The sequence below is a fragment of the Colius striatus genome, chromosome Z, assembly GCF_028858725.1.
Source record: "Colius striatus isolate bColStr4 chromosome Z, bColStr4.1.hap1, whole genome shotgun sequence".
Lineage (NCBI taxonomy): Eukaryota > Metazoa > Chordata > Aves > Coliiformes > Coliidae > Colius > Colius striatus.
This window is the reverse complement of record NC_084790.1, coordinates 27,389,244-27,461,332: the sequence shown is the minus strand read 5'-3', so window position 1 is coordinate 27,461,332 and position 72,089 is coordinate 27,389,244. Positions and strand designations below refer to the sequence as shown.

The 72,089-nt window shown below is 40.8% G+C and overlaps 2 protein-coding genes across 2 annotated transcripts; both read right to left on the bottom strand.

The window, feature by feature from the left end:
* Positions 1 to 18,064: 18,064 nt before the first annotated feature.
* PGGT1B (protein geranylgeranyltransferase type I subunit beta) lies at positions 18,065 to 58,255 on the bottom strand. The gene is given in 10 exon segments (XM_062018362.1): positions 18,065 to 18,589; positions 18,592 to 18,723; positions 24,744 to 24,852; positions 25,125 to 25,309; positions 26,843 to 26,888; positions 30,785 to 30,917; positions 33,923 to 34,074; positions 42,933 to 43,000; positions 50,711 to 50,829; positions 58,122 to 58,255. Coding segments are annotated over 10 exon segments (1,116 nt in total). The 5' UTR covers positions 58,247 to 58,255; the 3' UTR covers positions 18,065 to 18,542.
* Positions 58,256 to 59,270: 1,015 nt separating this feature from the next.
* On the bottom strand, positions 59,271 to 67,981 carry CCDC112 (coiled-coil domain containing 112). Its single transcript, XM_062018511.1, is given in 9 exon segments — positions 59,271 to 59,389; positions 60,045 to 60,233; positions 60,235 to 60,449; positions 61,234 to 61,624; positions 62,219 to 62,294; positions 63,532 to 63,621; positions 65,323 to 65,444; positions 67,098 to 67,210; positions 67,927 to 67,981. Coding segments are annotated over 9 exon segments (1,257 nt in total). The 5' UTR covers positions 67,966 to 67,981; the 3' UTR covers positions 59,271 to 59,367.
* Between the last annotated feature and the right edge of the window lie 4,108 nt (positions 67,982 to 72,089).

Here is a 72,089-nt window from a genome sequence, read left to right as displayed (position 1 = left end):
TGTCCCTCAGTACTTCATCTACGTGTCTTCTGAATATCTCCGGGGATGGTGACTCCACCACCTCCCTGGGCAGCCCCTTCCAATGCTTAATAAACCTCTTGGTGAAAAAGTTCTTCTTAATATCCAATCTAAACCTCTCTTGGTGCCACTTGAGGCCATTTCCTCATGTCCTGTCATTCATTGCCAGAGAGAAGAGGTCAACACCCACCTCACTACAACTCTTCTTCAGGAAGTTGTAGAGATCAATCATATCTCCTCTCACCCTCCTTTTCTCTAGGCTAAACATCCCCAGCTCCCTCAGCCACTCCTCGTAAGATCTGTTCTCTAGACCCTTCACCAGCTTTGTTGCCCATCTCTGGACACGCTACAGTATCTCAGTGTCCTTGTAGTGAGAGGCGCAGAACTGAACACAGTATTTGAGATGTGGCCTCACCAGTGCTGAGTACAAGGGGACAATCACTTCCTTGGTCCTGCTGGTCACACTATTTCTGATACAGACCAGGATGCCACTGGCCTTCCTGGCACACTCCTGGCTCATGTTCAGCCAGCTGTTAGTTAACACCCCCAGGTCCTATTCCACAAGACAACTCTCAAGCCACTCTGTCCCAAGCCTGTATCATTGCCTGGGGTTGTTGTGGCCCAAGTGCAGGACCCAGCACAAGGTTGTGTTGAATCCCATGCAATTGGTTTCAGCCCTTCTATCCAGCCTGTCCAGGTCCCTCTGAAAAGGAGGCTAGCTTACCAGGAGAGACACTGCCAGGCTGCATCCAGAGCAAAGATATGGTAACCCCATGGGAGAGATGGGGAAGTGTTTGAGACATTGCAGGCATCACATGCCCTGATCTGTGCAAGAGCTTGCTTCAGGTGGAGGGACCACAGGTCACTCCAGCCAGCAGCTGGCTCATCTCTTTCTCCTCTGGCCTCAAACTGCCCCAAACCCAAAGGTTCCAACTGCCCCCAAGACCTGAAGGAGAGGGACAGGCAAATGGTTAGTCCACCCTGCTCTCACCAGCCCCCTCCCAAACCAAAGTGTGGAAGGGGACAAGTTGCTCTTATGCTGTAGCTATCAGGTGGCCCATGGAGCATTCACCACTGTGTGGTGAAAACATACCAAAGGGTGTTTTATAACAGTATAACGTATCCCCTCAGAGGCCGTATTTCCTAAGCTTACTGATACAGTAGTAATGTTATCCCCGATTCTCCCTGCAGGTTACTCACTGAAACAATATACACTTTCTTTCTCAGGAAACTGGACTCATGAATAGCTACCAGACTTTTCTGTCACTAGATACTGTACAATTATAGATATCAGATGACTCGTTAGTCAAATAGTTTGTTATTGGGATATAGACAAGCTTTCAATGTTTCACATTTTGCTTTTGTGCAAACAGCACAGAAGTAAACAATGGGCACAGGGAAGGTTGGCTGTCATCACTCATCCAGCTGAGGGGTCCTCAGTATATAATCTAACTCAATGTGAGATACCTTGCTTCTCTGATCCAGTTCCAGCTCACCAAATGGCACTCATGTAGGAAATTTTTGCCACCATAATTTCTTTGGGTCAGCATGAGCACTTTCAGAGATCTGGGCTTGGGCTGGCCAAGGCTGGGCTTGGGCTTCCTGAAGGAGGGTCTTGCTTCTCCCACTCGGTTCAAGTCCAGTAGTCATCCGGAAGACACTGTGCTGGTGGTGGCCTCAGCAGCAGCATCGCTCCCACATCAAGGAAGTACCACAATATGGGTGTGAATCTCGAAATGATAACCAGCACCGAGCAGCAAACATACCTTTGACCTTCCTGCTGGGTAATGACAGGCTATGTGAAAACCAAGGAATTTGCAGCTGCTTCTGCTCCACAGTACAACAGGGCAGTGTGCAGTGGTTTACACTACTGCAACCCTTTCAGCATGTCTGCACCTGAATCTCCCTGCAGCTTTGTTATGCTCATATTAAATGAGCACGAATAACCACTTTCCAAAGCCTGGGAGACAAGGGTCTCCCTGGGGCCCACACTATGTGCCTGCTCTAAGCACTTTTGTCTTTGGACATGCATCACCAGTACTTTGAACGATGTAATGTTGTGCTCCAAATTTCTCGCTGCTGCCTCATGATTTTTTTTTGTTGCACCAGTATGATTAGCAATTTTTTTCTTCTTTTTTTTTTCTTTTTTCTTTCCTTTCTGCTGCACACTGTAGATTACAGATAGCCAGGGCTGAAATTCGAGGATTTGGGACAGAAGGGATGATTCCTGGTTCCCCTTTCTTCACCTCTTCATGTCCTGCTTCCATAAATTGATCAATACCCTGCTCACAGCTGAGTGCTGTCCTCCAGAGCAAGGGCATGCTGTAGTTCTCATTAGAGTGCTCTGGAAGTGTAAAGAGATGTAAATGTAGCTCAAGTCATGAAATCAGCCAGGGCAAGAAGGATATAGGAGAAGACAGAAGAAGCTGATGGTTCTTTCATGTGTTTTTCATTTCAGCATTAGCTCTGTTAGCACTCCAGGTTCGGTTGGCTGTCAGCAGTAGGCAAGTGGAAGATGCCACAAACCACTTTTGCACTGATCTCAGAGTTTCAGCAATGCTCTGCCATCAGCCCCATGGAAGGCTGCATTCCTGCAGAGTGCTGCCAGCCTGGGCAGAGCCTTGTCACTGACACAAGCTGTCTCCATAGACCCAGATTAGCTAGGAATTTGGTGATACCAGACTTCAGAGATTTCTCATTTATAGACCACAGATCCCTATCTCCACTATTTAATACAAGCATGATTTGGACTTTTAGATGAATGATGAGAGCAAGCAAAGAGTTAAAAGTGTTTAAAAGCACCTGCTTATCTGTTGTGCAGACATCTGTCAGCCAGTGAGAGAGAGGCCTTCAAAATTATCTTGAAAAGCCTTACAACAGCAGATGTTTTGGCTATAAATTGTGAGGCTGAGGAGAAAAACAAAACAGTTTCAACAAAGCTGAAGTGCCCAAAATAAGGACATTGCTTCATTTCTCTGTAACATATGTGAGGAATGTTCTTTCATTTTTTTGGCACACGTTAGGTGGAACTATCCCCTGAAGTAAAGTAATGCCTGCTTCTTAATGCTACACTGGTGTTATTTCCTGATTTCAGTGACATTGGGACTACTTTCTGCTCTTGTAGCTATTCTGAAGGTCCTTGTTTGCCTCCCCTCAAATGGAAAATAGTTTGTGCTAGCCTTTGTCTTGAGTGGCTGCAGTCTGACAGGGGAATGTACACTTGGAAGGCTGGGGACAGATGGAGAAGCTTCATGTTGCAGCTGGTGGCCCAGAGACTTTCAACTCTCTTGGTAATCAGACACTGTGTTTTACACAACCTTTACCAAGGTAGGCTCTATGTCAGAAATAGCTGGGAGCTCCTCACCTGTTCCACACAAATGGCAGGTATGCAACTGCCTCTCACACTTTTCCCCCTCTTTTTTCATCTCTGAGGTTGGTTCCTTTCTGTGGAACTAGGATGTCTGAAGACAAATCCAAACCTTCAGTTGTCACGACAGTATCAATCTCAGAGCATGTCATGTTATGTTAAAATGAACTGGTAGGAGGATTTTATTTGCTTTCTACCCCTTAAACTTTAAGAGGGTCTCCAAAAAGAGCAAGGATCCTGGGCTGGGTTAGCAATGGATGTAAACTAATTTGTGTCATTTTATACAAATGGAAAAAAAAAGTATTGCAACCCTGAAATGTCATTCAGGACACAGCTTTGGCACAATGGTTTCAGGGGCTGTGAATTATGTTGATTTTCCCAGGACAGCAGTTGCAGCTCTAGATTTTCTGGTTGATCTGCTTCTCTGTCTTAGTTTCTACTTCTGAACTAAAACTGAGCAGTGAAGTCTGTGATGCTCTTCTCTTCTTGCTTCCCTACGATGCTAAGGTGTTTTCCCATTCCCATTGTACAGGGAATCCACTCATGCATATAGCCTTAGCAGCCATCTGGCAAGCTGGAGTGGGGTCTTGTCCCACCCCATACCTGTACACAACACTTGAACCCATTGGCCATCATTATCCGAGGAAATCTATTTAGGGAGTATTTGAAATCAGTTGCAGGTGGTGATATGGCAAGGGCTAACAGAAATAATTCAGTACGGAAGACAGAAGGAGTGTTTCCATTTTATGGTGTGTGTGAGTGAAACGATCTGTGTAGATGTACTTCCATCTCAGAGGACTCTGATATCTGACAATTACAATGCCAAACCAATGGAAATGCAAGAAAGATCATGCTAAAAGTGGTGGAAAATTGTACTTTTATTCAGTATAAACTGCTTCAGTGTTAAATTGTACATCTGAAATCATGAAAAAAACCTGCCACTGAAATGCATATGCAAGTGTATATGCCTCTGGTAAGGACTGTTGCCTGCTTTTATTCTCTTTGCAGTGTTTAGAAGCCTGCATCCTGCTTCAGCAATGCTGAATAGAATTGTTGTCAATGGTTTATGAATTTCATATAAAGTGCTTCCTTCCACAGGGCGTGATGTAGATAGAAACTGTCACTAGCATGAAAAAAAAATACGCCATGAAACAGATGAGGCCTTTCAATGTCTGGAAAGGTTTTACAACCAGGACAAATGAGACCAAACTGTATTTCAGATCTCACCGTATCTCCATGCAGACCCTAAACCTCTCCCTGTGATAAACCTTATCCCCTCTAGTTCTTTTAGAGACCACAAGAGGATTTTTAGGATGGTTTGGTTTGGGTTTTTTTGTCCCATTCCTTTCTGCTGGGGAACAAAAAAAGAGCACAACTATCTGGAGTCTCTTGTTGAACAGTCAGAATACCGTGTACCTCTGCATCTCTTCCACATTCTGCTGAAGTCTCACTAACATCACCTTGCCGGCACCTTCTCCCTGTCAGCCATGTTAACAAATCCAATTCAGGATTCCCTGGGATCCCCAAATGTCTCTCTGTGATACTTCTGCCAAATCATGTCTTCTCTTTCTGTTGGAGAAATTGATTTTTGCCTCCTCAATGTCTAGCCTTCCTTAGCAATCAAATTTTTGCTCATCACCACAGACCAAAACAGGGTTTCCTTTGCTTTTATATACTTTGTTCTAATAGATACTGGCAAAGCCAGAAGGGTAGCTAAACCGGTAACACTAAATACGACAGACAAACCACAGCAATTCAGATACTGAAGCAGTTCTGCCGCTGTCAGAACTTAGCCAAAGTCAATATCATCTGTTGCTAATGGCCAGAAGAAAGCACACTTAGGTTGGCTTAAGTTGTACCTTGTTTCCCTTGCTTCTGGCTCTGGGTCCTCTGGCAAAGGTAAGTGTAATAAAATTAAATGGTGAATTTCAAGTCCACAATATTTTGGAGCCATTTTGTTCTACAGTGCTCAGACACCTACTTCTAGCTTTTTGTCTTGCTCTGTTTCAGATCTTCTGTCCAAATACCCTAAACGTTCATTCAGTATTTGTGAGGCAAAATAAAGTCAGGAGTGAAACTAGTCTTCTGTTCTATGTGAGAGATTATCTTAATGTACAGTTTCCTCCTCGCCTGTGCCGTGTGATGCTACTACAGGCCCCTGGGAGCAAGCTCATTTAAAAAATATGGGTTAAGTATGTAGAGTACTATTAATATTTGATATATGGAGTATGTTATTAGATATTTATAAGAAATCAGATAAAGTATGCAATGATGCATGTCATGAATATATAATGTAATTGCCCTCTTTTTGCTACAATCACAGTTAATCAAATTTGACAATACAAAGAGAATTATGTACGTTTAGAGTTTTAATAAGTATGAACTGAGCAAAATACAGCAGGCTTGAGTCTATTAGTTTACTGACTCTAATCATTTACTTAAAAGTATGTGTGTAGTGAAGGAATCAGAGATAAGCAGATCAGAGAGAGAGACGGGAAAGCGGAGCGCTGCTGAGATCTGCATGCAACTGCAGAAATGTATGTTTTAGTGATTTTGTTTGTTTTGCAGAAGGGGCAGGTCTATCACAACGAAGGCTCTGAAGAAGGTAGCATAACCAAAGCTTTTCAGGCTCAGCCGGTCTTTAGAGAGTATTATGTCCCTCTACAAAGCTTCCCCAATTTATGCCTTCAAGGTTTAAATGCATCAGCTGGAGTCCTGCACTTTTCTTTCAGCTTAGCTTAGCCAGATTAGGTCTCAGTTAACTTTCCTTTTTCAGAATGGCATGCAGTGTTTGTGGACCAGAATTCTTCCCCAGTGTTTACTCACAGGTTAATGCAGTCTTTAATCCTCACTGAAAGCAGATTAAGCTCCCTGAAGATTGAATTTGCATGGAGCGGGGCCAGTGCAGGCCTTGCTGTGCTTGGTATGCACCAGCCAAGTGCTGACCCTCCCAGCATTGCTCTGTCCCTTTAACTGTGTGACCTGTGGGAGTCTGAGGCTTTCCGAGCCCTTAACATAGCAATCTGTTTAACACCAGTATCCAGCTAGGATCAGAATTTAGTCAGATGTCATGCCATGCCAGTGAGGGTTCCTGTGTCTCCTTCTCCCTCTGAAGGCTAGCAGAGATGCTGGTGGCCCCCGAGGAGAGATAAGCCACTGCCTTAACAAATCTGGCTTGTGTATGTACAGGCTGCGCAGCAGCATAGAGCAAAATACCAACAGATATCACTCAGGGTAGTCACAAACAAAACAAATTGTTCCTTGTAGCATTAAGAAAAAGCCAAGGGTGAAGCACAGGGATGCTCCTGTTTCCTGGTCTCATTCCATGGAGCATGTGGGGCACCCAGTTTGACCTGGATATGAGATAGATGCGAAGGCTGACCAGCAGTTTTGGGGGCCAAAACCCTCAAGTCATGCTTCGGGCTAGCTCCCTCTGTGTGTTGCAAGTGCAGGACAAGTTGAGCACCAAGCAAGAGGTCGAGCAGAGCTGTAGCCTGGACTGGCTGGCAATTACTAAGGTCAGCTTTCCCATCCCATGCATGCTGCAATGCAGGATGAGCTACAGTAAACCTTCCTGTGTGAACGTGATCACTTTGATCACATGGGTGATATGCAGAACTATGGTCCCTGAAGATGGGAGTCCGGGATCTACCATGGGTAGACAAGCACTTATGCACACTTCTGGAGTTTCACAGAATCACAGAATGGTAGGGGTTGGAAGGGACCTCTAAATAAAATGTAGTCCAACCCTCCTCCTCAAGCAGGTCTGCCTAGATCAGGTCACACAGGAACGTGTCCAGGTGGGTTTTGAAAACCTCCAGGGAAGGAGACTCCACACCCTCCCTGGGCAGCCTGTGCCAGGGCTCCCTCACCCTCACAGTGAAATAGTTTTTCCTTATGTTTAAACAGAACTTTTTTCTTTTAACCCCTGTCCTACCACTGGATACAACAGAAAAAAAGGATTCTCCAACCTCCTGACGTACACCATTTAGATACTTGTAAATATTTGTAAAAATTAATGAGATTCACCCTGCAGTTTCTTCTTCTGTGCTCCAGTCGCCACAGCCTTTCATCATAAGGAAGATGCTCCAGTCCCCTGATCATCTTGGTGGCCCTGCGCTGGACTCCCCATCCCTCTTGAGCTGGGGAGCCCAGAACTGGACACAGGACTCCAGATGAGGCCTCACCAGGGCAGAGTAAAGAGGGAGCAGAATCTCCCTCAACCTGCTGGCCACACTTTTCTTAATGCATCCCAGAATGCCATTGGCCTTCCTGGCCATGAGGGCACATTGCTGGCTCATGGTTAGTTTGTTGTCAACCAACATTCCCAGGTCTCTCTCTGCAGAGCTGCTCTCCAGCAGTTCAATCCCCAGCCTGCACTGGTTTCTAGCAGAGGAAATCTGCCTGATTTTCCATGCAGTTTTATTTTCATTCCTTTGACTTCTGTATGCCTACCAACAACTTCAGCAATTCTCCTCAACATTCTTAAAAATGCCTCCTTGATGCAGTTGCCTAACTGAGTGGAGCAGATTGCTCTCTGATTCAGCCACAATGCACTCATTTACTTGCTGGAGGCACCTTCTTTTTCCTGCTGTGAAGGGGAGGAAAGTGAAAGGCACGTAGGTCCGACAAGGGTGGATCCTCCCAACATCCTCCTCAGATAACTTGCTAGCCAAGGATTTCAAATTGGTTAAAGACAAGACAAACTCTTCTCCTACTAGTTAGGAGTATTGCATTATTTATTACCTTTTTACTGTTTTCATGTAGAGCTGGGGAGAGTGAGATAAAGTTTGTTATCAAAAGGATACTTTAGCCTGGTTTGATTTTTTTTTCCCATTAGCTTAAAGCAATCAAGAATAATCTGTTCCTGACTGATGTCAGCAAATGAGCAGAAGTCTGTAGACAGATCTGTCTCAGCCCTTGAGACAAAGCACCTCCCAAGTGTCTGAATCTTCCTTTGCCGGTGTTTACAGTGAACAGAACAGACCTTCACTCCAGTGACTGGCATTAGAGCATTTATTTTTGAAAGAGGAAAGAAATAGGAGACTTCCTTTATGCTCCTGTTTAGTCTAAATCTGGCAAGCTTCAAACAGCACCAGAAGGCTCAGTGGGTTCTGACAGCAAGAGTGGTCTGTCCATGGGTAGCTGCAGGAGGCCGGCAGCCAGCAAGGGCATGGGAGGAGGATCCCGTTAAGACTGACCATCAGATCAACAGCTGCTGCTAACTTTAATTTCCTTTTATAGAAGGGAGATCGTGGGAACCAGTGTTCCTCATAGCCTGTAGAGTCTTCAGCTGAAAAAATTGGCCCTCCCTGAGGACCAGACACTGTGTAACATGTCGAATGCCAGCATGCACATTTGCTGGGGTTTTTGCCACAGCCGAAAGCACTGTTCTTGCCTTTGCTTTCTGCAGAGACCCGTGAAGCCTCTCTGTTCTTTGGCTCCTGGACCATGACTTGGGGTGACAGGAGGTGAGAAAGCCTGCAACAGTCCAGAGGTGTTACTGGTGGATGGTAAGGGAGATGTAGAGTTAGGGCTGCCTAAGAGCAGGAGAAAGGTGCTGGGAGCTTACCTGCTGCTGTGTGTGGGGCCTGCAGGGCTGAGTGCAGGCACTGGCACCTGCCTGGCTGCGTTGCTGAGGGATGCCAGGCACAGGCACATGCCAGCAGCCGCTACAGGGCCAGGGAATGGCTTTTCCAGCAACAGCTGCCACTGCCAACGCATCCTCAGAGCCACAAACACCCGTTGACAAGGAGGGGTGTGTGCCTAGGGCAGAGCAGGGAGCACATGCCTCTACTCTTCCCTCCTATCTGCATTTCATACAGTTGGGATAGATAGGCTTGGGGCGGCAGAAAGGAAGGGAGCGGGACTAGGCATATGGCCTTTAGATGCCCACCATCACAGTCCTCCCTCTTACCAGCAGCTTCTAATTCTGCAGAAGGAAGTTGCTTTAGGATGGAGTTTATTTACCCTGAAAACAAACGTCAAGACATGGAGGAGCCTTCAGAAAAGTTTGGTGGTAGTAGCAATCTGCATGGTCTGCGTAGGTAGCTTTCTATAGCAACTGAGCAGCCACAGAGGGCACACTCGTGGACTGCAGGACACACTGTGTCTGGCCATGTACAGGGAGTTATTTATAAAGCCATATACAAAAATACACAAGAGCCCTGTGGCTGTATTGGAAAGCCTCATCCAGACACAACTCTAACAGAATCCTCTCTTTGGCCCCATTAGAGTGCTGTTTCAGAAGGATGCTAGGCAAAACTCTCCTTGATTTAAGAATTTTTAAGAACTTAAAGGCTAAACGTAGGGATATTTTAAAAATTATTAAAGAAGTAAATAAAAAATAGTGCAGAAGGGTCCTTAAGATCTTGAAAGTCCACCAAACTGCCCCAAGCAGCATCAGCTGTCCCTAAGTCATTTCCAACAGTTGTTAGTCTAACCCACTGTGAAATAGCACCCTTGATGGAAGCTCCCCAAGCAGTGGGTGTGCAGAGATGCCTTTTGGCACGATGCTGTTCCACAACTAGTGTAAAGTAAAAGGAGGTCTTAATGGTGTAATAAGCAGTCCAAGATAAAAATTTAATTGTGTAAAGTGAGCCTATTTTGGTAAGGCATAGCTATAATTTGAAGAAGGTGGCTAAATGAAGACTCCTGGACAGCCTAACAACAAATAAATACAGCTCTGTGCATAGGGAAACCTTTAAATTAACCAAAGGTAGCATGCAATTTCAAAAGCAGTCCTGCATATTTAGCTTTCTAAGCATAAGCCCCACTCCTTTCCCACAACCACTCAGGAAGGGTGACAAACCACAGAAAGCTGTGCCTTGACTTCTGTCCTCTTCATGTCCCGTTATCCTTTTGCAGATTTTACATGAAAGGATAAGGTGGAATCCTGCCTTCCAGGGTGAGGCAGTGTCTGCCCCATGTGCTGTAGCAAAAGAAGCATGAGAGAAGGCTGGATAGAAACCCAGGGAGGGCTCTTGCAGGAATAGCTTTATGAAGGCCTCTGTGGCCTCTCAGACTGTGAGCACACAGGGTGGCTGGTTTAACTGGTGCACAGAGTAGCTCCTGGTCCGTGTACCACAGCCTGGTTGTTGTCACTGGTACGGCCACCTTCACATAGACACAACTGAAACTGTCAGAACTCAGGCTTCCACATGCATATCTCCCTCCTCTAGTTTGTGTGCTTTACAGAAACAACCTAATCTGGCAAGTTGAAAGCCTTCTCCTTACCACAAACATCTCCTTTCCCACGCTGTCATGGTTTAGCAAGGAGCTGTTTTTGCTTGGTAACAGGGGGAGAGATTGCAGTGAAGAGATGGTAAAGAGTTTTTGGACTCTCCCCTGGCTCCTGGGTTCACACCCACCTCCAGCCCAGCTGGGCCAATGTGGCACCTCTGCGGTCACTATTTAGGGGATGGGAATTTGAAGTGCTGGCAGGAGGTGTAAGAGTGATACAAGATGGAGGCGACCACGTGGACCCTTCAGCCAGAGGAGGAAGGAAGGAGAAGCAATAGACCAGAGACCCCTCTGCAAGCCGAGGTGAGAATGCAAGCTGTGCCCCTGCAACCTATGGAGATCCATGGCAGGACTGAGAGTTACCAGCAGCTCCGTGTGAGTGAGCCCGGACGGGCGAGGGACTGTGTGGGGAGACGGCCATGGCCCAGGCCGTGCTGGAGAGCCTGTGTGCCACAGAGCAGCCCCACACGAGAGGCAGAGAGGAGCTGCAGCCTTTGGAATAAGTGCGCGTCGGAGCAGCCCGTGCAGGGCTGCCGTGTGTGTGAGTTACCCCACGGACTTGCAGGGAGGACTGGCGTGGACTTCACCCGTCCTGAGGAGAGACAAACAGCAGAAGCTATCGGGAATAGACTGACTGAAACCCCCCACTCCCTGCGCCCCCTGAGCTGTTCAGGGGGGGAGGAGGTAAAAACACCAGAATAAGGCTCTGAGCCTGGGAAGAGGGGAGGAGTGCTGAGAAGGTGGTCTTAAAGGGCTGATTGGACTGTTTACCGTTGTACCACTCTGTGTTGTTTTATTTTGGTTATGTTTTGAGGTTTTCTGGTTATGCTTTAGTTGGTGTTGCATTAAATTATTTTCTATTTTCTTCCCCAAGCCGAGTAGCCTGGTCTGTTTTGTCCTGGATCTTAAGTGGCAATTAAGTGCGCACACACACAGACATACAGACACACACACACAGACACACACACATAAAACTGTTTCCTTCCTTGGGATCACATTTGTTCTAATTGATGGATGATGGCCACTTCTGTCCAGTCCCATTCCGAGATACAGAGCTAGTACCTGCAGGTGGACATTTTAAATGATGTCCTTTGCAATGCAGTTATCAAACAAGACACTTTGCCAGTGCCTCAAAAACAAACCAGTAGTGTGGGAGCTTGCTGCATTTGGTGGGTTCAGCCTGAAAACCTTTGGAAGTTGTAATTTTCTGTGCCCTTGGGTGGGCAGCTCTCCACCAAGAGAATCTGACGGGCTTGCAAAAAACCCTTCCATCAGAGCTACATCTCACAAAGAATAAGAGTTTTCCCTGCTTTCCAAAGCATCAGTTTGCTGAATTCCATTAAATTCAGAAATTAATCAGGTAACTAGAGACAAGGAAGATAAAAGCTTTAAAATGGTGGCCTGAAACTATGAATCTATGACATACTGTAACTGCTCACTGGGGTATAGTAACAATGAGATTCTTCTCTTTCACTCAGTGCTTGTCTAAACTGAGGAAACCTTGCTAAGTGGTCTCTACTTGCAGTAGCAAAAAAAGAGCTTTTCTTCTAAAATGCACGATTGGCTGTGCAAAAAGGCTCTGACTTTGTAAATCCTTGTTCCTTCCCCTCTTCCTTAAGGTAATTCCAACCTGAATGGCCGAGGACTTGCTAGAAAGGTGAACTGTATTTTTCTGGGAACGCTGTTGTTTCTATGGGGTACTTAAGTTTTGATACTGGCTTCCACGGAGAATGGCATATTTGCTGTAGCTTCTTCAGGTCCTCTCAGGTTGTCTTTCACTTTGTTACAGGGCATTAGAGCATGGAGCAAGGTAGACTTAATACATACTTCAACATACATCTTTCAGATATTTCTCCAACTTCCAATTTACTTGCTATTACTTTTTTTTTTTTTCACAATTGGTGATTGTTCAATTTAGAAAAACACTTCTCAAATGAAAAGTTTGTAACATATGGACCCACTTAGCAACAGCCTTCCAAAATGGTGTGATTTTATCTGCCAGCAGCTACGTACAAATCAAGTTGCTGTGAAAGCCTTAATGCCAATGTTGAAAACCTTAGTCCTTGAATCCTATTGAAAAGGTGCATCTCACTGCTGCCTTCGTTCAGCAAGACAGTTCAAAGCTATTTTTCTGGAAGAGGATGTAGAACCACAGACACAGTTTGTGAGCCTTTTAGATAGGACAGGGGTACTCACGTGGCATATATTTGTCATCCCACACCAACATTGGCAAGCTTTGAGTGCTGCCAAGGGCTACATGAGGCAATAATGAGGAACGTGAAACTCAAAGGCAGCCTTGGCTGAAGTGACATTCAGGGCAGTGAGGAGGACAAACAGTAAGGTTGCTACTCTGGACTTCAGGAGAGCAGACTGGCCTCTACAGGGGTAGAGTACCATGGGATAAAGCCCTGGAAGGAAGAGTTTACCAAGAAAGCTGGTTAATACTCAAGGATCGCCTCCGCTGAGCTCAAGAGTGAGGCATCCCAACAAAGAGGAAGTCTGGCAAAAAAACCAAGAGGCCTGCATGAATGAACAAGGAGCTCTTGGACAAAGCCAAACACAAAAAAGAAGCCTATAGAGGGTGGAAGCAGGACAGGTAGCCTGGAAGAAATACAGATAAATTGTCGGAGCAGCCAGATATCAGGGTAGGAGAGGTAAAATCCTGATATAAATCACAAGAGGAGCTTCTATAGGTACAGTGATGATACAAGGAAGACTAGGGAAATGTGGGCCCTTTGTAAGGAAATGGGAGACCTGGATACCCAGCATATGGAGAATGATTTTTTTTGCCTCAGTCTTCACCAGCAAGTGCTCCAGCCACACCGCCCAAGTCACAGAAGGCAAAAGCAGGGGCTCGAAGAATGAAGAATTGCTCACTATAGAAGATCAGGTTTGAGACCATCTAAGGAACCTGAAGGTACACAAGTCCATGACACCTGATGAGATACATCCATGGGTCCTGAGGGATCTGGTGGATGAAGTGGCTAAGCTACTATCTACCCATAATATTTGAGAAATTGTGGCAGGCCGGTGAAGTTTCCATAGACTGGAAACAGGGAAACCTAATCCCCATTTTTAAAAGAGAGAGAAAAAAAAAAAAAGGAAGACTTGGGGAGCTACAGGCGAGTACCTCTGTGCCCAGCAGGATCCTGGAGCAGATCCTTCTGGAAACTATGTTAAGGTATGTGGAAAATAAGGAGGTGATGGGTCACAGCCAGTGTGGCTTCACCAAGGGGCAAATCATGCCTGACAAAATTTATTGGCATTCTGTGTCTGGGTTAGAGCATTGGCCGATAAGACAAGAGCATTTGACGTCATGTGCAAAGCATTTGACATTGAACTGCACGACACCTCACTTTAAAATGGAGAGACATGAGTTTGACAAGTGCACCACTCAGTGGACAAGGAATGGGCTAGATGGCTGCATTCAGAGTTGTGGTCAATGGGCTGGGGCAGTCCCAAGCACAAACACACAGGCTTGTTGGAGAAAGGATTGAGAGCAGCCTTGAGAACAGTCTTTGGGCTGCTGGTTGACCAGGAGCTCAACAATGGCTTTACATGGGAAAAGGGCAGATTTAGATTAGATACTAGAAAGAAGTTCTTTACTGTGAGGGTGGTGAGACCCTGTCACAGGCTGCCCACAGAGGCTGTGGATGTGTTCAAGGCCAGGTTGGATGGGGCTTTGAGCAGTGGATGTGTCCCTGCCCAAGGCAGGGCTTTGGAACTAGGCAATCTTTAAGGTCTCTTCCAACTCAAACCACTCTATGGCTCTATGGATCTTATAAATACATTCTTGATTAACAGGAAGAATTAGGAATCAGGTCTGTTTTACAACACCACTGCTAGAACATTGGAAGGTTGAGCAGTGCAGCCATTCTGTGTGGTGCAAGTCCTGATAGCCAAGATATCTTAGATCCTCAAACATACGGTATTGAATGTATTCATTTCTTGTTTAGGTTTAGCCTCAGCAATGTGAAGTTGTGGTTAACACAGAACTATTGCAAGTGGATAGTAATCAAATAGTTTCCTTTTTGTAGCTACGTTTAAGCTTCATGGTTCACATTTATCTGCATTTGGATGTCTCTGTTATAAAAGAGATTTTAGGTTATGGACTCCTCCTACCATCTGTGAAATAGCTCTCCATTGAGTTATCATTTAAGATTTTTCTAGTCAGAAGACACAGTAACCACAAAAATGGGACAGGCAATGAAATCTAGCATTAACTACACAGAATCAAAATGTCTGCCACACAGGAACATTCAGTTTCACCATTTGTTTGCCTGGTATCAGCTGAGGTATTAAGAATGGCAAATCATGCATGCAGAGTCACTTATTAGCACAGATTTTTGTCAACTTTAAAAAGATTAAAGATTTCAAACCAATTAAAATAATTAGATTCTCAGTGTGAGGTGAACATGAGGCATACACATTTTGCTGGCTTCAGAACAAAATTTGGGAGTTAACAGGAAACAAATATGCCTCCTGCAGTCTTTAGAAGAGGATAACTCTGCTGTCATCGTTAAGCCTGGAAAAAAAATGCTGTTATTTAGCTGTGGAGAAAAAAAAAACCCAGGTTGTTGTTTAACTGTGGGCCAAGGAGATGTGAAATGCAACATCAGTATAAGTCCAGATAACTTACAGACATGGGAAACAAAACAAGAAACATTAGCTGCTTGTTGAAACAGAACACGGTTAGATTAGTTGCCCTGAGAAAGTCACAGAACATGATTTTTCACTGCTGTCCCCTTACTTCTGCTTCTCTACCCTGATTTCCCTCATGGATGAGAACCTGCTTACAGATATGAAAAGTTAGGAACCACAAATTAGGATTTTGCAAGCATGGATTTGCCCCACGGTAAGTGAATACATCATCTCTCATGAGGTCAAATAGGAAAGTACCAATATTTGTGCTGCTTCCTGGCAAAGACTTAGAGCACCTTGTTCCAACTCTTCAGAAATTAAAAGCTACTTCCTCTAGCAGAAGATCTAGTAAATACTAAAGAACCGAGTTCTCCAGGAAGGCAAAGAGGCATGGGTAGGGATGTGTAGCTACAAATAGATCTCATAGTCACTGTAACTCCACTGTGTTCCAGTAACCCAGTTCACTCTGCCATGGGTCAAATTGTGGCTATCAGGTGATGTCAAGGATGAACAAATGCTGTGCGATTTTGAACCATCTTTACTTAAAGGGGTTTTCTCTTGTTTTTTAAGGGATTGTCAGCTAGGTAGACTCCTGTAACCTGTCCTATTCAGGCCTTTGATGACCAACTTTCCATTAAGCCTTTGTCTTAGTTTCATCTGGCATAGCATTAATTTTCTTCCTAGTAGCTGCTACAGGGCTGTGCTTTGTGTTTACACTGAAAACATTCTTTATAACATAGGGATGTTTTTCTTATAGCTGAGCAGCATTTTACACAGCATCAAGATGTTTTCTGCTTCTCCCTCTGCCCTGCCAGCCAGTGGGCTGGGAGTGCACAGAAAGCTGGGAGGGGTGGTGGCCAGGACAGCTGACCCAAACTAGTCTAAGGGGTTATTCCATACCAAAGGACATTGTTGCCAGTACATAAACTGGGTGGGAGGGGTTGGCCAGGAGGGCTGGATTGCTGCTTAGGCATTGGTCGGCAAGTGGTGAACAATGGCATTGGACAGCACTTGAGTTTTCTTTATATTATTATTATTTTGTTTTAGTACATTGCTCTTAACCCACGAGTTTTGGTTTCTTTTCCAGTTCTCCTCCTCATCCCACAGGTAAGTGACTGCCCATCATGGTGCTTAGTTGCTGGCTGGTGCTAAACCACAGCAGTCCTTTTTGGCACCCTGAGGCCAGTAGTTTAAGGCACTGGAGATGAAATTCGAACTAAAGACTCTAATTGGGAGAGGTACCTGTGGGGAATTCCTGTTGTTCTAGCTATGGTGAATGGATGAGGGGTGGTTAATTAAGTGATTTGGAGGGCTGGAATGTGTTGGGTTTGTGCAGAATCATTTGTCAAAACATAGGAGAGGCTGCAGTGTTGGCCCCTGTAAGAAGCTGCTCAAAACTCCCCCTAGCTCAGTGTCAGACCCACCTCTGGGGCTGAGCCAAATGGAGGTCTCTGCAATCACTTTTTAAGGAGAAGCTGGAAGAGGAGGGATTGGTGTTGGTGGAAATACTTGGATGGGAAAGAAGTGACCACATGACTCCTAGGTCAGTGAGAGAAGACAGGAGGAAGTGTGCTGGGGCAGAGAACCCCCTGCATCCCATGGTAAGACAGCAGCTGTCCCCCTGCAACCCATGGAGGGTAACAGTGGAGCTGAGATCTGCTGCAGCTCATGGAGGACCCCATTGCAGAGGAGGTGGCTGTGGCTGGAGAGGCTGTGACTCTGCAGGGAGCCCAGGATGCAGCAGGATGTGCCTGGAGTTCTGCTGCGATGGAGGAGACCCATGGGCAGGAGTCTTGTGAGGAGCTGCAGTTCTCGGGAAGGACTCACACCAGAGACGTTTGTTAGGGACTGTATCCCATGGGAGGGACCCAGTGTTGGAGCAGGGGAAGAATGCAAGGAGTTGTTCTCCTCTGAGAAGAAGGAAGTGGCAAAGACCATCTGTGAGAGACTGACCAAATCCCCTGTTCCCTGCCCCCTGTGCTGCTGAGGGAGCAGAAGGTAGAGATATGGGGAGCAGGGACCTGAGCCTGGGAAGAAGGGAGGGGAAAGAAGTCTTGAAAGGATTGTTATATTTTTCCCACCATCCTCCTCCCCCTTTTAGGTATCTCTACTACTTCTTTGTATTTGCAGATGAATTTCTGGTCATGATAGGATATGGAGAATAAAACCAATTCCTAGACCATCTTCCTCACTTCACTCCCTGCTGTTGCTTGAGTCTGCAATTCCCTCTTGCTTTTTCTCCCTACCTATACACTTACTGACAGTGGCTCAAATCCTTTTCACCATTTTGGTTCCACTCTTACTCCACATTCCCTTCCCTGTTTTCCTCTCACCTTGGATACCAGGCAACATTCAAGTACGTGAAGTAGGGCACTGTGACTACATAAGCTGGAAATGTTCATAATTCTTCTAACAGTAAACCCCTGCCACTTACTTTAAAGCCCAATGTTTCATTCTGTACACAGAACCATTAAGAAACTTGGAATTATTTCAAACTAAAAGGGAAATATCTATTAAAAAAATAGTATAGTTGTACAATTGTAATGTATTGTAAAGGCTTGACTTCAGAAACCCATTCTAATACTACTTTCACACAGAGCTACCCTTCCAAGAGACTCTGTTGAATTTCTCTTATCAATGTACATTAATATGCTGCACTCTTGTTGAGTTTCACAGGAAAAGAACATTATTGTAGAAGTTACTAAGAATAATTATGAAATGCATTTAGTAAGGCCACACAACTTTGAAAGTCTAGTATATTGAATAAAATAATTTTATTTGTATTTACTTGATTTTTTTTAACAAAGTTTATGGAATCTGAAAGAAGACAATAAACAGTAACTTCTAACTGAGACTTACTATGGGAGATCCTCTACCTAAAAATATGTCAAATGTTAAAATCCATAAAACTCCAAGGTTCTGTGCCATACTGTATGATATGTAAACAGACTTTGAAAATACTCCCCATTTGACACAGTATGCACAAATTTAAAAAAATAAAATAAAAATGAAGTTTAAACGCCTCAAGGGATTTCTTAGAAGTAAAGCCATCTGAAGAGCCATTTACAGTCTGCTGTGACAAGCCTCTATATAACAAAGTATCCCCTTTTCTCGCAGTGCAGAATAACCCACTGAAGACAATGCCCTGCCAAAGTGATGCCAGCGACAGATCTGATTGTATGACTCCAGCACTGAAAAGAGCACATTGGTTATACATGGCTTTTAACCTTGGGCTACAGTTATGCTACCAGAATTAAATCCAAGTCTAAATCAGTCATGTAGAGAGGTGTGTGTTGTCTGAACACGGTTTACAGTCCTTGTTTTCCAGATCTGATGAAGGTGGTGAAGGCGCTCTGATGTTCTTGTGCTTACATTCAGGGCAGGATGAACTTTGCAAATACCAGATTCTCCAATTAATGACAAACCACAGATCCCAAAGTAGGCATGTAAAGCATCTGAAAGAGTGACAGAAAAGGAAAATGAAAATTACGTCAGGCTGTAACAGCCCAGTCTTCCTGGATGCCAGCACCCCTGAATAACTACAGCCAAGGAAAACAAACAGGTACTACATTTTAAATTTCATTTTTGACAGAAGAAATCAGTTTCTGCCCAAAGATACCAGCGTGAACTGATAGTCTGCAAACTCTAAAACTCTAGAGTCTTGTTTTGTAATAATTCTTATCCATTTCTTTATTTCTTCTGAATGCTCATGCCAAACAGCAAAAGAATCTGAGCATCTGGAAATTATTTCTATCCACAAAGCAAATTTATTTTCCCAAACATAAAAGAATTTTTTGGCTGATGACTTGATGAACAACTGAATACTTAAACACAAAACCAGCAAGATGTAGAAGTATGAAAGAAGGCATTACTTTCCCTAGCTTCCCCCCTTCCTGAGATAATTCCCTAAGGACAGGAATTCAAGGCAGCTTGATCAGCCATAACAGATGGCCACCAGCAAAAAGGGATGCTCCCATTCCCCTGTCCCATGCTGCCCCTCCTGCCTACCTTATACCAGCACTACAGCTTGCTGCACAACCTCCATGACCTAATCCAATTGGGAAAAACATGGAAGAAAATTAACCCTAGCAGGAGAAAATAGACAGTTTTCTGACATTTTAGTGAATTAAACTGGTTTGCAGAAGGTTTTGATATACACCAAAGCTAGTGTGAAAAGGAGAAAGGACATACAGCTGTACTGGAGAAGCTGGGAGGAAGAGAAGTGATTCCTCTGGGCAGATTTGATTATCTGCCCATGAAATCACATGCTAATAATGGAAAGAGGATGTGAAATTAACATGCCTCTTCCAAATTATCAACACTCAGTAATCTTCTGTAGGTGTCAGTAAATTTATATCTGACTAAAGTGATATTAGAAAAAGGTATCTGGCTGGAAAGAAAGACTCTAAAACAAGGTTTCTGCCTATCACCAATAAGATGCAGACAAAAGCATACGCAGCAGACACAAACCCCTACTGACATTGCAAAAAGTATGCCTGGCAAGATCACCATTTCAGGAAGTACATTTTATCAGCTCCTGTGTATAGCTGCGTTAATAGGCACCAAAAATCATACACAAACCTAATTACCTGTATATGGTTGTTTGCTGGGTTTAACCACAGTTGTGCAGATCCATGCTAACTCAGCACTCACATTAGTTCTAGCCACAACACATACACACAGCCTATGTACTCCTCTGATTCAAGCTATGAAATACATGAAGTTTTTCAAGGTCTAAAGACACAGGTCAAAACATTTTGTTTCATGACTTACAAATACAGAGCGCAGCAGGCAACCTTGCAACTGCTGGGCTGCTGAATTACAAAAATACCCAAGTAAGGTATATTTATACTTCTATAAGAGCAAATCTCACTTCATTGAAAACTGTGTCCACTTCTGGGCCCCTCACTACAATAAGGACATTGAGGTGCTGGAGCGTGTCCAGAGACAGGTATGAAGCTGGTGAAGGGTCTGGAGAACAGGTGTGATGAGCAGTGGCTAAGGGAGATGGAGATATTTAGCCTAGAGGAGGCTTAAAGGAGACTTTATCACTCTCTACAACTACCTGAAAAGGTGAGTTGTAGTGAGGTGGAGGTCGATCTCTTCTCTCTGGCAATGAACAACAGGACAGGAAGAAACAAGCTGAAGTTGCACCAGAGGAGGTTTAGGTTGGACATTATGAATAACTTTTTCACCAAGAGGCTTATTAAGCATTGGGAGGGGCTGCCCAGGGAGGTGGTGGAGTCACCATTCCTAGAGATATTCAGAAGACACGTAGACAAAGTACCGAGGGATATGGTTTAGTTCAGTGGTGGGCTTGGCAGTGAGGTTAGTGGTTGGACTTGATGATCTTAAAGGTTTTTTCCAACTATAACGATTTTGTGGAGACATGCAGCAATTGTGCACACTCCTTTTCATCCTTTTAGTTAACTCTTTTTGATCTTTGTCTAGCATTATCTGTAACTCACATGTGTTTCCAATTTTGTTATATTGTGTATCATTTAAAGACAACAAGTGAGACCCATCAGAGCTGTAGCACAACCTTCTGGGGCATGCAGCACTACATCTAGTAATTTCAAAGAAAAGTTTACTTAGAACTAGTCATAACTTAAGCACATGTCTGAAAAACACCTCAAATGCCTTAGGTATATGTTCTAGAAAAAAGTTGTGGATTAACCCTGGTAGGCAGCTAAGTACTGTACAGCTGCTCCCTCACTCTTCCCCTCTACCTCCAGTGTGAGAAGTGAAATAGAAGAGTAAAAGCAAGAAAATTTATATGTCAAAAGCCTATTGCAAGTAAAGCAAAATAAGGAATTTGTCACAACAGAATCACAGAATCTTGAGGGTTGGAAGGAACCTCGAAAGATCACCTAGTTCAAACCTCAGTCACTTATTAGGAAGGAGGGCTCCATCACAGAGAATGGTTACCTGGGAAGACCAACACTGTAATTCTAAACCTCCCTCCTTCCTCCTCCTTTCTTCTCCCACTTTTTACTGCTGAGCACAATGCCATGTGTTATGGGGTATCCTCTGGTCTGGGAGGTTCAGATGTCAGGGCTGTAACCTATCCTAGCTTCTGGCACAGCCCCAGCCTGGCTGTTCCTTGCAGGGTAGTGCAACAAAGAGTAGAGGCCATGAGGCTGTGTAAGCCCTGCTCCACCACAGCTAAGACATCAGTATGTTATCAACACTGTTTTAGTCACAAATCTGTCCCCTACACGTAGCTAACATCCTCATAGAAAAGCACAGGAAGTGTAGCTTGGATGAGTGGACAGTGAGGTGGATCGAGAGCTGGATGAATGACAGAGCCCACAGGGTGGTGATCAATGACACAGAATTGAGTTGGTGACCTGTGGCCAGTGGAGTTCCACAGGGATCAGTTCTAGGGCCAGTCTTGTTCAACATCTTCATCAATAACCTCGATGAGGGGACAGAGTGTACCCTCAGTAAGTTCCCTGGTGACACCAAACTGGGAGGACTGGCTGATTCCCCAGAAGGCTGTGCTGCCATTCAGCGGGATCTCAACCAGCTTGAGAGTTGGGCAGAGAGGAACCTCCTGAGGTTCAACAAGGACAAGTGCAGAGTCCTGCATGTGGGAAGGAACAACCCCATGCACCAGTACAGGCTGGGGGTTCAACTGCTGGAGAACAGCTCTGCAGAGAGACCTGGGAGTCCTGGTTGACAACAAACTAATCATGAGCCAGCAATGTGCCCTCATGGCCAAAAAGGCCAATGGCATCCTGGGATGCATCAAGAAGAGTGTGACCAGCAGGCTGAGGGAGGTCTTCGCCCTCTACTCTGCCCTGAGGAGGTCTCATCTGGAGTCCTGTGTCCAGTTCTGGGCTCCTCAGCTCAAGATGGACAGAGAACTTCTGGAGAGAGTCCAGCACAGGGCCATCAAGATCATCAGGGGACTGGAGCATCTTCCTTATGATGAAAGGCTGGGAACTGGGGCTGTTTAGTCTGGAGGAGTCTGCAAGGAGACCTCATTAATATTTACAAGTATTTAAAAGGTGCATGTCAAGAGGATGGGGCAGCACTTTTTCTGGTGTCCAGTGACATGACCAGGGGTAATGGACATAAATTGGAACACAAAGAAGTTCCACTTAAATACAATAAAATACATCTTTCCTGAGAGGGAGCCCTGGCACAGGCTGCCCAGGGAGGTTGTGGAGTCTTATTCTCTGGAGGTTTTCAAAACCCACTTGGATGCGTTACTGTATGACCTGATCTAGGTGGACCTGCTTTAGCAGGGGGGTTTGACTAGATGTTCTCTAAATGTCCCTTCCAACCCCTACCATTCTACGATTCTGGGACATGAAGTGCTAGGAAGAAAATTAACTCCTTTAAACCTCATTAATGTGGTTTAATATTTGTAAGAAGTATTGTTAACATAAGGTGGCAGACATATATGCTTACTATGAAAGACTTGTGGAAAAAAACCATCAGTTACTTGTAAACCAAGAACAGAAGAAATACAGTAGAGATTCAGTTTTGTTTTGAAATATGAATCTCCCTACTAGGCCAGTGTCCATTGCCTGGTTTATAAAATAGTAATACTACTGCTACAAAGATATTTGGAGGATTTTTCAGATCCTTTCCTGTATTTGGCAATCTGTGGATTATGATAAACAAAACAACAGTCATGTCCTTAATCAGTTTGTATTGCTCCTGTTTTCAGAGGATTACTGACATTTGAGAATCTTTTGACTTTTTAGGTTTATTTTCAAAGGCAATAAAGTTTTCTGGTCTTGCTGCTCAATAAGCATGGTGGTCCAAATACTATTTTAAATCAAGAAAAAGTGTTAAATAATGCTACTGGCCTCCAGAATCAACAATGTATTGCAACCTGTTAGCATGAAAATGCCAGGACTACAAAACATTATTTCACTGAATCATCAGTTGTGAAAAGTTACTTGAAACTTTCGAAGTCCATGTGATACACATTACCACAAGCAGCTGACTGTTTTCTGCTATTTCTTGTAGTGTTCTTCCTAAAAAGATTGCTGCACAGCAAAGAGAGGCTCACTAAGCAAATTTAAATGGAGTTTTTAGAAAGTAGGAGCTACAGAGGGGTCAAATTCTGAATCTTCCCTAGAAAGCACCTTGAAAAAAAATGGCATATTCTTACTTCACAAACTTTGAGTATTCTGTCATATCCGAGTTTTGCAACAAAACCAGATTGAGGCCACTGTTATCAGCTTTACAAATCTAAATGCTCCAAGAAGAACAAGTCCCTTCTGTCCATATCCATCTTCAACAGAACTCATTTGCAAGATGACCTATACCACTCTAGTTACCTTCACATTTTTTAATTGTGCTGAAGTCAAGAGGACTGTCTACCTGTAACAGCAGGCTTTTGTTAACAATTGAGCTGCAGAGATGCTTCATGTTAGTAAAGTGGGAAATTGTTATTGCGGAGACATATAACATCCAAAAGATGGCTTGGCTCGGCTTTCAGATACAAGACCGAGCTTGTAGGAAGCTCAGCTGTGTACGTGTGGTAATCAAATCTCAGTTCCTTAGTGCTGCATTTATAGGCATTCTCCACATTAGAACTGCATTAATTTTTTAACACAGACTTATGCCACCATCTGCCTGAGGAAAAAATGCTCCAATAAGCCCAACCACCACAATGAAACAAAAGAGACAAAGTTTGCCTTATAAGAAGTAGCAATATTCAGGCTGCAATACCACACAAATCAAAGACCTTCATTGTTAGTTTTGCCTTTCTCAAATCTTATCTCAAACAACAACAGCTATGCAAAAAGACAGAACTTTGCACATGACTGGGGTTTTAAACATGGTTTTTAATTCATATCTCAAGTAAATGGTTCATCAAGACAAACAAATATTTTCTCCAACTGACTGATCTATAGAACGCAGAGTAAATACACCTAAAGTCTTCAAAAATCCTAAGATGGGTTTTCAGGGGAGTCAGGCAAGCAAATCAATCACAAGTACTACTTTTTTTCATTGTGGATCAACCCTGAAAAAATCTCAACTGTTGTTCAAAACACAATGTTGAAAGGATGAAATACTGGGGCACAGATTCTGAATAGACTCATCCTTCAGTATGACTAAATTTTTATCTTATTTGGTCAGTTTATATAGACTGTTTATCTTCCCTGTACAAAATGCCACTGGGCAACACTACTAGCACAAGGATTGTCTTCATGCATTTGCAATCCCTTCATTGAATTTTAGCATCTTTAAAACTTATTTGAAATTGCAAGACTTTAGCATCAAGTCCTTCACTACTTCATAGTATACCCTTCCAAAAGGATAATAATTAACTTTCAGATATAGTAGGTGTAACTGCTGTGTGTAACTACAATCTGCAAATCATAACACATAACTAGGTAAACTCTTGACTGCTATTTCATGAATCAATGACTTAAAATAAGTTTAAAGGATTCCTTTTTCTGAGGGAAGCTTAGAACACGCTCACCATAGTTTTGAGAAGTACATTTACCTGGATGGCTATCTGGCCACTTGGCAAATCCACCAACAAGGCGATCTTGAGTTGACAGGATGTAATTTCTGTTTTTCTCAAAATTTGTATATTGGAATATATTCAAGAGCTGAAAAGAAATTAGACCATTACAGTAAAGTACTAAATCTCAGTATATTTTTAACAGTAAAATATAGTGCTTATTTATAACTAGTGACAGCAGATAGCACTGATCTAGTCACCTGTATCCTGCCTTTTTGCAAGATGAAAGACCTTTTTAGTGATCTCTGCATATCCATGCACTGGTGTCAAATATGTAACTCTTCCGAGCAGAGAGAAGATATAATGCTTAGTGAAATAAACCCAAGTCAATAACTATCTCATAGCTGTCCCGTACACTACCTTCAGTGTTGCTCCCACCCAAAAGGAATAGCAAGTGTCTACAGGTTTGTTGGGTCGTCCATGGTAGCCGTTCTGCTGTCTCATTATACACCACCGTCTTATTCTGTTCAGTTCTTTTTCTGAAAAAACTTCCTCCAATTTACCCATCAAACACAGCGATGCAACGCCACAAAATGTAGAGCCACCTGCGAACAGAGTAGTTTTTGTAATAATTTGATATCCAGACTTTCACTGGAGCCTGTATGATCTCAGTAGGAACTTATGATAATACCAATTAAATTAATGGATTTTTGAAACTAGGTACAAAAGTGTTAATTTCGGAACTAAAATCCAAATAAACAAAACCCTCTTTTGTTCAGGACCTATGTCAACTGGGAAAAAACCCTCAACCCAACTCTTGCACAAATAAATCAGAATTCCTTTTCTTAAGGCTGCATTGCCTCTCTAGGCTGCACAATTTACATTACACAACAGTCCAGAAATACGTAACATGCAATCTAATAGAAAACATTTCTTCATATGTAACTTAAAAAAGAAAGCTACTTGGATGCCAGCAAGCAGACTGACGCAGAGATGCCAAGAGCAGTCTCAGACACAATCCCCTAGAGTGCATAAATAGATATAAGGGCCCAATAAGCAGAAGGCTCCTCCTCAAAAAAGAGAAGAAAACAAAAAGGCATGGTTAATACTATGAAAAAACTGCTAGACTCTTACAGTTGTAATACACACAAATGTGCTTCTCAAGGATTTTTTTTATTGTCAAGGAAAATGTACAGTAAAACTTGCAATTAGAAGGTAAACTCATGTTCTTGGTCTGTATATCATGACCATCAGTTTTTAAAGCACATCAAAACTCATCCTGAGTGTATTACCTGATACCATAAAATTGCAACCTGGGAAAGACCGTATGCAGGCTGTTGAATCAAGACTTGGGGCCTAAAGTTCCTCACACTATCCTGAAACTACAGGACCTTATCTCATTCTGATGCTGAAATGCAGCAGGAGAAGGATGCTGAAGTAAAGTTGTTATCAGTACCTTCCCACAGTACCTCAGTTAACCCATTTTTTAAAAATGCATGCATATAACTTAAGGTTTTTGACTTTACTCATCTTGGGGGAATAAAAAGATGGAATCCTATCAAGCTCAAAACTAAGGACAAAGCAAACATGATAGACTTGGTATTGTTCACGTAAAAGTCAATAGTTTCTCTGTCATAAACAGACTGTGGCACAGAAACACTTAAAATATCAGTCTCTTGGGAACTTCTATCTTCACAACTACAAACGGTTTACAAAAACTAAATGCAGTTTCAAGATTTGAGCTCCCAATGTTTTCTATAATCTATTAGAGGATGTGTTTCAAGATTTTACTAATAGCTACTGAAAATTATCTGGTGCACAGCAAAAAAATCTTTTGCAGTTACATCCAGGGCAATGGTGCACAGGTGGAGAAAGTTTGCTCTATCGGCAAGAGATGAGAACTACAGCCAACATCTTTCAACAACATGCATGAGATAAGATTAATGGAGTTGATATATTATAAGCTCATCTGATATGACATTAAGCTGCAACTAAAAGGAAGAAGCAGAAGATATTCTGAGACATTTTGAATTCTCTCTTCCTCATCCCACTTCCTTAAAATCATCAAATACTGAAAGGCGTCACATACACTGCACTTTCAGCATTTTCCATCCAATAGAACATTTTAACATTCTTACCATGAGACTCCAGTCCAGCTCCCTGTGCCAGGCCATTATCGTAAGACTGAGGAAAAAAAAGCCCACAAACTTGTTACTTTAGAACTACGTAACTTTTTCAGACATTGCAATTTTGTTGTTTTCTATCAAAATTATCACCACGCCATAACCATCATTTAACCTGATTAAATTCTGAACGTACACCTCAAAAAGCTATCGGCACAAAAGACATAAATCAGCTATTCATAACATTTAAAAAGCCAAAATGCAAGGTACTGTGTGTCCAACACTCAAGCACAAGAAAAGCTTTAGTAAAAAGCATCAGGCTCCGAAAAAGAAAAAAGATGAGGGTAGGAGAGAAACCAGAAGCAACAACATAATAAAGCATTCTACAGGACTAAACCTAATCAATTCTATGAAATACTACAGTTAAAAAAACCCAAACCTTTAAAAATAGCTTTGTTAAGTGAAAGAAAAATAAGAAACTTGAGTCTGACAAACAAAGCACTAAGAATATTATGGTATAGGCCTGTTACAAGCAACCTAGAAGCAGACAATATTGTAGATGAAGGAATAACAATCTTTCTTCCCTAAAAATTCATTATTTCATATGACAAGAAAGAAACAAGAGTAAGCTATGACTAAAATGGAAAATGTTCATTTTACAAGTGTTCACAAAATGCTTAATAAATTATCACTGGACAAATACTAAACTATTTAGTAGGAAAAAAAAAGTTTAACTTTTGAAGTTAAATTATACAGAGTGTATATCTTCTATATCTGATAGGTTCAATATCTGATAAAACAGTTAGAAAGCAACTTCAACTCCACCCCTGGTGCTGACTAGGAATTTCTCATGTTTTCACCAAAACATTTAACAGTGGCTAGTAGATACAGGACATCTTTCACAGACACCTGAAGACTCCCATAGTCCTACCCAAAGACTGCAGGAGCTAGCATGTCTTTGGGAATGACGAAGAATTATTTTGTAGCTCTGTTTTTAAAACTGACAGTAGGGTGAAAGAAGGAAACAGAAGCAGACATAGAAACCACATTAAAACTATACTTCTCAGATTTTGAGCTGCTGCTCTAAGCTGAAGCAACTAGAAAGACTAATATCTGATACATACTTCAAGCTGCAGCTTGACCTTCTAAAATTTGAACCAGTCAATTTTAAACAATCCCTGTGAACATCTGAATGTTAAAACAGTGTGCTGTGTTTAGAGAACCCACTGTAAATGTGCTACTACACTTTCACAGACCCATTAATTGCTAACCAAGGCAAGCTGATTAGCAAAGCTATGCTGGCAAAGCTAATTAACACTACAAACAGTATTTGTAAGAGGAGGTGGTTGCTTGATGTATGACAAAGTAATTAGCTCTGGAGAAAAGCTGTTAAGTGTGGATTCCAGACAGTGTATTATGTTGGGCTATACAATTAGCTTGAAATTTTACTAGACAATAGTTGACCTTTGGCTGACTGGTGCCTATTTATTTACAGACAGCAGCTGCTCTTTGGGGACTTGTGTACATTAAAGAACTAGGGAAATATTTTTGTTTCTTTGTCCTTTTGAACAGACCCAGGAAATCACATGCAAAAGAGGCTCTAGGTTACTGCAACATGAAAACTACGTAATTAAATACTATCCCCAGGAAACGGGTAAATCCAGTTGGGCACAATCTTTGCTTCACAGTCTGAACGTTTCACAACTAAACTATACCAACAGTTGCATTTCAAGAGGACTCTAATATACTAGAAAGAACAGATGCTGCATTAAAAGCTTCTTGCAATATCTTAAATGTGGTAAACCAAGCAATTTTGCAAAACCAGTATTTTAGACTCTGTGAAAGTCACTGAAAATTTTAGCATCTTAGTGTCTGTTTTTTCAATTAGTGATACACCTGACTTCTTAACGGGGAAGCCAAAAATCAACCTGAGCTGACAAAACCTTAGTGATGTAAACCTGACTATTTTACTGACAATAAAACTGATCAATAATGATTTTTGTGATTAGTATTGTACAAACACTTTTCTGTGTGAAGACTCAATTATTTTAAAAAGTTATATTTTCAAATAAAGCAACACCATTGTTTCATGTTTCAATCTTCTGCTGTTTTTGACATGGCTAACTACACAAATGCCTCCTCCCTTCCTTCAGTATACTGAATTATATGTCACAAATCTTACACTGCATTACTGAAGAGAATGAATTCCAAAGAATAAGCTAAAAAATCCCAAAGGTTACTACAAAGATCACTGCATTTAACCAGTCATATAAATCTCCATCCACATTAGTTGCGCTTCACATATATACCAATTTCAATAACGGAAAGAAAAAGTTTGTTAAATATCACTTGCTTCGGTTATGTGGAAATCAAGACATGATAGTAAACCAAAAGTACATCCTTCTATTACAGCAGTTTACTACTGAGGAATGCAATCTCTGCAATTAATGGAAGTATCAGAATGAGGTAATACTGTAGCAAAACAGGAACAAGCATTTGCAAGAAATTCTACAGCAAGTCTACAGCAATTGCTGTAAGTCACTCAGAATGGTAGAGGTTGGAAGGGATCTTTAGAGATCATCTAGTCCAACCCCCCTGCTAAAGCAGGTTAACCTGCTAAAGCAGGTCACACTGGGAATAACAAGTAAAACAACCTCTAACAGAATTTCCTTTGTATTGTAATATATACAGGATATTTTTAGCATAATCTACAAAATCTTAACAGGAGAAATCGAGCTAACATTCTTGGAAGCACATTTCACATTCATTGCATTTATTTAAGAAATACACTTTAAAAAATACTTGGTATTTCTGAAGGAGGGTTATGGAAAGAGATGAATGAGAGGATGAACAACTACCATTGTGTAATCATTCTCATAAAGAGCTACTCCATGATCATTTGAAGCTTCTGCAGACGCATCTTCACCTCCATGATGTGACCAAGCAGGATGCACAGACTTTATGTATTTGTCTAGAAGTGCCAGACACTTTGCAGCCAAGTTAGTGCACTGAAATACTAGTCTGATCAAGCAGTTAACACCCAGAAAATCAAGACAAAAAGAGTGTAAACAGTATGCAAAACAACTCTGCAGTCAATTAACAATATACAATCATTTTTAAGAGAAAGTCCTATTGAACACAGTGATATGTGAAACACTGGGATAGTGAAAGGAGAAGGGATAAATCATTGTCCCTGGGTGAAATCCTCTGATGAAATTCAGCTGGGATATTCTCATCCTGGAAACCCATGTTAACTGAAGTGGGCTACTCCAGGGAGGAACATGAAAGGGAGAACATAGGGAATTGGGGATAAAAGGTACAGAGCATGAACAGACTGAGGCTCTGTATGCTTCAAAAAATAAACCCCAATTTGGTCTGAATTAGGAGATTAGGTCTTTTTTAGAATTCTCACCTACATTTTACATTCTCACTGCTGGCAGCAACTACTAAAACATACACACACACAAAAGAAGTGTATATACTGATATTTTTCCTTAATTTCAAATATCTAATATATGAATAATTAAGTGCATGACTGGAAACACTTATTAAGCAAGCTGATGTTGATAATTAAGTTTTTCCTTTGATTCTGTATACCATTTAACAAGCAGGATTAGAAGTCACTGAAATGTGCTTCACTTACACACTTTTCCTAAGTTATAGGAGAATCAGGACCCAGTTTTCAAAAACTTGCTTTGAACTTTAAATTGAGTTTTAAAGAAAAAAGATTGACTTTAACTTCCAGTGAACGAACACACCGAATGAAATTAAATTGGTAGTATACACATCACAATAAAAATAAAAATAAAGAAAGTACTTTTACATTTTAAATTTGCTGAAGCAGGAACAGAAAAGAAATAAATCACCGTAACACTTCCTGAGATTTTTAGTCATAGTTAAGAAATAAAGCTAGTAACTTTACAATTTTGTTAAGCAGTAACATTTGTGAATACTCACCATACTTCTCCTGATGTAGTCTATTGCTTTTTTCATATCCATGCCTGACCAGTTATCAAGCATGTAGCAGATGCAGGAAGCACAGTAAACAAACCTCATGTCATTCTCACTTCCTTCCAGCACTGCACAGAAACTGCAAGAAAAAAAAGAAATAAAGGTAGTTACTTTTATTTACAGTATTCACATAAATGTAACCCAAAGCTATGCTAGATTTTATTTTTAGCAGATGTGACTCTAACTAAAGACAAGCAAAACGAACAGAACTATTAAAATTTAGAGGTCTGGGTGACTTTATTCCCAGGTATGTAATGATGCTGGTCTTTATAAACAAAGACATTAACACTTATTGTCTTTCAGCTATCACAGTATATACTGATGTACAAGTTATCATTTTAACATTTAAACATTTACTGTTTTGGGCAGTATTCTCTGCCTTCCTTGGATTGGTTTCCTATGTACATATAAATCTTAATTGTTATTACTAAAATTTCTAACACAAACGGTGAAAATAACCTTCAATCTAATTTTTGCTTTCTAATGGATACTATTTTTTTTAACTCCGGGAACATTTAAAAGTTGTTGTATCTGGCTTATCTGGGTGCAATTCTGTGCTCTCTCAGAGATCCTTAAGACGAAGATGGATACTACAATTTGGAGGCTTGTATCAAAAATAGCCTGACCAGTGGGGCCAGGGAAGTGATCGTCCCCCCGTACTTGGCACTAGTGAGACTGCACCTTTGAATACTGTATTTAGTTTTGAGTGTCTCACTACATAAGGGACATTGAGGTGTTGGAGTGTGTCCAAAGAAGGGCAATGAATCTAGTAAAGGGTCTGGAGAAAAAGTCTTATGGGGAGCAGGTGAGGGAGCTGGGGTGGTTTAGACTGGAGAAAAGGAGGCAGATGGGAGATCTTATCATTCTCTACAATCACCTGAAAGAAGGTTGTAATGAGGTGGAGGTCGGTCTCTTTCCATCTTGAGGAAATGGCCTCAAGTTGCACTAAGTGAGGTTTAGATTGGGTATTATGAAAAATTTCTTCACTCATAGTGTTATCAAGCTCTGGCACAGGTTGCCAAAGGGAAATGGTGGGCGTCACCAGTTTAAAAGACACTGAGGAACATGGTTAGTGATGGGCTTGACAGTGTTAACAGGTGGACTCGATGACCTTAAAGGTCCTTTCCAACCTAAATGATTCCATGATAAACAGAAACAGATAGTAAGTTTAATTACCTGTGCAAATAAATAAACCTTTAACTATTTGTTCTGTGATTTACTGCCTGACAAGCCTTGGTTCAAAGGGCTAGTAAGTATATTTTGACAACTTAACCATTTGCAAGAAGACAGGGCAACAGACTATTTTGAAGGGTCCTCCTGACAAATCTCTTTTAGAAATCTCCTTTTTCTTTAAAGAAATTTTTAAAAAAAGGTTATTGATTTTAAAGACAGTCTTTTAAGCATGACTACCACCACTATCACACTCCCTTCTTTGACCCTGCAATTCAAGTATTCAAAATTCTCATTAGCTCTCCTGGAAGAGAAGGGGAAGATGAAGAAAAATGTCTCCTCCCACAGACTGGCTCTCTGGGGAGAAAACCTAAGTAGTGGAATTATTAATAGTTTCTGAGAAATGGCTTGTGAAGTACAGAGGTGACAGCAATGCTAAGTACAAAGACCAAATTGGTATCAGGACTGATAGTTTTATCATACACATCTTTCCTTAACTAAGACTAACATACTTACACTAAGGTAGCAACAAAAAAACATCTCTCTCACTTAGCTGACTTCCTGTTTCCATGAGGACACGATGTTAGCTCAAGTTCTGGCCTTCATACATCCTCCCGCTTTGGGGTAGTAAAAGCAGTTTTCATAGGTAGAAAAATATCTCTCACAATCTCCTGCCAAAGTAATAATTCTATACCATTGCAAAGCACTCTCCCTATAGAGCCTAGCTGGCATTCTTCAGCAGTGACTATAAAACACGGAATCATATGTAAGAGTTGTCAGTCTGTACATTAAAACCATACATGATATAAACATGCAGCACAGATTAACTGTATGTAGCTTATTACTATAATTGGGCAAGATGGCAAGTAACCACTTCAAGATGCTAGTGAGTTGGGAACACATTTCTTTCTTTCAGATATACTTTAAAAGAAAAAATGGTCAGACATACAACAAGAGTGCTTGAAGTAATGGAACAGGCATCCCTACACACCTGAAGATACTGCAAAATTCAGAAGATATACATGTATATTTATATGTACAGTAGGATTTGGGCCATTAAGGTCAATAATAAATAACAGAAACTTTATTTTTATAAACAACAGAAAACTGTACATAAGAGTTCATATTCACCACTTAAATTCTGAACATTCTGCGGTTCTGAATTTGATTTTTCTTTCAAAAAACATATGTAACACTGCATTTTTATTATTGTGCCACAAAAGTTTCAATTACTGAAGATGTGTAAGAAATATACAGATATTCAATCAAAACAAAAGCTTTCTTGACTCATAAAATGTGACAGCAGTTTCACTATGAAATGAAAGACAGTTCCTTTAGGAATAATATTTCCTAAAGTATTCTTTCAAAAATGACATTCAGTAAAATTTATCTACAGATTATATGTACCAGCAGAATATATACCATCTGTTAAAAATGCATGTAAAAACGACAGATTTAAAAAAGTTTAGGAATATTATACTCCTACTACTAGTAATATACAGGCTAATTTCACCCTGTATATTGGTACTGTGAATCTCTCAAAACTAAATGAAGCCTATCATCCCTCAAAGAAGAGCAAACATCATCATAGTAGTGTCTCAAGGCTCTGCAAAAAACAAAACAGAAACAAACACAGAAAACCTCACTCACCTGAAGTTTAGAGTAGAAAAACTACTATCCTCAAGATATAAACCAATTAACTCCCCAGTAACAACTGTGTACAGTTGTAAGCAGATATTGTCATTCTCCAATAGGAAGCAATTCTACATGCAAAGTGCTGATTGGTCCTGTAAACTGGCATGTGTTCTGTGACTGATATTGATTACCCACCAAAACACTTGTTTCTTACATTTTATTCCAAATCTGGGTTTGTATTAACCTTCACAGAGCTGAAGAATACAAAATATCTTTTACCTTCCATCCTCCAGCTGGAGAGCTCTCAGTCCTGCCAGGATGGCCTCTTTATTTACTCGACTTAAATCATCTCCAAGAATAACCAGACATGATAGACCTGTGTAAGTCATTGCTATGTGCCCACTATCGTAGGGGTGAGATATGCCTGGACCCTAGAAAAGAAAAAGAAGGGGTGGGGGGAAGTGCTGGAACATTATTAAGATCTTACATTACAATCAATCATTTAAAAAAAAAACCTCAGAGGAAAAGCTTTGTTTATTCATTATGTATAAACTGAAGGCATCCCACTCAGGTTTTCTAAGCAAACTAAGCTACTACACAATCACAGAATGGTAGGGGTTGGAAAGGACCTTTAGAAATCACCTAGTCCAACCCTGCCACTGAAAACAGGTCCAGCTATAACAGGTTGCACAGGAACGTAACCTTGTAAATATCTGGTCAGCAGGAAGGCTTGGAAAGTTTTGCCAAGAGTGGTATTTATGCAAAGGTTAAGCAAAAAGATGAGACATGTTAAACTGTACCTAAATTTCTCCATCACATTCACCACTGCACATTAGCTTCCTGGCAGCCGGGTAAGCACTGTAAACAGCCGAATTCTGCAGGTCTCTTCAACAAAGATTTCACTATCTAATGATTTACTGGTAGAAAGCAATGTGAGGAATTAATAGTAATCTCTCTGTCAGTTGAAGCAATTCCAAACCAGCCTTTCAACTATTTTCATCTCTATTCTAAGACAAATTATCAGAGCTTAAAAAAAAGCATTTACATAGTAAACGGCGTCAGCTGAGAAGTTAAAATGATAGTTAAATGCTGACTATTCACACGATACAAATCCCAAAAATGGGTGGGGGACTGATACAGCTGTGCTAAAATTATCATTTTTCCTTCTAATATTTATAGGCACATCCTGGAATGTACCACTTCATGAAAAAAAACCCTACATGTAACAAGACGACTTTGAATACTTGGGAGGGTTCAATTCAGAGCAACTGGAAGACAAATATTTGAAATAGGATAAAAGCTATTGCAATACAGACTGGTAGAGATGAGTAAGTATTTGAATCACATTTAGCTACCATTATTGCCTAGACAGTTGCCATTTTATTTTTCAATTAATCCTAAAGACACATGCAAAAAGCAGTATAAAACAAAATTTAAGATTATGTTATGTGTAATTCTTCTCTTTCAGGCAAGTCCTACTTATTTCCAGAGCCAAAAAGTTTTGCTTCTAGTAAGAAACTACAACAAAAATACCTATTACCCACTAATCTGTTCTTACACTAGGGAGTTGGGAAACAGAGGCAGAAAAAAAGGTGAAAGTGGCTGCCGCAATACTGAAATAGCTCTAGCTATGCAACACAGAATGGAAACAAGGGAGTGAGTGCGGAGAGCAAGCTCCCTTATTTCCAGCTCTGGAGTCTCTATTCAGAAGTGGGAACAAATCTCAACAGTTCTCACTCCTGCCCCTAAGCTGCTGGTGTCTCCGTCACTGTCTCCTGCCCTGCATGTCCCCTAGTCACACACACACAATCACAGAATGGTTGAGGCTGGCAGGGCCCTCTGGATGTCATCTGGTCCAAACCCCTGCTCAGGCAGGGTCACCTAGAGCTGGGTGCCCAGGACGACGACGAGATGGTCCTGAGTATATCCAAGGATGGAGACACCACCACTTCCCTGTGCAACCTGTGCCAGTGTTTGGTCACCCACACAGTAGAAAAGTGTTTCCTGATGTTCAGAGGCAAACTCCTGTGTTTCATTGTGTGCCCACTGCCTCTGGTCCTGTCACTGGGCACCACTGAAAAGAGCCTGGCTCTGTCTTCTTGGCACCCTCCCTGTAGGTATTTATGTACATTGATGAGATCTTCTTGAGCCTTCTCTTCTCCAGGCTGAACAATCTAAGGTCTCTCAGCACTTCCTTGTAGGAGAGGGTGCTCCATTCCTAAATATACTTCCCCATGGGGCATCCCACAGATGGTGGACAGATGTGTCCTCAAACAGCTTAGAAAAAGCTACTGCAGTCATGAAACACGTTTTTTCCACCTTGAGTGGATGGCAGGCTCTAATCCCAGAAGGAACAACCTGGCCTGTTATACCAATTTTAGGGATTTTAAGTCCAACAGAACCAATTTCAAAATATCTTGCCATTAAAAAAAATAAGTATAAGCAGTTTAATCCTTGTGATGCATAATTTCAAATGTGAAATTCTCCTCCAAAAATGCAGATGTATTATTGGGTGATACAAATGTGCCCTGAGACAAAGAACTATTCAGTTTAATATAATCGATTAATTTACTTTTAAGCAAAGCAAGTCTCTCTTCTAAAAAGCCTAATTTGAACCAGTTCTTGCCCTGAAGGATTCCCAATGTCCCAGCTCTGTAGCTAAACCTTCTCACATATTTTGTCAAAGAAATACAAGACACACACTAGCTGATGAAAAATATCTGGAAAGGTTCTCCGATATTAGGACCAGCTATGTACAAAATCTTCCAGCACTTCCAATCAGCAACTACAAAGAAAACTCAGAAAAAATCTGTATAAATGAAGTTAAACTGGAATAAGTGAAACACTTAAATTCTTCCTAGCTGGAATAACCTAGAGAACAGGAAGTGCAGAAAATGCACCTGGGATTCAATATTAACTGTTTACCACTGCTGGTTATACACTGTCATAGGTAGTTTATCTCTACATCAATAGTGACATCAAGAATAACCGAACAGTAACAGATATAATGAAAGAGCTGGACTTTGCACTTGAAGATTTTATTTCCAGAGGAAGACTACCCTCACTAAGTAAGGAAAGTTTACTTTTAAGGATATTCAGACTTGCTTCTTTTTAAAGGGTATCTATGAAAACTCTACCCAAATGTTCTAACTACTACAAATGTCACCGAGTAGTCAGGAAATTTTCTAAGACATCTATAGCTCTCAAACAATATTCTCCTTTGAGTGAAATTTTTCACTGTGTCTGCATAAAGTAACTGAAAATCCCTTCTGTTATATTCCCAGTATTTTTTTTAATTGTACTTTCTTATCCCCATACCATTTCCATATTGCCTGTAAAGCTTTGGTAGCCTACAAATACATTTAAATAATTAGGCCCTGATTTTTTTTTTGTGAATTCTGGTTTTTTTGTACTTAGCATTTCTTCTGTTTTTTAGTATTACTATTACTCGCTGCAGTAAAAACAGATGGAGATAAAGTGTTTTAAGTATATGGACTGTATGCTCATGAAACTAAATAATGCCATTCTCCCCAAACAAATCATAATGATCACTACAGTAACCGGACAATGTATAAATTTTATCTGTATGTTCTTTTCCAAGCAAACGTTTCCACATGCAGTGCTAGTATACTGCTTTTTGAAATACAGGGTTTCAGCAACACCAGAGCTGTATAAAACTTTGCAAGACTGGTAGTTTTTTAGTGGAGTACAAACTACACTTCAGTGATGTATATGAAGGAAACAATATTATCTGCTGCCTGTACATACAGCCACGATGTTCACAGCTTCTGTTCTTGAACAACAAACAAGTATTTAGGTACATGTGATATAGAAAAGACTGTTAGCAAACAATTTTGAAACATTATTACCTGCAGAATCAGGAAGATAGTCTCTGTACTGAAGGAGAGCTGCTCATAGGTCACACAACTACCTTTACTAATAAGAGTGTTTTCTCATCACAGGATTATCATTTGGTAACTAACTGAATTCTTTATAAAAGAAGTTGCCACACTGCTAGATATCTTTATACATAATTACTGCAAAAGGCAGTGGAAGTGACAAGAGGGTCCAACATGCTGGTATGTAGTCAATGTCTTGGTAACATTTGTTTTAGGGCCAAAAATCTCAACCAATATGTCCAATATTCAAGAAAAATAAATTAAAAACAGAAGGATCAAAATCAAAGAAAAGATCACACAAAAAATACTATAAGGCATACTCACCGAGGCCGACATGATGTTTTGTAGATGTAATGATGATTTTGGAAGCTTTTGAGAGCATAACAGATCTTTGTTTACCACTTGTGGTAAAAAAACCCCAAACCTAACGAAAACATCCCCCAAAACCCACTACAATAGAAGGATAATAAAATAGAAAATAATATATTCTGCATGATAATGTTCAAATTTTAAGTGCACTTGAATTCACTTTATTTTATGAGTTCCATGGAATTGTTCTAAGCTCATTGTGATACTATCTATCTACTTTTATGTTATACTTACACAATTCTTCACACAATGCAACAAAACACCTGAACCCAAGTAACAGGATGTCTTTGAGGGGACAACAATCAGAGTAACTGGACATTTCAGACAAAAATCCCCCAAAACCCAGACATCCAAGAAAACACTACTTTTTTTCCAAAACCTGAGAATTTGTAAAATTTGTAGGACCTAGCCTTGTGACAATTTGATATCACAAAGTAGGACTGGAATGGCTTCTCCGAACACAAAAGATTATAGCAAGTCTAGAAGACTTTATGAGATACCTGTGACTACCTCTAAAATTTGTATGGCTGGATGGAAGTGTTGCTAGACAAAATTTGTCAAACACATCACAGTCAAAGCAACTGGTATTTAATTGGCATCTTCAGTCTTGGTAAAAAGCAGTTGCTTTTTAAGTTCTGTATTTTAAACAAAGCCTATTTTTACTGAAAGATAACTATTTCTGCCTTACGGACACTGCAGACTAAAGCAACATCAGCAACCATGCAAACTGTCAGCCTAAGCACGAAAAAAACACTGCTGCCAATACCTAAAACTCTGAGCTTCATGGGCCATGGACACACAAACAGAATGAAGTTATTTTAAGAATGGCAGAAGTTGCATCTCAAAACCAAGCAACAAACTGTTAAACTGTATGGATGGACTGTTAAACGCTTAGACTAAACAACCAAAAGAAATACACTTAACCCTGTAAGGTTAAGTCTACATGAAGAAGTAACACTACAGGAGTAGGTGTGGAGGGCAGCAGAGTAGGTGCCTGGGTAGGAGTGACCATGCCATATGCATTTCATAGTTTGTGCAAGCTCCATGAGTCCACTAATGGAGAAGTTAATTCAGAGTGCACTTTCTGGTTCAGTTTCATTTGAAAGGAGTTGGATTTGTGTCTCCTGTGCTTTTGGAGAAACATAATTAACTGCACTTTATAGTGCTCTCTATGGATCTGAAATAATGCAGTGGTGTTGACACACTCTGTGAAGACAACAATGGGGATATGGACAGGCCCTGTTCTCTCTATACACTTCAACTTCTGCAATAATTACAGTTTGCGGGTCACACAAGAACAGATTAACTTGGATTGCAGCAAAAGAATGAGAGAGCTCTGTTCTATGGGCCTTACTATCATTGTCTGCACAATATGAGTCTTCCTTAACAGAGCTAGGACAAAGATGCAAAGTGAGGGGAAGGCTTCAAAGTTTTAAATCTGGTTCAGTGACGTAGAATCATAGAGTGGTAGGGGTTGGAAGGGACCTTGAGAGACATGATAATGTTCCCTACCTGAGTGCCAAGACAAAGGGTAATGGACAAAAGCTGGAACACAGAAAGTTCCACTTGAACATAAGGAGAAACTTCTTTCCTGTGAGGGTGACGGAGCACTGGAATAGGCTATCTAGAGGAGTGGTAGATTCTCCTTCTCTGGGGGTTTTCAACACCCTCCTGGATGCATTCCTGTGTGACCTGATTGAGGTGGGCCTGCTTTAGTAGGGGAAGTGAACTGGATCTCTATAAAGGTCCCTTCCAACACCTACCACTCTGTGATTACTCAAACACCTATTTAAACATAGCTTGTGGTCACCAACTCCTGTTGACTACTGCAGAGAAGGCTAACAAACTTGCTGCTGCAAAAGCACGGGCAGGATCTCTCCTAACACTGACAAAGAATGGTACTAAACATACATAGGCAGAATCCCACTTTCAAATAGCTTTCTTCTCTTACCTGCCATCAGTGTTATAAACATGGGTTGTTTCAGCCTTGAGAAAATACATTCTGTTGGAATCACAAGATATTTCTTCCCTCCCCACAAGTGACAGCATATGTTATTTAGTGCAATCTTACATGAAAGTTCCAAGTAATGGCTTTCAATCTAGTCCCTGAACTGATTTGTAACATTTCAAAAATATGAAAAAACCTATACTCATCCAAAACTCTCAGGATACTGTTCATCCCTGAATTAAAAACGTGGTTTAAACTCCAATGACACCACATCGAAGAGACTGCAGAACCTGGAGCCATTTCAGAAAAAAATAGCTATCTAATTTTAAATAACTCACGATTAAAGACAGTGACAGAAGGGTCACTCTTGGCTTTTATTTACTATTAAGACTGTTAAGGCTCATTAAGGCTGAGTGTGATGAGCTCGTCAAGTGAATACGGTTCTGCTTGACCTTTGCTACAGACTCAAAGAGCCGCACAAACACTACCAAGCAGCTCTGATTCCTTTAATGAAGATACAATGGAAAAAAGAAAGTATTGCGATGCTTGAATAAAAAGCACACCCATCTGCAAACAGTTTCCTAGATATAATGACCCTATAGTTAATTTTCACAAGTTATGTGATCCTTTGTCCCTTATGCAGATTGGCTAACACACTACGAGACACCAATGAGTCACAACACATTTCCTGAAAAGAGAGTATTTAAGCAGAAGTAGATACTACTGGAAGTCGTGTTAAAACACCTGAAAGTGCTGGAAAGGAATAATGACATTTTGATGATCTTACAGACCTTTTGTCTTCAGGAGCCTTTATAAGATTTCAGAATTATATAGAGAACTCACTCTTCAAGCTTTATATGCTGGGGAGGATATGAAAAGATTCCCAAAAGCATGCTCTGCTTTAATGTACTACACTATGTGGCACTGACCTAAACTTTTGAAGAATCACGACTGATACATTTTTATTATCTCAGTTTGGTAAAATTATGTCTTTATTTTATAATGCTGTTAAGTCACGCTAATAGTGTGACAATCTCAACTTCTTTAATTTTCTAGAAAGTATCCCAGTAAGTCATCACTATGGATCCCAAACTGTTCTAGGTTTTAAGCAGAAGATTTCCCTTTTCCCTTCAAGCTCAGCAGGTGGTTGGATTGCCACTGGGGTTAATTCCAATTAAAACAGACGTTGAATTTATTTTGCCACCATTAGAGTGCAAACTCATTGCAGGAGGCATCTGTGTAAAACAGGATAAATATCAAAGCAAATCAAGAGACAAATTACCTTGCCTGTCACATACTGCTGTAGCATCCATTGTGGAGATGTAAAAAAACCACTCCACAATTACTTTTCGTAATTCAGAAAGCCTAACTTCTAAATATTACTGCTATGAGAACTTGGCTGATTTGCTATGCAAAAAGGCAAACGTGGTTATTACTCCAATGCAGATTAATGTTCTTACAAGTCATCCAGAAGCATTAACTTATCCTATTAAGAGTCAATACAAATGTGAGCCAAAATAGGCTGTGGTACAACCTTCACACACTAGTTCAAGAATTTTTATACTCAACTATGGCCATTAGTGTACCAATGTTCATTCTTGCTTTCAATTTCAGATCCCAAGACTCCTTAATTCATTTATATTTAAAATGTTGCTATCTGACCACTACAAAAATCAAATACTTGGTGATAATTTACTGTTCTTCCAGATTTTCCATCCACTCTTTAGATAAATTTGACTATTAATTCTTAAACACAGAATTGAACTACTGTACCTCTTTCACAGTCCTTCCTGCACATTGGCCTCCACTTCCCACTTCCAAGTGTACTAGACTGATACCGGACTTTAGAGACTTCTGCACCATCTTTAGTAGCTTTTGCTCAACTCACTTCTCTCTTGTAGTAAAGATACTTTCTTTTATGTGGAGGTTTAACTCTCTTGAACTTCAATTCCATTGGCTTCAAAGCATCCTCTCTTATGGTCACAATAAACTGTGCCTGTGTTTGAGTGGACACCAGGTGCAAACAAACGCACCTATTTCATCACAGGAAGAGCAATATCAAACAACAGCATGTGCTGCACCACCTAATATGAAGTTATTCTGCCCTTCTCTACCAGGTGATAGTTCTTGAATTGGAGAAGCTTTCCTGCTTCAGTAACAGATCACAGAGGCGGCAGAGTGTACTGTGATAACACACGATTTGTAGGTCAGTTTCTTCACGGCCATGGTGATTCACAGGTAGACAGGTAAGTGTAGGTTATGGAAGATTGCTTATAGTTTTATGAAATTGCTAGTCCTGTAAGCCTACAAACAGAGCTATTACTATGACACAGCTATTTTTTGTAATATAACCATTGCTTAGCGCTGATAGTTTCAAGACTGGTATGTACCTAAACAAAATTATTATAGTGAAGCTATTACATTAGTTCTACACTTGAACATTTGGACATTGTACACCACTGATAATTACAAGTCCTGCCTAGCCCTAAACAAAACTATTATCTGGGATGATAGAGCTTTTAGGCCAGGTTTCATCCCATCCTAGGACCCAGGAGTAAAGATACATTGCAAGGAAAGTTTGGATCTTAATCCAGGAGTGGTCCCTAATGACCACTGGAGGAAGCAAGAGGACACTGAAAGAAGCATGACGAAGGCATAAGTTGGGTGGACCAAGACAGGACTATGGGTAGGCCCTTTCCTGGAAATGTAATGAATATTCACATTTGCTGTAAAACTAAACTAAAAATCCAAAGGTTGATATGGTCATGTTTGGTGGAGAAATCCCCCGTGTTCCCCAGTGCTGCAATAAAGAGTACCTGCTTAATAGTCTCATTGGTTGTTGAGTCCTGACTGGCTTCTTCACGGCATCAATGGAAACTGAAGTGGTACCACTTCAGTGTGTTTCTTGCATGTGTTTATTAAAAACTGTGCAAACATTTCAGTGTACTGAACAGTGCAAAACCCCCTGCCTTCCAGATATTCTGCAATTACACAGTTAACATTATAAAAAAGACACATGATCATTTACTGCCTAAACTAAAAATATATCACATACACACAACACTGAACTGACCTTGGAGGGGTTGAATGGCATCCCTAAATATGAAGAGCCTCTGAATCCACAACGATTCAAGTTTGATCCTAGAAAACATTAAAAAATAGTAAGTCATCTAACTTGCGTTGCTGAAACACTCATAAACCATAATTCTGTGAAGATGAAGACTTGTTAGTTCAATGCTATTCACAATATTATTAGAGTTTGCATGTGTCCCTCAGTATGTTCCCAACCTCAGTTTGTTATTACTTCGTTTAATTTAGAAAAAAATAAAGCAAAACCTTGATCCTGTTGTAATGACATAACAACAGATTTTTTTTATTTGGTAGAAATATAGTGTTTGAATCAGCACAAAATTGTCCTCCATGCTCACATTGGAAAAAAAAGGATTGCTCTCCTGGAAAAGCTCCCAGAGTTAACAGACTTTTTTTCTGCCTGGATTGCTGCCTGGTAACTTCACCTGTTCCCAAGCAGGATTGTTTTAATATACTTTGCAACATGTAGAAGGAAAAACAGTCTGTTTGCAGCTTTATGATCTAACTCTGCACTGTCAGAGTGAGATTGTTAAAATGATATGAAAGGCAAATTTTTAACAGAAGACAACTTTTGCTCACCTAAAACACAGGTCCAAAAACATTGCAGCTATCAAACATTTGTTACTGATCCAGTATCACTTGTTTTTAAATGTGTCTGAGCATGCAGCACACAGAAGTGTGCACAACACACTGCCTAGAGCTAAGTACTGGTGTGTAGGGCTCAAATCTGCTTTAGCGCGGTAAAAACTCAATTACTTTACTCCTCAGTCTCTGAAAGCAAAAGCCTAATGAATGTTGTAGTTCAACACCATTTGGATGTTCTTAAAATTCTCTCCCCCGCGGTTTTTTTTTCAGCTCTTCAGTAAAAATCCTCACGGAGATTTGGTAAAATTGCTCCAGACTAACCAAATAAGAATAGTTATAAAGCTGAAAGTCCTACAAAAACATTACTATGCATTGTGTTCTGCCAGTTCTGGTATCACTTATCAGCACATTAGCTTCCAATTTTAAACACATTTTGCATATAGGCAACACGTAAACTAGAAGCTTTTATTACTCTGAGTACTTCAATGTGGTCCAAGCATGTCTACCAGATGTATCTTTGGAACTAATTTACATGAGGTGAACCATCTTTCCCCGCATTTCAATTGAAATTACTTCTTAATGACTGTACAGGTTTAACAAAGGTCATTTTAGCCTAGTCTAAAATCTGGTATGCTGTAGCCATACACACAAACAGAAAACAAACAGTATTGGTATCTGTAGGCAAAAAATGGTACAATTAAACCTTCTGAGCAGAGAACATTTGTCTGTTACCTCCTGGAGTCAATTACCTGCATTTCATCCTGCAATGGGTTCTGCAAAGCACAATAAATACTAGTCTTAATGACTAATCTAAATTCCTGAAGCACAACAGCCAAATAGCATCACAATTTAAAAAAAACCTCACAATGTGAATTAATCAGTAAAAGCTGAACTAGAGTTCCTGCTTCTTAAATACCAGATTTTCTTGATGACATTGTGGAAAAAACACTGTTTACTTGGCCTATTTTCAGTAAAGATGAATCTGTGTCTTAGGTGCTTAGTAAACTACAAAATTAGTTTTGAAACGGCACTAATGTGGAAACCCTTCAGAGAACAGTTGCTAGCCTGCTAGGAACTATTATTCTCTTTAGCTGTTCAATGTTTTGGTAATATTTTTGAACTTTTTTTGTACTACTAAACTGCTAGCAAGTAAAAACCAGCATTGGTAACACTAAAATGCTGGGTTTTTAACTGCATCACTACTGTTGTTTTAAAATCCATTTGGACTTTTTATGTCAGTGACTTCTGATCTCCCATCCTAGGAGAAGCAGAAAAATAGCATGGCTCTTCACTGAACTTACTGCTGCGAAATCCTAAAGGAGATTTTATCCTCTCCTCCTAATAAAAAAACCTTTGCCATTAATCTAACAGGTGCTTCCTAGTTCTTCAGCATTACAAACGAATTGTTAAAATTCTTGAATTAAAGAATAGAATGCTGAGCTGATAAAGGAAGCATTAAAACAGGAAACCAAACCAGTTCATTTCTAATCAGATAATTCTGGTACATTGACATCATGTCTCAGTATTTTTTTAAGCTTTCTGTGAACTGAAGTGTTCAAATCAGAACCAAAGACGAATTAAGGGAAAAAACACCGTCCTTCAGTTTATGCACATCACTTCACCTGTGAAGGTGGTTTTACTATTTTATTGTGAAGTGTCTGTACTTCTTACCATACATAGTATATACCCCAATTATAAAGATATGATCATCCTTTATATCCCTTGTGAAAAATTGCTGGAGTGACCAGTTGAGCTCCAGCAGTCTGTTGAAGCACCAAGTATAACTGCAGCTACAAAATGATACCACCTAGTGCTCACTTTGAGAGCTAAGCACATTTAACCACTTCCTAGAAGAGCTTAAGACAGAGCAAAAAGTAATAAACGTTTCATCAATCGTTGAATGACTATTGCACGATGAACAAAAGACACCTGGAAAAAACTTTTCACATTTGAGAACATAACTAAAGAAAATTCACCCTCCTCCCAAACCAACAGACTCCATGCTTAAATCAAGAGCTGAGACTTTTCAAAGAAGAAAAACACGTTGCTTGCATATGTGTAGGTCAGAAAGTCCTTAAGATATGTAACAGAGCTCCAAATGATGACCACTGCTGGCTTATCCTGGGAGCTTTTTTGTTATAAACACAAGATTTTTGTTATTTATCTTTTGTGATTGGTCTAGCATGGAAAGTTTGGTAAAACTTCTAGTACTATGTCTTCCTACTCAGGTTACGTATGCATTCCTCTGGTTTCAAGACTTTTCTCATTTTGCTAAGAACAGAAGCAAACTTACATATATAAGTAAATATAAAGATAACAATTTCAACATCGGCTCGCACAGTCAGCCACAGTCAGATAAAAGCAGGCATAATCAATTCTTACTGAACTAGGTCTACAAAATAATTACTCTTAGAAATCACTAAAATATGTCATAAAATGTGAAGCTCCACTCTCTAAAATGGAAGGCTATTATACGTCCAGACAAATACCTCAAATGTAGCCATTAAAGAAGGTTATGTCGGAGGAAAAAAACGTATTTCTGCTCAAGAAACTCGTGATCAGAAAATTTACACCTAACAGTGATCTCAGAAACAGTCAATAGCATTTTATCCATTTTTTTCAGTACTGACACACAAGAAGGAAGATCTAAAATTAGACTTTTTCAGCAGAAAATTTTCAGTCCTTGATGTAATGCTATGGCTTTCAGGCAGCTATGCATGCATCTTAGGGGTTCAGACCCACAAATTTCAGACTCAGCTCTCCTTTTGGTGAAATTTCTTAGTACAGCAAAGTCAGTGAAGCATCCAGCTGCCAAAAAGCACAATCTTCCTCCCTTTGCCTCACTGGGCTGGCAATAGCACTCCCAGTCAACACAGTTCACCAACACAACACAAAGCTAACCTTCTGCTGGATAAACAAATGCCTGCTTTTCTGCCACTTCAACAAGCTAATGCTACTCTTAAGCAGGCGTCAAACAAGTGACAGCGTTGCCATGAGGAGGGATAGTGGACAAATATGTTCCAGAAGCGTGCTTCCTCTGTCTGTCTGTAATTAGCTTACTTGACTACATAGCTCTGGATTCACTCTCTTTCAAAAGCACTCAGAGACCTGCAAGAAACCAATATACACCTTTCTAAAAGTTGCATTTAAAACAGTTAAAATGAATTTGAAAAACCATCTAGGAACCACTTTATGAAAGGAAAAACAGTAAGCCTCTGACAAGAATCTTAAGAACAAAGTCTTTAGTCAATTGTTTTTCTAACACTTCAAGAAGTATGTCTTATTCTAAATTTATGATAAGGCTTGTAAAAGACTACTACTGCCCTCAAAATTAAAAAAGAGAAAAGGTTTTTTTTCAGGATTTTAACTTCTTTCTGAAAGAAACACACTGACGTCTTTCTGCAGTGAACACACAAACAAAACTACAAATTAGCCATGCACCTAAGCAGAACATCTACCAAAAATGAAGAAAAAGTAATAAAGGCCAAAATCTATGGCACATAAAGCTGAACTATTCTGCAAGAAGACAGAGGCCCTTCCAACAAGGAGAAGACAGCAGTGAGAACAAGCATTCAGCTATGGATGGTAGGTTTCTGTGTGAGGGTTGGGTCGCCTGTGTACATACCATTTGCTCCTAATTAGAATTGGTATTGAGTCAGTCTCTAAAAAACTTGAGGTGAAATTACAGTACCTAAAGGACTTATTTGTCTGAATCACAGTTACAATAAACCCTCAGAGGCATATAGTCTATCCAGGGAGATCTTAATCTTTAGGTTCCTTCAGTGCACTTCAATTAGGCTCACAGAGGGTATATTTGCTTTCTTATTCAATGAGATTAAGATCTCACCCCTTTGCATTCATGAGCTTCAGTTTCACATAAAAATTTAAAAGACTACAAACCTCTGAACTGAAGATTTTATTAGGCACCAGACATATCACATACCAGTAAATATAAACATGTTCCATAAAACTATCATCATATATTATGAGACTCTATCTAAAAGTATTCTGAAACACCAAATTCTAGTTCTGTAATGTACTGCTGTGGTGAATCGATCCCCCCACCACAGCCACTTACTTCCCCTCTGGTAGGAGGGCAAGAAAACAGAGAGAAGGCAAAAAGTGTCATGGATTGAGACAGAGACAGTTTGATAAGCAAAGCAAAAGCTGTGAGCACAAGCAAAGCAAAGCACAAATTCATTCACTACTTCCAATCAGCCAGACAGGTGTTTAGCTACTTCCCAAAGGCAAGGCACATGCAAGTGTTAGTCAGGAAGAAAAACACCACAACCATCTCCCCCTTTCTCCTCCTTTCCCCAAGATTCTACTGAAGAAGATCGGGATGTCTGATACTATGGAGTATCCCTTGGGTATCTGCCCTGGCTGTGTTCCCTGGCTCTAAGTGCTGAGGAAGAAGGGGTGCAGAGGGGAAGAAAGTGACAACCTTAATGCTGTTAGGCAATAGCGACAACATTAGTGTGTTACCAACACTCTTCTAGTCATAAACCCAACACACAGCAGCATATACGGAGCATTATAGAAAAAAGGAGTTCTACCCCTGCCAGTACAATTACCATAACAGTTACTGATAAAAACAAACAGATGTCAAGTTTGCAGAACATCAACTGTTCTGTCTCCCATTCATCAAAAAAGGTCTGTAAGGTAGCAGTAGTTCTCAAAATAAGTTGAATTTGCCACCTCAAAAAAAAAAAGCCTTTAATTAAAATAATGATAGGACTGAAATGCTACGGTTATGGAACCTTTGGAAGACAAACATGAACAACAGAGAAATTGATTTTTCTGGCAAGAATTACAGGAATTTTCGCTCATTAGGAACTCAATGAGTGATGCAACCAAAAACGAACTCCAAGATTCGGTAAACATATATGTCAATTTAAAATGGAAGTTTTAAACAGGTTTTTGAGGCAAAATTAATGAAGACTTATACCAAGTACAATACAGTTACTTACGGCAAGATTACTGGAATTCATCATTCCAAAGCTGTATCATAAACCACTGTAAAAATTTAATTGCCTAAAAATCAATTTTCCATGGAAAGAGAGATTTATGAGCATGCATTAAAAAAAGCTGCAACAGAATGCTTCTTTGAAGCAAAGTTTGGCATTTTTTTTTACCTGGAACAATTCTGATACATCAAGCTAGCAGCTGTTCTCTTTAACTAGAGATGCACAAGCATTTTGAAACCAAAAACTTCCCTGCTGCAGCCTACCAAAGTTTGGCAACTTCTTTAAAAGGGCCAGAAGAGGGAGTCATAGGTCTAGGGCTGACAGTGAACTAAGGTTGCATATACTGAGGACTTAAAAATGCAAAGTCAACACATTCTATTGAAATTAGACATTACAGGAGGGTATATGTTCCCTTCCGCATGTTTTGTCATCCAATATCCAACTTGCTGCTGTTGGCATAATTTGTTGTCCCTTAGATGAAGTAAAAATGCAAAAAAATAATAGTGAAGTTTCAGTGGTCAAGCAACCAGAGAGCATGGTGCTGTGACAAAGAGTACAAAAGTGTAAGAACAACAGTTTTTACAATGCGATACAAAAATTAGGATTGGAAGGAAGTTTGTTCTGCTGAAAAAAGACATTCATTACTTAAGAGCACAGAATGTACTGCCCTCTCCAAAACTACTCTCCTGTAGTTTTACGATGGGACGATAGCTAGAAAAAGAAGGATCACATCTCAGCTGTGCCTTGGACTGTTAGCCTCCACATCTGCACACTGAAATTTATACTGGCCACCCTTAGGAGGCTTTTGACTATGTGACTATTCCAAACACTGACTAGGTGGAATCTCCCTCTGAGAACGACTGCATACTACTAAACACAAAACAAACAAAAAATGCCTATTCTAACCTCCCTCCTTCCAAACTTCACTGCTTTCCAGAATACACTTTAGAACACTGGGATAATGATCACAAAGTGAGCAACTCCTAAACACAATGCATGCACATACCTTAGAATTCTCTTTTTAATGCTAAGGCCCAGGAACATTCTCATGCTTAAAAATGTTGTGATAATAATTATGTGATCCAAATCCCTAATTTTCAATAATCTGAAATATAACACACGAAGAAAGAAATCTATTAGAACTACTTCCTGAGACAAACCTGATGGTTCATAAGCCTCCAAAACAAGAGGCATCTTTTTATTACTGTAAAAATTAAGCATCAGCAATCTTGATTTCCACATACTTACTTCATTAAAAAAATTTTTATTCTATAAAATTGCTTTTAGAGAAGAGACCTAATTTGTAGAACATAATTAAACTAGGTATCACAAGGAAACATCCAATTTTCTTTTTCCAACCATTCAACATACAAAGTACATGGTCATGATATTACCAACAGGCACCTGGAATTACCTTTCCTCTAGAGATGAGTCTTGAGCTGTTCCCCACAGGACAACTTCACGTGCCGGCACCACTCCTCATAAAGCAGCAGAGCCTCACCCACATCTCCCTCTCTTCCACTCCCTCTACTGCTACTGTTCACCTGTACTCCCACAGAAAATGTCAATATCGACTTGTCCACAGAAACAGCACATCCCTGACTTCTGTCAAACCACGAAAGCTACTCCTCTTTGGCTTGGATCTGCTAAGCACCTGCCAATCAGAGGGCAGCTGGGATGCAGCAATAATAACACTATAAAAACCTCAGGCAATTTTTAATCTTCACTGGACCAAGGAACAGTCAGATGTTTCATTTTGCAGCAGGAACTACATTTATCCTTTTTGCCTCTTAATCCAACACTTCCCATACTCCAAAAGTTGAGCCAAGTAATCATGCCTGTGCTCAGAGCTCCTGGCATAGCTACAACTAATGGAACAATCACTATTAGGTTTGTAATACTCAGATAATATATGCATTTATTTCAGAACCCACTGAAACATTCCTCTTAAGATGCAACTTCATTACACTACTTTATTCTGCCTTATCTTCAAAGTAATTTCATAGCTTCACCTTGTATACATAGAAAAGCTAAACTATTTTCTTCTTTTACCTTTACTAATTTAGAGGAATCTCTGAAATTATCAGAACAGCACTTCAGAAAGGTCAACCTTGTATTTTATAAAAACCAAGAGCCATTCACTATTCCCCAGGTGAAAAGCAAAAGTAAAGATGTTAACATCAATAAATAAAACTAAAAACTCACTCACTGTCTTCTGTGGGAAGGACCTGAAGGGAATAAATCCATTCTATTATATCATCTTTGTTCACCACATCTAAGGAATCCAACATATCCAGACCAGAGAGTGCGAAAAATGCAATTGTCAACCTAAAAGAAAAAGATAAGACTTACACTTCCCACCATTAAATATCATGGGGAAATTAACAAACGGTTGCTGAAACAGAAGTATCTATGAATTCTCAGCTTTTGACAGTGGTGCAACACATAAGAGTCTAGCTCAGAAAGCATGAAATTTATCTACTGGACAAAATTATGTTCTTTGTACTATAACCACTTATCTATCTCAACAAGGCTTTTCATATTCATGATATGCCAATTCAGACATTAACCTAAGCATCTGCTTACCCGAAAAAAAAACTCACTACAAAGTAAACCAGGTTATTACCATACGGAACACTAGTTCTCTGTGATGAATTTTTTATGAGCAATCCCCATAACATGTAGTAAGTGCAAGGTAACCCTGAACTACGGTAAGTTGTCTGTTGTGTCCCAAACTCACTCTCAGATGCTTAGAAGTTAGGTGGCAAACAGCAAGGCTTCCTTTGTAATCCTTCAGCATATAAACATGCATGCGGGACGAATTACCATCTAGAGGTAATTTCCTGTCCTTTGGTATAAAGGAGCCTAGATGACCAACTTACATCTAAAATTAAGCACATCAAATCCAAGTATCCAATAGAAGAGTGGATTAGTTTGCATGCTGAATATCTTTCTTGCCCACACCTTGTTTCCTTCCATACATGTGTGGTACCATACCTGTTACCACCTTCCTTGAGGGTTTTGCATTGCACTCATCTAGCCTACAGCATGGCCCCTTGAAGAGCTGCATTATCTCCTTTGACAAAGCACCAAAGCAACAGCACTGTTAGGTAGGAATGTGAGATAGATTGCTATCAAAAGAAAATGTTCATGTAATGGTACTTTAGAAGTTCTAATTCAGAATTAGCTGGATGTGTATTTTGCCACCCACACCTGTATCTGTCTATCCTTCTTTTAGAAATGTTTCCTCTCTTTTTACCAGTAAGATGATGGATTGTGAAACAGCTGCTGTACAATCAGAAACTACAGTTTAGGCATGCTAAAGAAAACCAAAAGTGAATACCATCTCTTTTTAGGCTTCTTAGGAGACTATGTTATAAAATGCAGTTATGTCACAAGCTGGTGAGCCAACTTGGCCATCAGTAGTAGGCACTTCTGAAGATGCAGAGGCAGATGTAGACAGAAGTCTCTGTTGCCACTTTAATTCTGCATGTGGTTCTACATCAGAACCACAAAAAGAGCAAATTAAAAATGGTGATGTGAGTCAGTCCAAAACACACCTCAAAATGAATGACAGTCAAAAACACAGTAGACAAATGATAATGCAGCAGGCGCTGATCTCAATGCAATGGCACAACCTCAAAGGGTGACACTCCTAACAGCAGGAACTGCTAGAGTCACTTACAAGCAGAATTTAAGTCAACAACTTCTGCTTCAAAACTGTTATCATTAAGGATTAGATAGCACAAGCAGTGGCTACAACTCAAGTGAATAATGGTGACTTGTTAAGCTGTGTGAGGTTACTTGATTTTACACTTTTACTTTGACCCTCATCTTTTGCATTGCTTTTCATACAGTTTTTACAAACAAAAACCTCTTGGACACTGAACACTTAAAACATTCCCTCTTCAAAAAATCTCTCCATGAAACTCCAAGGTCCTTGGAAAAAAAAACCCCACAAATTAAAAAAAAAATGAAACACAGCACAGCATATACAGCTCCATTACTGCAAGTATTCATGGCACAATAAAAGTATGAACTTAACCTGTAACCACTGGATTCTAAAAGATGTCTCTACTTATGTCACTACAAATACAGTTTTTGAGTATTGAAAGCCAAGTAAAGTATGTTGCACACAAAGGTATTTCTACATGGAACAGCAGAATCTTTTAAGCCATCTTTCAGATCAGCTAAAGACTAAAAAATTGGCTAAATAAAGAGCAAAATTATCACTTCAAGGCTTGTTACCAACTTTTGCCATTGATAAAACCCATGTAACACAAAGTCTGATTCTGGACATAACACAAGTTATTATTTCAAGCAAAACCAATACTGTAATAAAAAAAACAAAGGGAATTTACTGTTCACCTGCAATAAATCATTTCTTTTAAATCTTGCACGTATTTCCCATTTTTCACCAAGTTTGACAGTTTTTTACTGAAACTAATGTCATGTTTTTGTGTGGAGCTGTTTCTGGTACTGGGGAAGGGGCTGTAAAGATGGCTCCTGTAAGAAGTTGCTCAAAACTCTCCCCAGCTGAGTCAGACCCACTTCTGGGGCTGAGCTAATTGGGCATCTCCACAATCACTTTTTAAGAAGCCGGAATAGGAGGTTTCTTCCTGTTCTTTCTTGTTCTGTCCTTCCTTCTTTTCTGGCTGGTGGTGGTGCAAGGAGTGGGAAGAGAGAGAGAAGCGACAATGCAGAGTCCAAAGTCAGTGAGGGAAGAGAGGAGGAGGTGTGCTGGACCACTGGTAGAGAGGACTGGTGAACCAGAGATTTGTTTGAAGTTTGTTAAAGACTGTGTCCTTGGGAGGGACCCCATGTTGGAGCAGGAGAAGAATGTGAGGAGTTGTCTTCCTCTGAGAAGAGAGAAGCGGCAGAGCCCATCTGTGAGAGACTGACCATATCCGCCATGGAATTTTCTCATCATCCTACCCCCTTTTTGCTTTTTGTTCTGTTCTGTTTCTTGTAGGTAGTAGAATAAACTTTCCTACTTTCCCCTCTAAGTCGAGTACTGGAGTCTGTTTCACCTGGAACCATAATTGGCAGCAAGCCCTCCCTGCCCTTGTCTCAATCCACAACATCATTGGTTATCTTTTTTTTCCTCCCATCCCACTGGGGCCTCCACCATCCTAACAAGTGTGGGGGTGGATGGGGGACACCGAGCAAGAGACTGTTGTGGTGCTTCATTGCTGGGTGGGCAAAACCACGAGTGTTAACCAGCTAAGCTACTTCTAATGACTCATAAACAACACATCTATCTTAGCACTAGAAACTGCTGCAAACTAGGTCCAAAATCACAAGGCTGTAAATATCAGACAGACAATTAATCTCATGTATACTTATATATATATCAGATAAATTAATGCAAAAATGGGTTTTACACATAGTTAGGTTTCAGTTTACTCCAAATTTAGCGTTAGATTGTCTGTGTTAACAGTATCAGCATGACTAAAGAACAGCTGTATTGTTGGGATTCATGTTGGAATTCTCATATGACAGGCAAGAATGTGGCAACATTGGAAGTAGACAAGTCCTGATACAGCCACCTAGACACTGCATCCTTACTCCTGCCTCCTATGGTATCCTGCTTCACAGAAAACTAACAAATTTTCACACTTAACAAAGATAACTCTTAGGAGCACCTCCACTGACAAGTACTACAAAGTCTAAAAACTTTATATCAAGCAATTTGCACAAACAATCCCTGAGTTTATCATCACTTTCACTGCATCTTCATGCCTTCTACCACTTTGGTTGCTGCATGTTTATTAATTTAGGAAGTCAAGCATCAAAGCTTGACAGCTGACAATTAGTTTTTAACTGACCTACTGAAATACACAAAACAAGGCTAATTTTTCCTAAGTTCCCCTCTAAGATAGGTAAATAAAGACCTATCTGATGACAGATTCGGAGCTCTTCATCTTCAGGCATGGACAAACACTATGATTTCTCAGAAGAATCCAGAAAGCATTTGAAGTGACCGATTTGAGAAACTAAGTGTGCTGCAAAAAGCACCATTAAGTACCACAACCTGAGACACTCTAAAGACTAGGACAGTTGCATATTTCTGCAAAACCTCACAGTGCTGAACATCACTGTATTATCAAACAGTGCAAATTAGATTACTTAAAAACTACTGTTTCTGATGCTGCATGAAGTAACTACAAGGAGAACTATAAAGGCTTTCAGCCACTAAGTTTAGTACAGAACATCAAGCCAAATTTATCGCTGTATCTGCTCCTTTATTGTTTGACAAACTACAGTTCAAGTTAGAATGGACCAGCACTGTGTGTAAAATGTCACCCTCTACCACTCTGCCTGGTAACAACAGATGAGGTTGTTTCTGCTGTAGCGCAGTGAACCAAAAACAACCCACTGATAAGTACTTTTTTCTTTTAACTTTGAAGCCTCTCTTTAATTTAGTTATTTCTCCCCATCTACTTCACCACAGAATCACACAATTTCTGGAATAAGGGAAGTAAGAAAAAATGAGTAACAGCATTTCTTCTTACAGGAGTACCAGCTCAGGAGGCTTGCTGAACTTCGTGGCTTTGACCTTGCCAAAACCAACAACTTAGTAACCTCAAGGTCAAACTGGCGATGACATATTTATGGTTCAACACCCTGCTTGCAATCTATCAACAGGTATGTATGCACGTCTGCAGAACACTGATCTAAGTCAGTATAAGAGAACTGAAAAACTTCTGAGTGAAAACTCCACAACTTCAAAAAATGCATGAATTGACATGACTACCATTTCTATTTTAATTGAAGTCTCAGACTGTGCTCATAAGCAAAAGGCATTCTGAAACAGTTTCAGATCGACAGTTCAAATTTTCAGTAAAGTGGGTTTTTTTCAGTCTTGCAAAGCCTTTTTTTGCAATATACTAAGTGCTGGTTATTAAATGCATTGTTGCTAAGATCACACATTAAATTTCAGCTCTGAAAAATCACCAATTTCTCAAAACAACTAGTTGCATTATTCAGTACAATTATGGAAAACCCCATGGAAATCAGAGCCTCTGTTTCGGTTCAGCAACAAACTGCTACATCTTGGCATGGCTGCCCAGAATGTCTGGACATCACTGGTCCCACCTTCTGCAGGCCTTAGAAAAGATAATCCAGGACACTGACAAGCCAAGTCTTTAAGAGAGACTCCATCACTTCATTAGGAAATCTATTAATGGTTAATTTCTCTGACTGTGAAGTACATTTTTCCTACAAGCAGACAGTGAAGGCAACTCATTTGCATAGGCTCCCATCTTGCTTGTACTATGAAGAGCGCACATTCATCTTTGCCTGTAACTAGTTTGTCAGTAAAGGAGGACCTTCCTCCTCCAGGCTGAACAAACCCCATTTCTTAAGCCCTTCTCCACGTGAAAGCGTGGCTAGCCAACATTTCTAACTTTAAATTCCAAAGGAAAGCTATGTGTTACCCCACACACAGTTCAACACTCCCTACACAATTCTGTCAAGTGATTGCACACTCAACTGAAACAAAATTTGATTTATCATGAACAAAGACATTAAGCATTCTTCACAGCAGGACTTGCAGAAACTTATAGAGAAAAGCTTCTGATGATTTTATTGGTAGAATTGGATGTTGAACCTTCTATATGTCTTCAACTTTTTAACAGGTGCAGCTTAACAATCAAATTATTGATCCTCTTGCGCCTCAGATGTAACTGACTACCCTATGAGAAGACTTCAAAAAAATAAACATACTCTGAAGCCATTGCAGAGACACGTAGCCCTCTAATTCAAAGTAATGAATAAACTTCATGAGTATTGAAACTCTTATAGTAACTATCAAAGATACAGATTATTTTTGTTATGTGCTGTCATGGTTTGACATGACAGCCTTTTCTGGTAAGGGGGAAGGGGCTGTAAAGTTGGTTCTTGTAAGAAGTTGCTCAAAACTCTTCTAGCTCTGAGACAGACCTACTGTTGGGGCAGAGCCAATTAGATGTCTCCATGATCACTATTAAGAAAAAGCCGGAAGAGGAGGCTTGCTCCTGTTTCCTCTTCCTGTTTCTTCCTTCTTCTGCCCCTTCTTCTCAGGCTGGTGGTGGTGCAAGGAGTAGCAAGAGTAAGAGAAACAACCATGCAGACTCAAAGGTCAGTGAAGAAAGAGAGGTGGAAGTGTGCTGGAGCACACTCTCCTGCATTTTACAGAGAAGACTGGTGAAGTTGAGATTTGTTTGCATTTCTTTAAAGACCCTGCACCAGAGGCAGAGACTCATTTTGCTAGGAACCTCAAGCCAGCGTCACTGACTCATTTCATTAAAGGCCTACTGCCAGGGACAGTAACTATGGCTGCAGGAGGCCCTGTCCCGAGGAAGGGACCCCATATTCACAGAAGCTGTAACTGTGGGAAGGAATTCATGACAAAGCAGCTCATTAAACTTATGTCCATAAAAGGCTGTGTCCTGAGGGAAGGACCCTGTATCTGCAGAAACTGCAGCCATGGCAAAGAACCTATGCCACAGATATTCACTAAGGACTGCGTCCCGTGTGAGGGTCAGAAGCCACAATTGCTGGGAAGAACCCACACCAGAGAAGTTCATTAAGGACTGTGTCCCAGAGGAGGGACCCTGTTATTGGAGCAGGGGAAGAATGCAAAGAGTTGTTCTCCTCTGAGCAGAGAGAAGCGGCTGAGCCATCTGTGAGAGACTGACCACATTCCCCATACCCTACCCCCCTAGCTGTTGAGGAGGGGAGGAGGTTGAGATATCGGGAGCAGTGAGCTGGACCTTGGAAGAAAAGAGGCATGGAGGAGGGAGATTTTAAAGTGCTGGTTGTAATTTTCTCATCATCTTACTCTCTTTTTGCTTTTATTCCATTCTGTTTCTTATGTAGGAGAATAAACTTTCCTACTTTCCTCTCTTAAGTCAAGTTCTGGAATTTGTTTTGCCTGGAACTGGAATTGACAGTGAGCCCTCCCTGTCCTTGTCTCAATCCTGAACATCCTTGCTTATCTTTTTCCTCCCATTTCACTGGGGCCTCTGCCATCCTAAGGAGGGTGGGGGGTGAATGGGGAGCACCAAGCAAGAGACTGTCATGGTGCTTCTGTGCTAGCTGGGTAAAACGACGACACATGCACAAGAGTTTTCTGCATGGTGACTTGGGAGCTACCAACGTCTTAAGTCATTTATTTTAAAATCGGCTTCCAGAGCAGATTAAAGGCACGAAGCACAGGGCTGAAAATAGATTAACAGGATCAACAACTCATGCCTCTTGGACACTGGGGAGTCTAAGCTAGCACAGACTAAATCCAGGCCGCAACCCGTATTTATGAGGAGCCGTTCGCCGCCGGGCTGATGCAGGGGCAGCACTTGCCTTTCAGTGCCGCGCCCTGCCCACGGCCCCGGGAGGCCGGACGGCTCCCCAGGACGGGCTTCCCGTTACGGCGGCCGCCCCTCGGCGAGAGAAGCGGCGCCGCCCGCCCGCCCGCCCCGTGTGTGGGGAGTGTCGGGCAAAACGCAGCAGGGATCGTCCCCTGCCTTCCCGCCGCACGGCCCGACGGGCACACGCCAGTCTCCGGCCGCCAGCCCGAGGGAAGGCCGGCACGGCAAGCCCACGGAGAGGAGCCGGGCGGCAAGGTCGCGGCTCGGTACCTGCTGGTCTCCAGGGACGAGTATCGTTCGGGCAGGATCTGCAAGCAGCGCTGGAAGAAGCGCACGTGCCGCTCGCGCAGGAAGTCCAGCCGCTCCACCTCCCCCGAGCTCGGCGCCGCCGCCATCTTCCCGCCGCCCGCGCCCGGCGCGCCCAGAGCGCGTCACGCGCCGCGCCCGCCCCGCCCCCTCCGCGACGGCGTCACGAGCAGAGCGCCGCGCGCGCCGCCGCGGGGCGCCCGCTGGCCGGGGCACGCGCAGGCCCATCGCCGCGTCACGCTAACGCCGCCGGGTCCAGCCCGGCGCTCAGTAAGCACAAAGGTAACACGGTGTCATCGCTTCAAGCACGATTTGTGACGGACGCGCTCCTGGGGTCTGCTGGGTGCTCCACGGGCAAGGAAGTCCTCATCCAGCAACAGGCACAGGCAGGTGATCTTGTCTCCAGTCTGGGACAAGTCTAAAAATAAGGCAAAAAACATAAAGAAGCTCGTATGTAAATAAACTTTGTCACGGCCAGCGCCCTTTGTGCCCCTCCTCACTTCGTGGCACATGTAGAAGCATACCTTCTGTGCGTTCCTCCCAGACCATGGCAGGTCTGTGCCACCTGGACCCGTCTCTGGCTACCTGTGCTTTGACCTTGGAGGGGAATAGACAGAAAAATGGTCTTTTTCTTACTGATCACAAAACGAGTTACACAGAGTCATTAAGGCTCCATTGCAGGAGTCGTGCAGAGTAAACAACACACAGCCAGGAAGACACTTTTCCCTCCCCACTATCACAAGATAGGGCTGAAACACAAAAACAGTACACTGGGCAACACTTGCTTGTTTTTATTAAATTGTAGCAATTTAAAAGGTTAAAATCTCAGAGCCCTGACAATGTTCCCAAAACTCTGCTGGACCGCAACCTACCTATTTGACTAATGCTAGAAAACCACTGAGAAAAAAACGAAATGCCACCAACATTGCCATTCATATCCTGAATAGTGTCAAGAGGTATCTCTCTTGCCTTTTTCTCTTTTCAACAGAACAACTATGCCTGCTGTGTTTTTGCCTCTTGATAACAAGCACGACTTATTTTTCTTTATCAGAATTGTTTTCTAGATAAAAGTTTAGGTTGTTTAACCAACCAAGCTGCACACACTTCAGATTAAAACAAACCAAAAAAATGAGGCACTTTCTCTCTTAACTTTGCCAGCCTTTTTTCTTTTTCTTGTTTCTCAGCTTCTTTAGCTTGTTTCTGTAGATCCTTAGCTCCAGTTTATACAGATCCTGAAACATGTAACAAAAATCAAAGTTGCGTGGAAGTAAAATAAATTGCACAAAAACTTACATGCAGACTTCTATGGGATAAAGTTGCACTAGGTTGCTACTTGCTATCACTTGTTCCACACAAACAAACTATAATTACAGAGTCTAGAAAAAAAACCAAATAAACCAAGCCAAAGTGGATTGTAGCTTGACCTTAGAGCCACTGAAACGTGCTTAACAGCAAAACATCTCATGATTGTTCTGTGCAGTTATGAAACAGAATCATAGAATACCTCACGTAAGAGACCCATAAGGATCATCAATACGTAGGATAAGGTCTTCTGATATTCTGTATAGCATGGAGAGCAACACAGCCCAAGCTGTTTTTCCCAAACATTTTCACACTGAAGTAAATAAGCCACGTCTAAACGCACAAAGAAATACAGGTTTGCATAATCCTGTAGAACTTAGATATTGAGGAAAAGGAATATCACAGTCTAAAATGAAGTTTCATATTGTTTCCTGTATGTAACAGATGCTGTTATTCTGGTGAAACCAAAACAGATTTAAATGAATGAAACTTTGATTTTGGAAAGTGTTTAACAGATCATATTGTAGGAGGAAGTGGGAGAATTTAGGACAACATGCATAAGTGGAGATTCAATTATGCACACACCCATGCAACTTAGTAATTTCTTCTGCAGCAATTCTCTTCCTTTCCTCCTTTTCAGCTTCCTCTCTCTTCTCCTTTCCAAGCTTTTCAAGTTCCCCCTTTTCTTTTTTCTGTGAAGTGTATTTCTCCAACCGTAACTTCATCTGGCATTGGCGCTGGTGTTCTTTTTCTTGCTTTTTCTCCTTCTGGTCTAGTTTTAGATGCTTGTTTCATCACAAATGTTACTGCTTTCTGTTTCCTCCCTGCTCCAATTGCTGCTTGTTTTCTTTTTCTTTTTTCTTCCTCTTTTTGCTTGTGAGCTTCTTCATGGTGTAGCCATTCTTCTTTGAGCTTTTCTCCTGATTTGTCCTTCTCCTTCAAACTTGCTTTTTTAGCTTGTTGCTGCTTTTCTTTCCACCTCTTAATTGACTGCAAGAGGGAAGAAAAATAATAAGGCTTTCATGAAAATTTTACACATTCCCCTTGATTTTGTTTTGATGAAAACATATGCTCTAGGGGTACAAATGACAGAAAGGAATTAAAAGTACACTAAAGATAAAACTTTAGAGAACAAGCACCTATGACTGCTTCCTCACGCTTCTTTTTTTCTATGTTATATATGGATCATGGAGGTAGGCTTAACACATGCCTGCTAAAACTGCTGAAGTTATAGCATTCTTATTAACTTTGGGTTTTTATGATTGCTGGTATAATATGCTTTTTTAATGCAAACATGTATCAGGTCCTAAATTTTTTCTTCAAATTAACAATTCCCCCATTTTTGTAATGCAGTTTTTATGTCAGTGTACTACCAGATGGGTAATTCTCAAAGGAACTGTCATTCTCTTATGACAGCGTGGCTTAGGTATGTTGCCTATACTATGGGACAGACAGACATTCTTAGGAACAGATGTAACAAGAACTGCAGTTTCAGCATCACTTAACAGCTCAGTGCTGGACCACTGCCACCAAACCCAATATAATATACTTTGGCATTGCACTACCCACTCCAGTGTGTGGTTATGTCTACACTTATCAGTAATTCTTAAAAATATTTTTGGTGAGCTGAAGCTGCTAAAGACTTCAGTTATATAGTATCAAGTGTAACAGAAATCCACCTTGCACTGCCACCAGAGAGGCAAACACGAAAGTAAGAAATGCATGTGTTTTAGAAATACTTAAAGCTATGAAAGCCCTACATGGGTTATTTTACCTCTTTCTTTCTTTTGTGTAAAGTTAGAAATTCTTGATACCATTTTTCGTGCTGTTCAATATCTTCCTTTGTTCTTCCATAGAGATACTCCTGGGCTTCGCTCACGTAAGATAACCTTCCTTTGTGTTTTGTCCGTATTTTGAGAAAGTTCTGATGATTGTAATCATCCCAGCCTCCTTGCCACCCTCCTGTTCGCCAAAGAAATCTTTTGAACTCTACTACTTCTTCAGGTAGATGATTTTCCAGTGTTTTATCAGCTGAGGCCCTGGCTGATGATAATGTCAAAACTCTCTCTGGTTTTGAGCTGCCTACCATCCACAGTTCCACTTTTCTCTCAAAAACACTGAGCTCATCGGTGGCAGTTTTTTTCTCCTTCAAAAGCTGTTCATATCTGAAGACAGAAGAAACACTGAAAAGTTAAAAAATAAAACTAAAACCAAAAATCCTGTATTCATTGTTCATTCACCAAAAGTGAATTTTTGGAATTGTTCAACGCCACACATTGAACAAAAGCTATTCTTTAAAGATTAAGAACCAAAATGTTAACACAGATGACAGCACAGTTTTAATGATCCCGTAATAAAGCACTACAATATCAGAATTAAGTTACTTGAGTGAACTTTTTGAAATTATTTTAGTGAACAAACACATTTATGACACTCAAAAATTCAACAGCTGACTGCCAGTAGAGAGACAAGGAAAAAAGCTCCACCCATTTAAAGAACAAAACAACAGCAACAAAACCGCAATCTAGTATCTTCTGCAGCAAGTCTCTGAAAAGCCTTTTCATAGGCAAATCATTGTTAACATTGGTGCCCTGCAATACCTAACAAGACTCTAAGGCTGATAGCTTGAGTTTTCATTAACATACGATAGGAATCACTAGCAGAATATAGTAGTTTGATTAAAAATAGTAGTTTATGTGATTAAGGCAAAGTTTTCATGGAAGCACTTTTTGTGGTAGGTGAAGAATGGATAAACATACATTTGCCTCTGTTCCACTTTAAAAGCATTGATTGCATTCTCAACTTCTTCCATAATTTCCTTGAGCTTGTCAACAACTAAAAATGCAAATATGAAAATATGAAAAGAGAGTATCACTTAAGAAGCCTACAGTGTTTACTCATTACTATCCAGAAATGTAAGCACTTGCAGAGACTACTGGGGCACTTTTATTTCACTATATAATAACCCCATGCATTTCCATCTCAAGCAGACTTAGGAGACAGGCTCTCATTTTTTCTAAAGTTGTGATTTCAGAATGATTTCACTAACTGCATGAAAATCCCATTATAAATGTTTCTTTCCATTAAACAGGTCTCACTCTGAGTAACCTTCAGCTGACTAGTAGAATCAGATAGCCTTATCTTGAACAATTGCCACTTCTGTTTTTGTAACAATGGAGTTAGTGACTTATGCACATTCCAATCTTTGGTTTATATCAGGCTGTAGCAAACCTATTTAACCTACAGGTCACTATTCTTCCAAAGCTGACCAAGAAACAACAAACCAATACTTTATGCAGTACTGAGAGAATGCTGTAGTCCTGATAAAGACAGTACGACAGCTGTCTACAGAACATGTATTTTGCAGTGGCAGAGAAAAAAAAAAAATTAGAATCTGTTCTAAACCAGGAAAACATCTCTGTGGACACACACTGAACATATGGTTTAATTAATCTATCTTAAAAAAAACCCCAACTAATTTGTTTTATATCTAGATACAGATGCATTTTTACCTGGCATCAGAAAGCCCTCAACTAAGTTGGAGGGCTTCAACCTGAGCTCTAGATAAGGTAGCACAGTGCCACAGGCGAATAGTTCCTTCAGTACCTATTTCCCAAAAGTTTTAAAACATCCAGAACTAATAACTTGTTTCAACATTTTCCCCAGAATACTCCAACTTATACTTCAAGCCATGTAGACAGCTGGAAATGAGTTCCCTGTAGGCCCTACTCTGTGACCTCTTTCCAGATGAATAGGGGCTTTATCTAAGTGGCACTAGAATAATAACTTTATTTTACATGAGGCAAAGAGTTACATAGAGAAAACACTTGGCTTTCAACAGTCTGAAAAAACAAACCCATGTCACTTCAAAGACAGAGTAAGTTTCCCCATTTCCAAACAGAACTGCATGATCCTTCACCATTTCTTATGTTTCTGCATTGTTTGCTTCCCAGATTCCTGGAAAGGCAGACAGGCTGGAGTAGGATCCCAAGTCTGTGGGATAATCAAAAGCCCAGCTATGCAAGAAACCCTTATATAGAGGAAAATGGTTTTAAATGTTGTCACAACTTACATTCTGGTGTAGGCTTCACAATTGTTAATTGTTGCTGAAGTCTCTCCACATTATTTTGTATTTTTGACAGCTGCTGCCAGATTTTAGCTTCTGTTAAAATAAGGAGCTGATAGTTCAACAGTTTCTTGGTGCATTAAATTCAGTACAAGAGCAATGAAGTGTCCAAAACAACTGGGGATTTCATCTAAGCAGGGACACAAACTCTGTTTGATAGTAAGAAACTGACATAATACTGTCACATTAAAATGCTTACTAACTGCGTGTAGCTAAATACACAGACTATGAATCTGTTCACACAGCTTCAACAGGTTTGTAAAATTAGTAGCTCCCATTCCGAAAGGAGTCAACAGGATCGCCATACGTAGATTAAACTGGGGTTTGTTTTGTTTGTTTTTTTTTTTTAAAACCTTTTATCAGGTTAACAGGAGTTTGGAAAATATTGCCTATGCAGATGACATCTCTAGAATTTTGAGGGAGACTCTGAACTACGCCTCAAAACAGTAAGCAGTGAAAACAGACTTGGAAAGCATATGTGAATGTACTACTTCAATGAGATTTATTTATTTGCTGTATTAGCTCAAGTAAAATCAATGTTTTTGTGTACTCCAAGCACGCATGCACTTATTTTTGTTATTACCACTTGATTCGTCATGAGCCCACACAAATATAATCCTGATGAGGATGAAGTTCTGGATACATCTCAGGTACTAAGAAGCTGTATCTAATTACCCTGAAAGATCTCGTTTAAGGAAGGGATAACAGAATACAAAACTGAAACATAACAAAACGTAGCTAAGACATGAGGGTACTAGCTCCTGCTGAGACTACAGAAACTGTAGAAGCACACAGATCATGCGGAAAGACCTCAATACAGTAAGCAGAAAGTTTTGAGGTTCTAGTATGCACCCTAAAAGATCACTCTGCCAATGCTTCCTCATGTCTCACGTGTATTGCCTCACACCTTATGTCTTTGTCCTCTTTATTATTTCATGATACTATCTCCACTGGAAAATTTTCTGAACTTCCTCAGAAACATTTACATTTCTTAAGAATTGCAAGATGCAAAGGCTAACTTTCCTTAATGAAAAGATGCACATTAACACAGGCATAAATTTTTAAGTTAAGTGTATTTTCAGTTGTCTCTACCTGTCCTTTTCTTTTTCAACTTTGATTTTCTGTATCAGAAGATGTATCATGATTTATCTGCTTACTTTTGAAAGAGTTAGGTACTGTGACTAGTGAGTCACTGTGTTTCTTGAAGTAATTAGTCCATAAGTGGAACCAATATTGTAGGAGACACTGTGTACCATCTCGCAGTACTATTTAGATTATGAATATTCATTATGCATGAATTTGAAAAATGCAAACACAGAACTGTTTAAAAGTGTATTTAAACACAGCAATACGTCTGTGAAGACTTACATTGCTGTAAATATGTATTTACTGTACCTTACCTAGACTACATAAAATTTGCCAAAACACATACAAAATTGATTCCAGGTTTCTAAAACAGTAACTTTCCACCAGAGTTGTTGCAGGTAGTATTGGCTACATTCAAGACTGAAAGAAAACATTTAATAACACAGAAGGCCAAAAATGTTTATGCTTCTATGTTTTGCAAGTGAATTGTGAAAGTCTTCTTTATAAGAAGTACTGTACACGTGGTGAAATACCATGCTTTTGTAAGCATCTGCTTTCCACTTGAACTAATCTCTCTTTACTATTGATTATTAAATATTGTACACAAACAACAGTTGAGTAAGAAAAAAAGCAAACAAAAACCCCACTTACTTTCAGTTTTCCTGCTGACTGTCATGCTATGTTCCATTTTCTCTAGTGCGCCATATTCTACCCTGAAATCACTCTTCTTATTGTAAAGATGTCCATTTTTCTCTTTTTCTATATTTAAAAGCCTGGGAAAAAAAAGGTTGTCACACTGAGAGAGACACAAATACTTAAAACCTAAACATTTTCAAAGTTTAGTGTCCAACTGAGGCTGTGTAAACAGGACTTTGTACAAGGTACTGGTTTGTTCCTACAGCTCTTTTAAAGGAAAATCTTTCTGCAGTTAAGACTACACACCAAAGTAACACCAGAACTTGAATAGAAGGAAGTTAAGACTGAATTTACCTCACAGACAAGCAGCGGTTCACATACTGAAACGGCCTGAAATTTTATCTGGATGCTCACTATCTGGGAGTCTTGCAAAAGTTCTCATTGCTAAGAGCAGTGACAGAGTCAGGCTGTGTTAATGTGGTTGCACACATAGATGGAGCCCGAGCACAGACAAAACAAGTACATTCCCTCAGGCTTCACACTAGTAACTACAACTGCAATGGAAGATTCAAGTTCAGGTTTATTAGCATTTACATAAGATATTAAAGCTGCTACCTTACTTATTGACTATGCTTTATGTATATACAGAGAGCTGCAGAGCTTTGAGCTTTCTTACTCATGTCAGAAGCTTTAGAGCACAACTCAGTGTGGGATGCACTTTGCCTTACTACAACCAGGCAGTTCACTAGAGTTTGTCCTACATGACAGCACATGCTAAAGGATCACAGACACTGAGCACATCTGTGAGGTTCAGTGCCACCACGTTATAGATTAGGACACTGGTGCCACACAGTACAGAGACATCTTCTAGGATTCTCAATACTAAGCAACTACCAACAGCCCAAGAAACTCTGTCTCAGAAGCAGACTACTGCTGCTATATGGTTCAAACCCCTATAAGGTGCAGTTTATGGCTCAGTTTGCTGTCCACTGGAATTCACAGGCCAGATCCAACTACCCAATCTTCCCACACAGCACACTAGAGCCTTCAGAGCACAACTACGGAGGATAATGTGCTCTAGTTAGATGGCATGCCTTGTTTAAGCTGCTTGGAAACATCTACATTACCCAGCAGCCAGTTTTTTAGCCATAACTCAAAATAATTAAAGCAGAGCCGATTCAAATAGCATAAAACACTGCTGAGAGACCTGTTACTGTTTATTCTGGATTGACAACTATAAACCTGTCCTTCAGCTGAGCAGCTATGCCAGCTCATCCATTCAAGAGGAAAACTCCCTGTTCTTTCAGCTGCCACTACACCTACTAGAACACTTGCTCAAGGTGTGAGAAAATAGATTTAGCACTTTTGTGCCTAAGCTGTCCTGAAACTCCTATTTTTCAAAGTAGTGACCTACATATTCTAGATTAAGGGCTTTCAACCTTCTCTGAGGAAACTGTTGTAACTCTCCTTTCTCTGGTATGTTTCAAGGACTTTAGGTCCTCATAAAGGTAAGCACAGCTGAGTAGGAAAACTGAGAACTATGCCACATGCTCTTTCTTTTTGTGTGCATCTAGTGCAGTAACAGCTTACTAAAGAAGATTATTGACCAAAGTCCAAATACTAATTAGAACAACAGTGGATTTTGGAACTCATGAGCCTATCCTGATCTACTGTAACAAGCATAATAACCTGCTTGAGCTCCTGAAATCTTAGCCTAAAAGTTTCATTACCACAAAATCTTGCCTTGAACCTTCAGAATAGCAAGAAAATATCATAAAGTGTTCACTTACTGAGTTTTTAGTTTTTCTGTGGTTTTGATGAATTCATCTTTCTTAGCTTGTTCAGCTTTCCTCTTCCCATTCTGAAATTGCTGGCCAGCATGTGCAGTACCAAACCAGCTATCCTTTTGTACCCAAGAAATACAATATTGATAAAAATAAGTTATTTATTTTTTAAATGCTTGTTGGTTAATTTTTAAGCAGACATCACCATAGTGCAGAGTAACAGCGTAACTTCAGTTTTATACTGGTGCAATTCACCAATTTTGTCACACACGTATAAACCTGGAGTGATGAGTGATGGCAAGCTGACAACTCTATACAAAAAAAAAAAAAAAGAGGATTCTTCACCAGAAAGATGGAAAGATTGCATTAGCAGTTTGCTTTAACAGAAGCTGCTCACCCTATGGCATTACTAAATCAAGGCAACTGCTTTCCCTGTTGTGGCAGTCTCTAAGGAGTCAAGAGTAACTAGCTGCCTGGCTACAAGCACACTATCGACACTAGGCAGATTAACCTCCTTTCACCTTGCTCAAGTGCAGCCGTACGTTTCAGCTTTACTTCTGAAATACACATAACCTTTGCAAATTGCCAGCTCTTACTCATAGCACTCCTGAACACACCCTTAACATAACCACTGCCAGAAATGCAGCCTGTTGAGGCTTTAAAGCCACCACTGTTGAGGCCAGCCCGGCAAACCAGCGCAGCTTCCTGCAGGTTCCTGTTTAATGCTGATCCCTAACACCTTGCATAACGCTGGAACTCCTCAGCGGCCCAGCCCGCGGGAAGGGAGGAAAGGCCGGCGCTCTGGGGGGGCCCGGCACGCCATCGAGCTCATTACCTGCTGCTGCCCAGCCGCTCCCATCGGCCGAGCAGCCATGTTGCCGGCAGCTCGGGCGCGGGGAGGGGAGGGGCAACTCGCGCCTCGGCTGTGTGAGCCTCCCGAAATGGCGGGACTTTGGTGGAAAGAAGGCGGAGCTTGGGCGCAGAAGGTGGGGTAGAGACAGCGGCTTGGAAAGTGCTGTAGGCTGTTCTCCGGTACCGTCCGAGTCGCCTGAGTTGCTTCGAAGAGCTGGGGCTAGAGGCCGAACATCGTAAGGTCGTGTCCCCTGGCAGGGGAGTGCTGCAGACCAGTGGGCAGCGCTGGCCTCGTCATCATAAAAACATCGTAGGGTATAGATGCATAGATACTCTGTACTCAGAACAAATATTAAGATTGTACTGACAAAATAAGCATCTCTCATAAAGGATGTCCTGGAATATATTGACTCAGGACAGATACACTAGTAAGTTCCTAAATAATAAGCCAAGGTAACAGTGAAGCAAGGTCTATGCATCATTAACTGAACTGCTTTAAAAATGCACTCCCGATGGTGGAGAGACTGTTATCAACAGCTTGATGGGGTGGGCCTTGTCGCTTTCTGTGTGTGGCTGAAGGAGGTTTGTATTCTTTAGGACCAGAAACTGATGATGGTGGAACCCCCAGAGGCCAGATGATGGCTTACTGAATCTGTATGCCAGGTGCAGGATTCACTAAGTAGAATAATAATATGTATTAGGCAAGAGTTTGTATAAGTACAGCACAGATGTACTGTGGAGTGTGCTGACTTCGTAGCATTACCCCCTAGCACCTATTTCTATGCAGACATGAAATAAAGCAGTGTCTCGACTGGCTTGCGGTGTATGAATCTGCTTTTCAGACAACAGACAGACTGTGGCTGTTCAGGAATCCTGCCTGTGGAGATCCATCAAGTGTGTGGGAGAAAGTGGTGCTCGCTGTAAGGCAGCAGCACGTGCCGCTCATTTCTCAGGGGCTGGGAAGAGCTATGTATAGTTGCTATTTGATTATGACTGATAACCATCTTACATAAATGATGTAACACTTTTCTTTTTCTTGTGTTTTTTTTTTTTTTCCTCCTCAACACATGGGGTGTGCCTGTTACTAGCTTGGCTTCGTTTATGCTGGGAGTATGTTGGGATTGCTTCCTTCAGGAAGGCCAGTATGTATTCTCATTATCCTGTCAGAAAGTGAAGTTTCACATTATTCAGTACATTTTTGGGAATCTCAAGATCTTGTTTTTCACTCACATATACCAATCAAACTTTTAATGAGTTGCCAATTAACATTTCTGCAGAATAGAAATTATCTATTCATGCCATGGCTGTGCTAACTAAAGAGATTTTACAAACTGGTGTTTTCCCAGCTGCAGAACACAAAAGTGCTCACAGATGCTAACCAAGTGTCCTAAGCTGAAGACATTTTATTGCCTAATTGATTTTTTAAGAGTACTTTCCAGATACATTTTTCCTCTTTATATTTTACAACTGTGCTAACATTTGATTTCTTTGTCTTTGCTGAATGGGAATTAACAAGTAAAGGAGAACATTTCAAAACCTGAAAATAGTCATCAGCATAAATTAGGAAGGATTGTTCTCACAGATTGCTACCTGAAATGGCTGGTAAAAGTATGCTCTCCACAGCAGTGCTTCAAAGTTGTCTTTGTCTTGTCCTTCTATTGGGCATAAGAGACCTCTCCCACACTCAGCCTGGTTTGGTGTTTGAAGTTATCAGATCCCTGACCTTCATGTGTTTTGCTTCATAAAAGCTGTCAAGATTTTGCATGGAAAAATGAAGCATGGAAATACACTGAGAAAAAAAAAAAAAGCGGTGTTGAAATTCACAGGAGCTGTGTACACACAGAAAGAAAGAAAAAAAAAAGCTTAAAAACCAAAAATAACCTGTGTTAACCTGGAGGATGCAATGCCAGCTATCAAAGAATTTATCACAGACACTTATCTTTAGGGAAGAAGCCTCATCTGTCACAGAATTGATTCAGCAGTATTTGCCATTTTCCTAGAATCTTTCAAGCCAAAAAGAGAAAAATAACTGTATAGTGATGCTGTATTCCTGTTGTTGCAAGAGTGGGGTTATTTACCCAGTATATGAGGCACCAATATACACACACAGAGCAGATATGTTTTCATAGAATCATAGAATGGCAGGATTGGAAGGGACCTTTAGAGATCATCTAGTTCTAAGCTCCCTGCAGAAGCAGGTCAGGTTGCATAGGAACATGTCCAGGCAGGTCTTGAAGACCTCCAAGGAAGGAGACTCCACACCCTCCCTGGGCAGCCTGGGCAGTAGTTTTCTTGCATATTTGCTCAGATGTGGGTGTTAAGTGGTAAACCACAAAGCCAGCACATCCCAGTAGTTCTTCCATGCTGTATTTATACACAAAACATTAGCATATTCTGTATTCTAATACATACATATTGTTATTCTGTTTAGTGATTGAGTATGAGCTCTTCACATGGCATGTAATGAGTATAAATGCCTAGTCCACTTCCTCTTTTCTGTTTGGGGTATAAATGGGGCAGGTGGTCTGTGAGTTGGTGGTTGTGATCTCTCCCTGCCGCTTTTATTTTTCCCCAGTTACTATAGATTTTTACGGACTTGGTGCTCATCAGGCACTGTCTGGCCCTTGAGGCTTCTAAGGCAGGAGATTTCTCCCTTGTCAGTGTTTGGTTCCTCCTCAAGGATATAGAGTAGTCGGGTTCAGACAATGAAGCTCTTGGTTCCTTGTAATCCTCACCTAAACAGTGGTACTAGAGCCTTGGCATGAACCTCTTCTTCAAATCACCCGAGACTGCCTCTGAAGACACTCAGTTCCTTGTCCTTGCTGAACAGAGAATTCCATTCTGTAAAGTACATCATTCCTATCAATACGATCCTGGAGGAAACCGCCAGTCTTAACAGGAGGGATAAACACCCACTCACTGGATGCAGATCAGCAGAAGAAGGGCTTTCCTAAGTAGATGCTTCTCTTCACAGTGTTTTGTGGGTTTTTGTTTTATAGTTGGTACCTTACCTCTGAGTCTTCAACAAGAACGCATTAGGGCAGTTGTAAAGTATCAAGCAGGAAAGACAGCAAATGTTAGAGAAGTAAACTGTAAGTAGTTTAAATGAGAGATAATGTAATGATCAGAAGAAGTCAAGACCTTTAAGCTTGTGGGTACAACTATCCACTTGTGAAAGCATTTATAAGATTACAGAGTTATCCAAGACTATAAAAGCACCCTGTTGACACTAACAACATGGGCATTGCTTTGTTTTTTTTATTTCCAGAGTCAGTGTCTAGCCTTGGACTCACAGGTCAGAATTAAACCAACTCAGGACACCAGTTAGAATATTTAAAGAAACGGTCCATGGACAATATGTGCTTATTCTGGGGCGCTGTACATTGCGCTGGCGAGGGGATAAGCAGAGTAGGGAGGGTTATGACGGCCACACCAGCCGTGAATGCGTGAGTGCAGACGCGAGCTGGGACGGTGCGGTTCTGCGCTGAGGGCGGGCAGCTGTCGCCGCTCCCTCCGGCTTTTTTCCACCAGGTGTCACCTGAGAGGCACCCGATAGCTACTAAAGGCACAGCTGATGTATTTCTTTCTGGAAACTAACAGCAAGCTTTTAGTATCTATAAGTAACATAGCCTGCATTCAGCTCTTTGGATTTCTCTATCACTCTTTCCAGGGTGGTCTAATCAGACCTTATACTGGTGCCATCAGCTCCCCATCGTTTGATGAGGACAGGGAGTGCCCATCACTTGTGCCTGTGAGACCTAACCAGGAGTGCTAGCCAACCTGACAGCCTAGATACACAAAGATTTCTTGCTCTGCAGCTACCATGTTAGTGTCCCCCAGTACCTTGTGACAGTGTCTAACTTGTCTCAGAAGTCGAAGAGCTCAAGGCTAGACAGTGCCAGTTTAGAAGGTCCTTTTTCTGTTCCTCAGATGACTGCTTATTCCACTCTAACTCATTTTTGCATAAAGCTGTGCCTTAGGTAGAAGGGACTTTGCATGATGTCATGGTGACAAGGAATGGTAGCTTGGCTTTCGTGGTTCTTTCTCTATAGAAGGCATCTCCAAAGAAACTAAAAGCATAAGATCTTGAGGGAGGCCTGGAGTCCGTAGCTTGGTTTTAGTAAATGTTTCTGGGAGTATATAGGT